At 36.5% G+C, this 72089-nt stretch overlaps 4 protein-coding genes across 6 annotated transcripts in view; all 4 read right to left on the minus strand.

Annotated features, from left to right (window-relative positions):
• Window positions 1-15079: 15079 nt before the first annotated feature.
• LOC121995984 (F-box protein PP2-B11-like) lies at window positions 15080-18535 on the minus strand. Of its 3 annotated transcripts, XM_042549783.1 has the most exons (4): window positions 18072-18518; window positions 16775-16893; window positions 16485-16546; window positions 16193-16395 (listed from the first exon to the last, which is right to left on the minus strand). In XM_042549783.1, the coding sequence occupies exons 1-4, from the start codon at window positions 18477-18479 to the stop codon at window positions 16334-16336; spliced, it is 651 nt and encodes a 216-aa protein (XP_042405717.1). In that variant the 5' UTR covers window positions 18480-18518; the 3' UTR covers window positions 16193-16333. The 3 variants fall into 3 exon arrangements, with proteins under 3 accessions (XP_042405718.1, XP_042405716.1, XP_042405717.1); XM_042549784.1 differs by lacking the exons at window positions 16193-16395; window positions 16485-16546 and adding an exon at window positions 15080-15300 and having other exon boundaries at window positions 18072-18535; XM_042549782.1 differs by having other exon boundaries at window positions 15885-16546; window positions 18072-18519.
• A 41964-nt stretch (window positions 18536-60499) lies between these two features.
• LOC121993770 (F-box protein PP2-B11-like) lies at window positions 60500-62100 on the minus strand. The gene is made up of 3 exons (XM_042548086.1): window positions 61753-62100; window positions 61370-61488; window positions 60500-61129 (listed from the first exon to the last, which is right to left on the minus strand). The coding sequence occupies exons 1-3, from the start codon at window positions 62020-62022 to the stop codon at window positions 60523-60525; spliced, it is 996 nt and encodes a 331-aa protein (XP_042404020.1). The 5' UTR covers window positions 62023-62100; the 3' UTR covers window positions 60500-60522.
• Window positions 62101-63419: 1319 nt separating this feature from the next.
• On the minus strand, window positions 63420-64828 carry LOC121995985 (caskin-1-like). The gene has a single exon (XM_042549785.1). It carries the CDS (start codon window positions 64759-64761, stop codon window positions 63589-63591), a length of 1173 nt encoding a protein of 390 aa, XP_042405719.1. The 5' UTR covers window positions 64762-64828; the 3' UTR covers window positions 63420-63588.
• A 2525-nt stretch (window positions 64829-67353) lies between these two features.
• Window positions 67354-72089, minus strand: part of LOC121995986 — a 5584-nt gene continuing 848 nt past the window's right edge. The window contains exons 2-9 of the mRNA XM_042549786.1: window positions 71277-71478; window positions 70745-71065; window positions 70397-70607; window positions 69451-69597; window positions 69245-69369; window positions 68489-68693; window positions 67942-68192; window positions 67354-67617 (exon numbers count right to left, since the gene is read on the minus strand). Of these exons, the coding sequence (XP_042405720.1) occupies window positions 67449-67617; window positions 67942-68192; window positions 68489-68693; window positions 69245-69369; window positions 69451-69597; window positions 70397-70607; window positions 70745-71065; window positions 71277-71392 (1545 nt within the window). The 5' untranslated portion in view covers window positions 71393-71478 and the 3' untranslated portion in view covers window positions 67354-67448. The remainder of the gene's footprint in view (window positions 67618-67941; window positions 68193-68488; window positions 68694-69244; window positions 69370-69450; window positions 69598-70396; window positions 70608-70744; window positions 71066-71276; window positions 71479-72089) is intronic.

Consider the following 72089-nt stretch of genomic DNA (forward strand, 5'->3'; position numbering starts at 1 on the left):
AAATTCAATTTTCAAAACTAAGTTAAATCTAAGTTTCAAAATCAATTTTCAATAAAAGGTAAAACCCAATTTTTTTAAAAACAACTTAGTTTTATAAGAGTTAGTTTTCAAAAATAGGTTTAAAAAATTTCTAAGAAAACATTTTTTAAACACAAATGTTTAAAAAATAACACAAATGTAGAATTTTCTAGAGATATTTTAAAGAGAAGATTAAAAAATAACACTTAAGGAGATAATTAAAAAATAAACCTCCCCCTGAATTTGATACTCCTTTAATTTATTAATCCTCCTTATTTATTACATCCCCTTAATATAAAATTTTACAACCGTAACATATTTTCGTACCTAAGTGTTTTAGGCGATTGTATAATTATCTTTATAAAATTGTTCATTTAAATTTGACTAACCGTAATTAATGTTAGATTCAGTTGAAATAAATTAACCTTTAGTGTAATGTTAAGTAAGATAGGTTGTTATTAATTCAATAATTGATCAATATTAATAATTTATTGATTAAATTTTGCTATAATCTAAATTTTGTATTAATTGATGAAGGTGTTAGTTATAATTTAACTTTTCATTTACTTCCTTTTAAGTTGGATTAACTTAGTTTAAAGTTGGTGGTAATTTGAAGTTAAACTCGTTATTAAACAAGGTTAAGTAAGGTTCAATTTAAGTCAAACTTTAATTATGTTTTAATAAAATTAATTAATATTTTAAAGGTTGATTAAAAAATGACTTAGAGTAATTTTAATATTTTTAATAAGGTTAAACTTAGGTTCTAATCAAATCAAGCTTAGTTCTCAAATAAGGTTAGATTTAAAGAATTAGTTATTTACTTATTAATTACTTGATTAAGTTTAAAGTCAAAATTTTTAGTTTTAAGTTTTATCTTAGGTATGAATTTAAAGTTTTAATTCTAAGTTATATTAAGTCTTAAATTTAAGTTTTAAGTAATTTAAGTGCCTTAGTATTAAAATAATTTTTAACTAGATTTTTTTTTTAATAATTTAGAAATAATTTTTAAAATAATTTTTAAAATAGTTTTAAAAAAATAGTTTTTAAAGGATTTTTAAAATAGTTTTGAAAGAATTTTGAAAATAATTTTTAAGTTTAGAATAAAATTTTTAAAGTTAAATTTTTAAGTTAAATATAAAATTTTTAAAATATTTTTAAGTTTAAAATAATTTTTAAAGTTAATTTATTTTTTAAAATAATTTTAAAAGTTAATTTAATTTTAAAATAAATTTTTTAAAGTTAATTTAATTTTAAAATAATTTTTAAAGTTAATTTAATTTTAAAATAATTTTTAAAGTTAATTTAATTTTTAAAGTAATTTTTAAAGTTAATTTAATTTTAAAATAGTTTTTAAAGTTAATTTAATTTTTAAAGTAATTTTTAAAGTTAATTTAATTTTAAAATAAATTTTAAAGTTAATTTAATTAAAATAATTTTTAAAGTTAATTTTATTTTTAAAGTAATTTTTAAAGTTAATTTAATTTTAAAATAATTTTTAAAGTTAATTTAAAATTTAACATAAATTAATCATAGTTCTGGTTAGTTATTTAATTTGAAGTTTAATTTAATTAATTTAATTCGAAATTTAATTTAATTAATTTAGTTCGAAATTTAATTTAATTAACTTAATTCGAAATTTAATTTAATTAATTCAAAATTTAATTTAATTAATTTAATTCGAAATTTAGTTTTGATTCTTAGTCATCTCACCCGATCTAAGTTTTCAATCAAGGAATCCTATAATTTTGTGAGATAAATTAGATTTAATTATAGAGTTTGGTTTAACTTGTGTTAGATTCAGGTTTAGCTTTGGTCTCAACAAATAGGCATTCTTCGGATAAACTTCTAAGCTTGGTGAGTCACTTGGACATCATTAGAAGTAACCAACCTTTCGAGGTTTTCCGAATAGTCTTATCCACGGAACTTAGTACTAAACCTTGGTCTAACTAGTTAGGATCCATTTAAGGGTAGCTTCGGTCAGTTCCACTTGGCCAAATGCACCAGATCGAAGTCATATCTTTCTAGACATGCGATGTCCAAGCTTCCCTAACGTACTATCATCCAAAAACTTCACCAGTACCAGGATTCAAGTTAGACGTGGTCTCTTTTTAACTAATCCTAATCACCCTGCCGGGTTAGTTTGTTTGGGTTACCCTGTCGAGTAAGTTAGTTTTGGAGGTGATAGCTATTCTGGAGCCTCCCCCTGAATCATTGGTCTTTAATTTAAGATTTTTGTATAATTAGAGTTGGTTTTAGTTAAGTTTTAATGTTTAATTTGTAATTTAAATTTAAGTTTTTAATTTTGAATTAATTAAATTGGTCAAATTATCTTTCTTTAAGAGAGTGTATTTAATATTTGAATGTTCTTTCAATTTCAATTTTATTGGGTTAATTGAATTATCTTTCTTTAATAGCTTATTTTTAAAGTTTAAGTTTTTATTTATTTTTAAATTTGAATTAACTAAACTGTTTGAATTATATTTTCTTAACGGTTTATCTTTTAGCTTTTTATTAATTTTTAATTTTAAAATTTCTAGATTATTTTTGTTTAATATGCTATCTTTAACATTTAATTTTAAGTTTGTTAAATTCCGTTTTGATTTTATCAAAGTGTTTGATTTTATCCTTACATTTTCTTTGCCTTTTAAATTGATATGGTTAATTGAATTTATTAGATTAGTTTTATCTTTAAAGTTTAATTTTTTATTAATTAAATTATCTTGATTTTGGATAGCATTTTCTAGACTGATTTTATCTTGATTACTAAATATTTTATCAAGGTATTTATTGATTTTATCCATTTTCTCATTTTTAGCATTTAAATTCAAATTTATTTTAATGTTTGACTTATTTATGTCTAAATGCTCACCTAGTTTTAAATTTTCTGAATTGATTAAATTATTTGAATTGATTTGGTCATTGTTCTGTTTGACCAAGTCAAGGTTGATGCCAAATTGATCGGAGTCTTGATTGACTTGATCAGAGTCTAGATTATTTTGTGATTTTGAATCTAAATCATTTAAATCTAGATTATCATGCACCATACTTGGACTAATTTCTTACCTATCATCATGCTGATTATTTAAACTACTATTAGCAGGGGTATTTTGATAAATATTACTAACCTTGAGCGCAACCCCTAATTCAGTAGGCTTCTCCATTGGATTTGACTCGAGTCCATATTTGACTTTAACTTGATCTTCTAGCTCCATCGGCGTCTCGTGAAGCTTGATCAACTGGGTCCACAACTCATATGCATTCTTGTACTTTTCTAATCTGCATAAAATATTGTTAGGTAAAACATTACAAATAATGTTACTTACCTTTTTGTTCAGTTCCGAGTTTTGAGAAGGTTTCCTCAAAATTAGCATATAATCGATGTCTACGCTTCCTAAGAAGCATTCCATTAATCGCTTCCAGTAGTTGAAGTCTTCATGATCATATGGTGGTGGTTCGCAGGGGTTCCGTCCTTCTAGAAGAGTCATAATTTCCCGACAAGAGAAATAGAAAAAAAAAATCCCAAGACTTGGTCTTGGATTAACAGTGAAAAAAAAATAATATTTCACTATTTTCAAAAAAAATAATAAAATATTATTAAAATATTAATAAAATATTTGAAAAAATATTATTTCAAAATTTTGAAAATGTAATATTTTTTAAATACTAAACAATGGTGAAAAGATGGCGATGTATTTTTCAAAAACCGTTTTGGAGGGAAAAAACGAAAGACAAACAATATCTAATTTTTTTTTCTTTAAAACGACCCCCCTTTGCTTGATTGGTGGTTGCACCAAATCAGAGCGGAACCTGCTCTGATACCACTTGTTGGATCATGAAGCGTCGATAGAGGGGGGGGGTGAATATCGATTCGAAAAACAGTGTTAATAAGAGTTAAGTGTAGCGGAATAATAAAGACTGAGACAAACTGAACACTGTATTTTTTTACTTCGTTCGGAGCCTGTGACGACTCCTACTCGAAGGCCCGTACTCCGTGAGTACTTTCGTTGGGCAATCACTATCAATTCGAATATTACAGAGTTAAGTACAAGAATTGACAGATAAAGAAAATACCGACAATAGAATTAAAACAAAACCAGCACTGAGTTGGAGAGCTTTTCGTGGCGTCGCAAGAGCACAGAGCAGCAGATCTTGGATTCTAAGTTCATATCGAAGCTCTACCCTTGCCCCTTCTTTTATATGAAGCTCAGGGCGCCCCGGATCCCTTCCAGGCGCCCTGGTGAGACGTGGCAGGTCCAACCAGTGAGCTCCACGTGGCGACGCGCAGTCGGGATAAAACTTGCCTCCCGGGCGCCCGGATCCCTTCCGGGCGCCCGGACCTCCGGGCGCCCGGACCACCTTTCTCTAGAACAGGTCCTTCTCCTGTAAGACAAGGTTAGTCCGAGGCAAGTATAATAAATTTCCTACAAAACAAAGTGTTAGCACAGTTCATGAGTTTGACATGAAAAAGTATGACTTAGATTCCGTCTTTCCGAGACCGGAATCTAGTCACGATCTCGACTTAGATATCCGAAATGGATCTAAGCCGGATCGACGCCTAATGTTCCCTTCCCGGGAACGCGTCCTCACAGTCACTCCCTTCCAGTGACTTACCTTTACTCACCTGCCAGACGTCCGGTCAGCCCTTCGACCCGTCTGGACTTCTCGCCAGCTATCTGGTCAGCCCATCGACCAAGCTGGACTTCTTGCCAAGCGTCCGGTCAGCCCGTCTACCCGCTTGGACTTCTCGCCAGCTATCCGGTCAGCCCATCGACCTAGCTGGGCTTCGTGCCAGACATCCGGTCAGCCCGTCGACCTGTTTGGACTTCTCCTGCACACTCGATCAGAGTGTTAGACAACAACAGACTAATTTAACCTGATTTGTCATTCATCAAAAGCTTGGTTAAATCGTTGATGCTAACCGCACCAACATAAACAAGATTCTGTTAAATTTTAGGAGCATACAGGACATCATGTAGAAAAAAAAAATACTACCACCACAGAGGTTGAGTTTGCAAGTACTGACTCCTTTGACTTCAACTTTTACATTATTTCCTACATAGATTCATTTGTTGCTAGCTAGTACCCGTTAGTACTCTACAAATGCAATTTGCTCCTGAGCTACATGGTTGGTTGCTTTGAATCTATAATCTATAAAGGATAAGAATCAACTAACAACATTGAACTAGCAACAAAATGCTCAGAAAAAGAAGACACACTTGCATTGTTTCAATCTGGTCTTCTTTCCTTTCTTCTTGATTGGGCCTTGTCCCATAACAGCAACTTCTTTCTTCTTTCCCTTTCCCTTCTTGAACCATTTCTTTTTCTTGGATCCAGATGATCCAACAGAACCAATAGCCACATAGGCTAGTCCAAAAATCCTTGTAGATTCAACTCTCTCCGCGTCCAATTCTACATGGTGTGAGATGTCAATGAAAGTCTTAATACTCTCATTGTAAATTAGGATATGTTTTATGGTCTCCCAAGAATCTGGAAGAGGGTGAATAACTGCTTGAACCTATTGTTCATTAGTCAACTCATGACTAGTAATTTTAAGCTCCCGAATTACATTCGACATCTCCCTGAGGTGTTGAACCATTGAAAGATTCAGATGCTTCTTGTAGTTGTCAAAATTAATCATCAGCTGTCAAACCTTGCTCAGACTTACTCCACTGTATTTCTCCTTAAGGGCTACCCAGACTGCATGAGTCATAAGATACGACTCATTCAAAAACTAGGTCATCCACCATTGAATTAATCAATATTTCCTTAGCAATGGAATCCTTCTTCCATGCCTTATAGGTATTAATATCTCGTCTGTTCTGTGTAGTGGGTCATCTATAGGTTCTTCCATAACCTGTTTTATAGTCTCAAGAACTTCTTTTTTCTCAAGAACATATTATATCTTAAGTTTTCAGATTTTATAGTTATCCTCATATAATTTTTCTCTGTTATTTAGTTTAGCTATGATGTTCTTATTTGCCATGATCTAACATAAATAAACATATTATTTAGTATTCAGTATAATTTATACGAATGCAATTTATGATTGACTCAATATTAATTTGAGTTAGTTTACAAAATAAAGTGATAACTACGTTTTCACTCATCATTCGTATGACCAATCAAATCAACATTGATCAATACTATTACACACATCTTAGCTAATGAACTTAATCATTATTCTATCATGATTTCTTTAATTAAATGAACTAATCATTTAATAAAATAAACTAATCATTTATCATGTATCATATAGAGTAATCAGCATATGAATGAACATATCATTCATATAAACATGTCGTATATTGTTAACATATAACAAACTGACATGAACTAAATGGACTAATACTATTTATAAATGACAATAACAATAACAAAACTCTAATAAACTAGATAGGCTAACTCTACCTCTTCAACCTGGACTCATTTATGGTGATTTAAGATATACCAACTTCAAGATTTTCAATTTGATCTATCATCGAAACTTCTTTAGAATCCTCCTCGGATTCTTTAAGATCCTCCTCTAGATCATTCTAAAATTCTTCAAGATCTTCCTCTAGGAACTCATGGTGAAGTAGTTCTACACACAACTATATATATAAGATTCTCCCTCCGGAGAGCCTCCATATATCTAGTGTGCTACCAACTTTGGATTCTCCAGCAGTGAACGAATCAACGCTCAGATTCTGTAATTATCTAGGATTGGAAACTCTTCTTGTTCGAGTTTCCAGGACTGGTAATCATCTATGTCATCTACAAATTGAAATTAAATAAGTCAGTACAAAATCAACTAAACAGTACAAAATCGACTTAATTCAATTTATACAGATATAAAACCAACATTATTAATCAAGAAAAATAAATCTTCTTGATTTTCAGGAGTCTAAATCGATTAACCCATTTGATCAATCGATTGGGAATCCAAATCTTGAGCTCTATCCAATGTCTTCGTTAGAACTAATCTAATTGGATAGAGATTTTCTATACTTATGCTCTATTATTATTTAATCTAAGTCCATTTAAGTCAATCTCAGACTTATTGATCAAACTCTGGTCCATTTGATCAAACCAATGCCCATTGGTTTAAATCTGACCCATTAGAATAAATCTAATCTATTTGATCAAATCAACCTAATAGAATAAATCTGGTTATTTGATCATATTTGGCCCAAGCGTAATTCATTCTGGTTGGGATTAAATCAGTTTGGTTAAACCAACTAATAGTTTGTTCCACGAAGAAACCTTTCGCCTTCTTCGTCGCTTTCGCCGCACGCCTTCACGAACCACGACGAACATAGTCGTCGACAATAGCATCCAACCGTCGGCATCCTAGGATAGTTACTAGGCCTTTCCAATATCGGGCGTCGATCACTCTTGGCCCAATGAAGTCATCAGCATATGCTTGCACAAAAACAATGAGAGGTGGCTCACAACAACATAGGCAGCCATGGGAGCATCCCTAGCCAATCGGGATGCTCTTGTTGGTCCCAAAGAAAACATCGCCAGCGACCTTCCACCATGCGAAGCTCGACTTCGATGGAAATCGTGACACTATCACATTTTTTTCTGACTTAACACATCAATGTTCACAACAATAATGTTTCTGCAGATGAGCGACGATGTCACCGATAGCAACCCTCTTTCGAGATGTTATCCCCGGCAAGCAATGATCTCCTGACATAGGGGTAAGTTTCATGAATTTTTAGAACTAATGCTATGATATCATTGTTGATAATTCTAAAGCATGAAAAATGCATAAATACAGAAATTGTAAAAACTCATAGTGATCTTCCATAGTAGATCTTGATCTTCACTTTTCATACAAAACGAAAAAACTCATAGTGATGCTCGGAGAAGATCAGAGAAGATATCGAAGAATAATTTGCTGTAGTAAAACGATCATGAACGAATCATAAAGCTCTTAATGATTCCATAGACCAAATCCCAAGCTTTGGATATTCTTCTTCTCTACAAGACACACAGTCTCGACAGAATTCTAGCAGCACTTCTATTGTACTTCAATCTCATCTGCGTACACAATGAAGTAATCTTTTCCTGATGCATACACGCTTCTTTTTTTTCACCAATTGCTTTGGACGCTCTTTTATAGAGGAAGATGACTTTTCCTCTACCTCAATTAATGGAGGGAGGTGAAATGGTTGGAAGATGAAGGGGAAGAGACACCCTTTCATATACCTTGAGATATGTCTCAGCTAATATAGAGGTCTCAGGCAAGTTGATCAAATAAATGATCGAGTTTAGTGAGTATGATATTCAGTATCATTTGTGGATAACGATCAAGGCCCAAGTATTGATAGACTTTATGACAGATACTTCTAGAGGAGAGGGAGAGGAAATATGGAAAGTTTTCGTGGATGAATCGGAAACAAAGGAAAGCAACCGAGTTGGGGTCTTGTAGATTTTGCCGCATGGGGATGAGATGTGAATTGTTGTGCAACTTAACTTTGGGACTTCTAATAATGAAGCTGAATATAAAGTATTATTGGTTGGTTTATGTGCAACTAAACATGTGGAAGCTGTCAAAATCATCATTGATTTGTGTAGATAATTCTAAATACATGAAAAACGAATAAAATTAAAGTGGTAAAAACTTACAGTGATCTCCCGCAGATCCGCAATCGGTAATGGCGAAACTCGTTGTCGGAAGAGCGATCACAAGATTGGAAAACCCTCCGTAATTCTACAAACCAAATCCCACCGCCTTGAATATTCTCCTCGCTTACTCTCGTCTCCAACCCCCGCATGATCCTTGGACGCACCCCCTTTATATAGGGAAATAAACTAGGGGCATAATGGACTTTTCCATTATGAGTAGTGGGGAACGTGGGTCATGTTCCCACATCCCCACTTTCCCCATTACCAACATCTCCCACTTGTCCAAGGTAAGTCACTAAGACTTGTTCATTCAGGTAAGTCACAAAGACTTAATAAGTCATATAAACTATTAGAGAGTTTGGTCACATAGACCATATGAGAACATACAATCTATACTTAGAGAAAATGGTTCGTGTGACAGCAAGCACACTGAGCGATAGTTACTAAGAAGATTGTTACACCTTGGCTTAGCCGCTCTTTGAGCAATCAATGCTAATAAAGTTGTTACACTTTACTTAGTTGCTCAAATAAATTAGAGACACACTCTTTATGGCACATAGCCACTTTCCTGGTGGCACATAGCCTTTATCCAGGATCCATCCAATCTTCAAGTGACACACAACCATTATCTTGGAGATATCCATGTCTTGCTATTTACCCAGATTAAATAATTTTTATTTACATCGATATGAATATCTCTAATCCCTTATAATGACCATTATGCCAAGAGCATGTTCTATATCCAATATTCTTCACATTCATTTCTATACATAACAGAAATGAGTTGACCAGTGAATAACAACAAAAGATGTAAATATATTTAATCTTCCTTTTAAACTAGAATTTATTCATTTTAATCAGTCGCTTTCCTAGTTATGCTCCATAGACCGAATCATCCATAGCCATAGGATACACGCTAAAGTAGCAGACACTGATTAAAATTTCAAGTAAACAGCTAAATAGTCACTAAGGCAAAAATTGAGATTAACATGTAATCTCAAAGGTCTCACATAGTAGAGAAATAGGGATTCATTCTCCTACTACCTTTATTGTCGCAATAGCACATGTGGTATGAATCACATGCTACGATGTTATTCTCTTTACTAAAAAGAGTGCATGTTGTCTTCAAATTTTAACATCGTACAGATTTTGATCTAGACATACTTAACGTCTAATCCTGAATTCAACATATGAATTCTAATCTGGTCTTCAACAAGTTCAGTAAATGGTGAGTTCATTTACTTAGATCATTATTTACACATAAATAATCTCATCTTGACACAATTATCAAGGCGACCTGAACTTATGAATCTGTCTCTAATTTCATAATTTCAGCTACGTAAGTTGTTTCATAAGTAACGATCTTACCCCTATTTATACTTAACAAACAGAGATGATTGTCCATGTGAGTGGACCAATCTCCACCTGCCAACATGCTCATCGAGATCTTATATGAATGTAACAAATACAACATATATACTGAATAAATTATGACAAATGACACAATCATAACACAAAGTCTGATTGTTATTTCAATATAGTTACATTCTACGAAGTCCCAAAGACTTTACATGTTCTTTAAATGACTCTTTAGTCATTTACTTAGTAAAAGGGTCTGGAAGCATAACACGTGTAGGGGCATACTCAAGAATGACTTTTCTCTTAGCCACAATATCCCTTACAAAATTATATTTAATTTCTATATGCTTGCCTTTGCTATGATATTTGGGATCATTGGAAAAAGTTATTGCAACTTGACTGTCACAGTAGACAGTTACTGGACTCTCACTATCCTCAGCAATTTTCAGATGCTTCAAAAACTTTCTCAAGCAGACTGATTCTTGCACAGCTGCTGAACATGCCACATATTCAGCTTCCATAGTCGACAAAGCTACACAAGCTTGTTTCTTGCTGTTCCAGGAGATGGTGCTACCATTCAGCAAAAATGCATAGCCTGATGTGGATTTTCTATCATCCAGGTCTCCAGCCCAATCTGCATCTGAATAACCTTTCAGACTCATATCTAATCCTTGAAAACAGAGACAATAATTTGTTGTCGCCTTCAGATATCTGAATATCCTTTTTACTGTCTTCCAGTGTCTCGGTCCTGGGTTTGACTGGAAGCAACTGACCAAGCCCACAACATAGCTGATATCGAGACGTGTACACAATATAGTGTACATCAAACTACCAATAGCACTAACATATGATTTTTTATTCATCTCAGCTATTTCCTCTAGAGTTTTAGGACACATACTCTTCCTCAACACACTCTCTCTGCCTCTAATTCTACATGGCGTGAGACGTCAGTGAAAGTCCTAATACTCTTACTGTGAGTTAGGGTCTGCTTCATGGTCTCCCAAGAATCTGGAAGTGAACGAATAACTGCTTGAACCTGTTGTTCATCAGTCAACTCATGACCCGCAGTTTTAAGCTCCCGAATCATGTTCGACATCTCCCTAAGGTGTTGAACCATTGATACATTCGGACGCTTTTTGTAGCTGTCAAACTTGATTGTCAGCTGTCGAAGCTTGCTCAGACTTACTCCACTGTATTTTTCTTTAAGGGCTACCCAGACTGCATGAGCTGTAGGATATGACTCATACTTAAAAGTTAGGTCGTCTACCATTGAACTAATCAATATACCCTTTGCAGTGGAGTCCTTTTTCTTCCATGCCTTATAGGCATCAAGATCTCGTCTATGTTGTGCAGTGGGACCATTTACAGGTACTTCCATAACCTGATGTACAGCCTCTAGAACTTCTTGTTCCTCAAGTACATATTGTATCCTGAGGTGTCAGATCTTGTAGTTATCCCCATTAAGTTTTTCACCTTTGTTGAGTTCAACTATTATGTTTTTGGTTGCCATAATTTATCATAAATAAACATATTATTTTGTATTCAGTGTATATCATATGTATGTAATTTATGATTGACTTAATATTACTTTGAGTTGGTTTACAAAATCAAGTAACAATTATGTTTTCACTCATCATCCGTATGACCAATCAAATTAATATTAATCAATTCTATTACATACATTCCAACAAATGAACTAATCATTTATAATATCATGAATTCTTTAATTAAATGAACTAATCATTTAATATATCATGTTTTTTTAATTAAATGAACTAATCATTTAATACTTCATGAACTAATCATGCATCATGTCAAGCAAATAGCATAAATAAATGAACACATCATTAACATAAAATTATGCAGCAAATTGTTAACATATAACTAACTGACATGAATGAAATGGACTAACATATTGTTCATACAAAACGATAATAACAATGACAGAACTTTAGTAAACTAAATAGGTAACTACCACTCCCACTAAGGCAGACACTAGTGCAGTGGCCAAAATAATCCCTCTCGGTCTGGACTCATTTGGGGTAATCACAGGCAGGACAGCTTCAAAGTTCTCTATTGGATCCACAATTGGATCCTCTTCTGGTTACTCCTTGATCATTTTCAGGTCCTCTTCGAACTCTTCCAGATCCTCTTCAGTCATATGATGAAGCAGCTCCTCACATAATACAGAATATGTGACGCATTCTTGATGACACCCCCAAATATAGTCTGCTATCATCCTTGGATTTTCTGGCAATGAACGCATCAAAGCCCATATCCTATAACTGTCCAGGACTAGAAACTCTTCTCGCTCAAGTTTCCAAAACAGATCATCAAGCCATCCAATGTGTCTGTCGACTCCATAAGTAGAGTTATACTCTATCTCCTGAATTTCCTCCCTGAGCTGATTTCGTCGCACTTCACGACGAGCCAATGTGGTAATAGTCCGTGCCATCTAAAAAATTGAAAATAAATAAGTCAGTACAAAATCGACTAACCAGTACAAAACTGGTTTATTTCAATTTATATAGGCATAGTACCAACATAATAAATCAAGAAAAATAAATCTTCTTGATTTTCAAGAGTTCAAGTCGACAATTAGAACTAATTTAATTGGTCAAACCCATTGGATCGGTTGATTAGGGATCCAGATCCTAAGCTCGGTCCATTGTCCTTAATTAGGTCTAATCTAATTGGACAGAGATTTTTATACCTATGTTTTGTTACTTTTTAATCTAAGTCCATTTCGACCAATTTCAGACTTATTGATCAAACTCAGGTCCGTTTGATCAAACCAATATTCATTGGTTTAAGTCTGACCAATTAGAACAAATCTAATTATTTTGATCAAATCTGACCCATTAGAACAAATCTGGTCATTTGATCATATTTGGTCCAAGTCCAATTAATCAACCCAAATTGATTTCGAGTTTGGATCATATTGGTTCGGTTAAACCAACTAATGATTTAAACCTGAATCGGATCTAAATGAACCAAATTACTCTAGACCATTTATCATAAATTGTGAATTAATTGAAAGCAATTTTCAATTAATTAACACATGCAAATAAAATTAATTGCATTAGATAAAAATAACTAAACATGCATGTAGGCATTTAAACCATGCATGAATTAACGAGAAATTTTAAATTATTTCATGCAGTCTTTTGTTTTTTTTAAAAAAAAACTTAGAGGGTGTTTGGCTAAGCTTATAAGCTCTCTAAAATAGCTTATAAGCTGTTTTGAAGCTTATAAGCTCTTCAAATTTGTTTGGTAAATTTTTTTTCAAACAACTTATAAGCTGTCAAAATAAGCTGTTTTGGAGCTTATAAGTTGTTTTAAAAAAAGTATGGAAGACCCTACTTTTTTAAAAAAGATCTTATTTTAATAATTTATTTCTCTAAAATATCCTTATATAATTTCATAAATCTCCATCTTATCCTCGATAAATTTTTATAAGCTTAATATCTTTTTATCTCCGTCGACTTTTCTTCCAACGTTGTATCATCTTCTTCGCCAACGCCTCTTTCTAATTTTCTCTCCCCCGATACAGAAATTCGCTCAAAACCCTCTATTAATAGTATTATACCCTTTTTGGTAATTTAATTAATAAAAAGATCTTATAATACCAAACACATCAATATCTTTAAGTTGATTATAATAAGTTCACCCAAACACTTTAGCAACTTGTTTTTAAAATAAGATCTAACAACTTATAAGCTCCTAAAACAACTTATAAGTTGTACGAGCTTATAAACTGTTTTTAATAAGTTTAGCCAAAAACCCTCTTAATCCTATTTCCTTTCACCTCATTCTGTGAACATATCACAGCTCGTTTTTAATTTGAAAAAGTCAAAATAGAAACTTGATATTTATCTGTTCCGTTTTTCTTTGTTGCACGCTGCACATTGCACGCTGCACGCCGACCATGCCGCACGCCTTCTCACCCGCAATAGCCAGCCTCAGAGCGACAAACGCTGGGCAGAAACTGCAAGAGGCCACCTCAATCTTCTGCATGCACGCTGCGCACGTCGTGCACGCTGTGCACGCCACCTTCCCGCGACGAACACGAGTCGCAGAGGTGTCCATGAGCACTCCGCCGACCAACCTTGATGTTGTCGCCGGACTTGGATCGTTGCCGCCATCCATCATAGTAGACAAACTCCGTGGATGTTCCTCGAGGTATACAACGTCACGATTTCACTCGGCTACGGTAAAACTAGACGGAGACAAACTCCATTCAGGGCAGCGATAATAATCGCTGATCACGACTCAGTCATTATTTTGCCCAACAAAAATGAACAGAACCAAGCCATAATTTTGATTCAATACAAAGATAAGGATTTAGGAATTTATCATGCATTTAGAACTAACACAACAATGATACCAATGTAGATAATTCTAAATGCATGAAAAACGAATAAAATTAAAGCGGTAAAAACTTACACTGATCTCCCACAGATATGCAATCGGCAATGACGAAACTCACTGTCGGAAGAGCGATCACAGGATCGGAAAGTCCTTTGCAATTCCACAAATCAAATCCCACCGCCTTGAATATTCTCCTCGCTTACTCTCGTCTCCAACCCCCGCATGATCATTGGACGCACCCCTTTATATAGGGAAATAAATCAGGGGCATAATGGACTTTTCCATTATGAGTAGTGGGGAACGTGGGTCATGTTCCCACATCCCTACTTTCCCCATTACCAACAATTTGGACTCCCAGCTTGTAGCTAAGCAGTTGGAGGCCGTGTATGAGATCAATAGTGATAGATTGTTCAAGTACATAAAGACCTATGAAAGAATAAAGTCCCGGGGCTATAGTATTATGGTAAGATATTCAAATTGTCACCTAGGCACCAACGATTTGATTCTCAATTATGACGTATTTGTAAAAAAAAATTCTCCAAATGGGATGCGCAATAAAAGGATGTTGGACTCTTGAGCTATATATCGCACGTGCTTTTCGATTTATCTTGATGATTAATGAAAAAATTTTATAAGATCGAATCGGTCTGAGATTAGTCAATGAAATTAACTAAATTCATTATTTTAATGAAAGAATGAAAACTGAGTTACAAGAGGTGATGTTATAGGAGGTACCGCGGGAAGAAAACAAGAAGGCGGGAAGAAAACAAGAGACTTAGCTCGAATGGCTAGCACACTCTTTAGTTGGACGACGGAGGACACCGTTGTTCAAGAGTTGGTTTAAAAATCGTTCAAAACCGCAACCTCATTGTTACTTGATAACGTGGACACTTGAATTCATCCAACACTCGAAGCCCTTGGCCTCTAGCATAGCACCTGAAGAAAACATTCAATATTGAAAACTCAAAAGTCTATTGAAATTCCACCACATCAAATAGTTTGTCTAATAAATAAGTTGTTAAAATGTTATAATACCTAATTTAATATTTTTTATAATTAAAATTATACGCTAAATAATAAATTTGCTGACACAATTATATCCATTAGATTTCCACATATCTCAAAAGGATATCGTATTATTTTTAACTTATTTTAACATTTACCAAATTAAAAAAATATATATTTTTGAGCAATATATAATTGTCTGCTATGAAGCTGTCTGTTAATTTTTGGCGTCACTATTTTTTTAATTAATAATTCGTATTGTTGAATCATGTTTTGTATGAAGGCATGGGGTGTTACCACATGAGGTCTTCGGATCGAAACTCAGCGTGATCGAGCATAACTTCTCCCATGTTTTGGCTATTTGCACTAATAGCTAGTAACCATCCGTGATTTATCACCTCTGTGTTGACCTAGGGACGGGTTGGCGGGGACGTTGGAGACGAACGAATCATCTTTTGTCACATGTTTTGTATGAAAAAATATAGACAAACGCATGGATTGTGACACAAAATTATATTTTAAATATATAATTTTGAATAGGGTTATACTTGCAATGCATAAAACATATTATTAGTGTCGAAATGCAACCGGCCTCGGCCTAGTAGTAGAGCTTGATCGATCGTAAACGGTTAAGTTCGACGAACCTTTGGTCCTAGTAGTAGACCTCTTAGGCCTTATTTGAATCCCTTCGATTATTAGACCATTCTTCCAATGCCCTCCTTTCACTTCTAACAAATGAATGTGCACCTCCCCATCCTCACCCTCTTCCCTATAGTTATAGAACTCCCCTAATTCGATTTCCATCCATCCATCATCCCTCGGCCGTGGAACACGCCCACCGATTCCCTCGACTTCCTCTTCTGCCTCTTGAGTTTCTTCGACGGTCAATAGTCGTTGCCTCGAACATAAACCCTGCCCGAACTGAGCCACCCTATGTCTCCGAGCGCGCAAATGAGCATACATGTCACTGAGCTGCAAGCAAATTGCAGTAGTAGACGACTGTGTTCCGATCTTCACCGATGCCTCCTGAAGCGGATGACCCAGACCGTAAGAGTGATTGGAGAGTTTGAAGATAAGATAGGCGGCATATGTTGTTTTTGAAGAAAGGGTTTTACTATGGATCTTTCCTTGGACCTCCAACCAGCACACATTGATTAGTTCAGCAACCTCTAAGAACCTTGAAGAGGATCAGGAAACTAATATCAGCTTCAAAAACTGATGATATGTCTATGCATCGACTAAATAGCAGTGATAGAATTAGAATTAGGAAACATTTTAAATTTTTTGTGTAGGTATCAAAATTTAGTTCAAGAACAAGCATGATCCATATTGAGAATTAATTGAGATTTCCGTGACAGAATTGTGTAAAAAATCAAATGGAAGAAAATTTGGAGGATGATTCTACCTGGAATCAGTTTGTGAAACCCAGCGCCAGCAGTGCTCTGTATCTCCCCGCTGAATCGACAACGCTCTGGCTGAAAGCATGTAACATTTTGCTCCGCTCGATCTATCCAGTGAGAAAGTCTGGAAAAAAAAATATCAAAGAAATTAGCTATCGGGAAGCGAACCGCATTCATGATGCTTCGGGGTTCGTCGGAACGGACGTGGAACGGCCGGAACGGACGTGGAACGGCCGGAACGGGCGTTCCGGCACGGGAACGCCTCACGCCGTTCCAAAGTTCGGGCAAATAATGTGACTTACTCTGGAACGCCGTTCTCAGACGATATAACGGTAAAAAAACGAACCGGAAAAGCTGGAACGGCCGGAACGGTGTACTGGACAGCCGCTCGCGGCCTCTTCTCCGGCGGCTGCTAGTTGCCAGCGAGCAAAGTGGCGCAGGGTCGGATGGCGGCGGAAAAGCACTCCGCTCGCGGCCTCTTTTCCGACGGCGACTCACGGCGGCATGCTACCGGAGAGCAGAGCAACGCCGAATCGGATTGGGTGGCAAGCACTGTGCGTGACTGCGACGCGAAGAGGAAGGATCGTTTTAATGGAGAACTATATAAAATCCACTCCTAATTTAATTAAGGAATTCAAATAAATCTAATCAAACCAAATAAATCTAATCAAACCTAATAAAATTATCTTCTAAACGTATTCTTTAAAATTTATTTAAATGCAAAAAATCTTAATAAATTATATATATTAATATTTATTAATTTAATATTATTATTAATTTAATTATTAAACTTATTTAAACTAATATATATATATATATATATATATATATATATATATATATATATTCGATCTAAATTGAATAGATATAATTGAATAGGCATAAGTATGAGTATCTTATGGTAGAATTAAAAAATTTTATGGATCAAATTATCGATATTCTTTTATTTATCACCTGTATTTATTATTTAGACAAAATATCGTTGCTTATTGTTACTAATAAAATAAGCTAAACGGAAGAAAGGAGTAAAAGTGAGGAAGAAAGCGATGTAAAAATCACTTTTGGGATCCATAAAAAAAAAACCGGAAGAAAAAGGAGGACCCGGACGGTGAACCATGTCCCTACGCGAATCGCCCAATTTTTCTACAAGATTCGTAGTAAGAAGCACCGAGAAATCCGCATCGTCGGTACGGATTATTCTGTTTGATTTGATCGGAGATTTTTGGATAAGGATTCAAACACTGGCGAGAAAGGAAACCCTACAAAAATGAACGGAGGAGGAGCAAAAGGGACGCGTCTAACCATCTTGCCGCCGTCCACGAGCACCGGCTCGTCGCAGAGGCGGAAGAAGAGATCCCTCTTGGAGCAGCAGTCGACGGGGCGATCGGCGCGGGCGAGGACGGACTGCAGATCGGCGGGGAGAAAGCGGTCCCAGACGGCGTCCGAAGCCGCCGCGGATAGCAAAGTGGTGGAGACGGCGGAGGCGCGGCAGGCGTCGCGGGGCGACGTGAAGGAGAGGGCGTGGGCGATGCAGCCTTGGGGAAGCACCTCCTCCATTCCCGGATCGCCCATGTCGAAATCGCTCGCACGATAGCACTTCGAATCTTCGATGCCGGCGGCCCTCGTCTCGGAGGAGCAACAAACCCCCCTCCTTATAGCTTCCAGCCACGCGAATTGAACTTGAGAGCGAAACGCCGCATATAAACTCATCTTTCTAAGTATATAGTCTTCACCCACATAAATATGTTATGCGGCCTTCATATGTAAATAACAAGAAACTACACCCAAACACACTTGGCTGATTTTAATTCATAATAAAGTATAATAAATATGAAATATAAAAAAAAAGATTATACTAAAATAAATTATTGAAGGTTGAAAAGGTGAAGAATGAAGTTTTATTTAAAAAATCCACTTTAGTCTAATTTTCTTCTCGATGCATTATATACAAATCATAATTAATTTAATTTTCATAATTCATGTACTTTCATGACTATTATGATTATACTCTTATTTATATAAATTATCTATACAATTTTATGTAAAGTATTACTAACTATGATGCGAAATCATATTAGTTATTAAAATAATGTGAATTATGATAATTATAATTGTAGTGGTAAATATTATTATATGATAAATTTATATTAATTAAAAATAAGTATGATTTTTCTCCTTACTACTATTTTTTATTTCTAGAAGATATTGGACCTTTTAAATCTTTGCATCCACTCGTTTTAATTAGTGGCTCCATGTTAATCCACAATGATATTTCTTTTACTATGATATCTATTTCAAGCGTCTAGAATAGACTAATAGTATAAATTGAAAAACAAAAATTAGACTTTAATGTTTTTAAGGCCAAAACACTAAAATAATTATAAGTCATTCTCAAAAATTATAAGTCGTAACTCTAAACACCTGTGGTGGTTGATAAGCTCATGGTCAGCGGCGAGTGTAAAACAATCTTCCACGATGAAAATTGCTAGCCGGAGATTACACAAGAGTTGCTAAATTGAAATATATTTAAAGTTTAATTTTAGATATGTTGAGATCACTTAAATTGATAATTTCAAAATGTCAAGTAGGATGAAAGAGTTGCTTGGAAAGCTGAGTTGCATAAAAGACTCTGTCGAACTAATTAAGTTGGTTTGAGGTCGTGCTGAGTTATCCAATGCTAATCTGGGTCGTCTGAGTATGAGCTGAGTTGCTAAGGCCGAGTTGATGAAGCACTTGGTCGTGCTGACGAGGATGAATTGTCTTGCAAAGAAAAAATAAATACCTTTCTCAATATTATAACTTAATTAAGATAAACATTTGTACAAAAGAATTAAGAAACTAATTAATTAAAGAGAGACCCATAGAAAAATTTACTTGGTTTGTAATCAGAGAATTACTAATCCAAAACAGTCAAAGTTTACTAAAAATCTCCTTTGAGCGGAGTAGCCTTTTACAATGTCAACAACTTACAAAAAAAAAAAAAATAGTAGAACAGAAATAGAATCGTTTGCAAGTGTTGTTCTGAACTACTGGAATCAAGACTATGTTTATAACCCTAATCCGGGTGCCTGGAAGGGTTACGGGCTCCTAGGGGTGGATAAAACTTTATTCACATCGCAACAGATCGCATCACAACGGGTCTGGATAAACTTTTTGGTCTGGACGCCTATACTAGCTTCGGGCACATGGACCCCTATAAGTCTTATCCCCATCGTCGAGCAGGTCGAGGAGCCCCCGGGTTGCCCTAGGGGACCCAGGCACCCGAACTGCAGTTAATTTTGAGTTGAGTTTTAGTCCGGGTCTTCCGGTTCGGCTCCGCTCGCTTGAGTGATTTCGGCTATCAGAAATAGGGCTCACCCGAATCCATTTTCCGGGCTTCTCGAGCAACCTTCCACTCCGTCTTCTCGTCCCTCGAAAATGCAGCGCGCCTTCTTCTTGTCCACCAGCGTACTCTTCCGCAGCGCATCATCCCTCAAACACATCGAATCCATCGACTTTCTCCAGTGCTATCTTTCTCGTTAGCTGTGTCTTTCGCTTGACTTCCTGTGCTCCTAAGTTCCTGCACACTTAGACATGAGGCATTATAAGACAACAGGATCTACCTTTGACTTGATTTATCACATCAAAAGTACCATGGGGTGCTTACAAAGTCCCTCTTTTTGATGTAACTCAAATTAAGTTAAAGTAAACTTAAACAATTAACAGTAAGGTAATTAGTAGTAAATTTTGTAGTTAAAAAAATATGTAAAAAAATAAAGATGTACCTCCCTCTAGACTAAATATCTAATTCTTCCCCTTTGATCCTATTAAAAATAGGATAATACTTAAAATAAATTCAAAATAAAGTCTAAGGGATAACAATAGAGTGACTATCATCCAAAATAATCTTGAACTTTAAATTTCAAAAATATGAATTTTCACAATTTATAAACCATCTTGGGAAAAAAATAATTGGAAAAAATATTTTTAATCATGAAAAATTATGAATTTTTTTGTAACTATTAAACAGATATAGTCAAAGCAGAGATAAAGTTTTCACTAAAAATTAAAATTAATCTAAGTAGTAATAAATTTATTTCTATATAAAGACATATTTTCTCTAAAAATTATATTAAAAATAGTTTTTAAGTTCAAAAAATCTTGACAAAATTTCTGAAAGTGTACTAGAGCAATTGTTTTATCAGAAAAAACAAATTTTCAAAAATTGTACATTCAAGAATTTTTAATATAATTTTTTTTATTTTGATAGAAAATTCATAAACAATTCAATAACAGTCAAAAAATTTTAAAAATATTTTCTTATATAGAGAACATAATGTATTTTTACAAAAAAAATAAGTTTTTAAAAAATAACTTTGTGAAAAAAATTTAAATTAAAAACTATGATTTTTATTAAAAAAAAATTCATAACAAATAATGTAATGAACAGAAAATTATGAAATTTTTCTATAAATAAGTAATTAAATAATCTTTCTTAGAAAAATTAATATCTAATTAATTTTGAATATAAATAGAATGAAACAATTTATTTAGAATATTAATAAAAAACATGCATAAAAATTTAAAAGTAAAACATGCATAAACATTTAATTTAAGAATGATTTTAGAACTTAATATAGGTTCCTTCCTATCGGATTAATCAAAAATTTTATTGGAATATATTTTTGTGATATTCTTCTAATTTGACCCTTATGATATTTAAAGTATCAGTTTAATCTTTTAAAATTTGAAGTAGCTATATTCGAACATGCAAAATTCTTTAAATTTTCTATTTCTACTTTCAATTTTTCATTTTAAATTTTTAGTCTGTCGAAATCTTCTAATCGACAAGATATTGCTAAGGTTCCTTTTAACTCATTATTTTCTTTTAATAATTTTTTATTATCATTTTCTAATTAACAGTGTTAGATTCAGGTTTAACTATTAGTTAATTAAATGCACATTTCAAGAATTGACTTGTAGGCAGTGGCGAGGCATAGAGGTCTTCTTAAGTATCGGAGCAATGACCACTTTTTAAGACAAAACTTTTTAATGAAATTATGCATTTAATCAACTTATTGAGAAACCCTAATCAAACTAATGTAGGATATGGCGAGGTACCTTCAGTTAGTTTCACTTAGCAAAGTAGACCAAGAAGGGTATGCCTTACCTTACTTGACTCCTTCAACCAAGTTTTCCTAACATACTATCGTTGGTCCTCTTTAGGCCGGTAAGAGGGGGGCGGTGAATTGCCCTGAAAATAAAAATTAAACTTTTCTCTACTTTTCAAACTAAAAAAAGAGATAGATCTTTTTACTTGATTTGCAATCAGAAGATTGCTAGTTCAAGACGTTGAAAGTTCACTATCAAATCTCCTTCTGGCGGAGAAGCCTCTTACAACAGTTTAAGCACTAGATTATAAAGGAGAATAGAAAGAAGATTGTTTTCAAGTATTATGTTAAAGTACTAAGACTAGGGCTCTATTTATAGCCTATTGGTCGAATATGACAGTTTACCGATGTTGCAGCTCCGGGCGCTTGGAAGGGCTCCGGGCGCCCGTACTGTGCTAACATAGCCCTTGCACAGGGCACGTCGAAGAGGCACCCTGGGGGTCTCGGTACTTGGACCAGGTATGAGTGCTAGACCGTCTGGGCGCCTACAAATGATCTAGGCGCTCGGACAGTCAACAACTTGTTAACTGTCTAATTTCTCCCCGTTTCGGCTCCGCTTGCTTAGGTGATTTCGGTCATCCAGAATAGCGCTCATCAGAACTCATTTTTCAGTCTTCTCCTAGAGCAAGCTTTTGCTCCGACTTCTCATCCCTTGGAAATGTCATGCGCTTCCTTCTCGTCACCAGCGTACTAATCCACAGCACCTCGTTCCTCGAACGCACCGAACCCATCAATTCTCTCCCGTGCCATCATTCTCGCTAGCTGCATCTTTTGCTGGACTTCTTGTACTCCTAAGTTCCTGCAAATTTAGACACAAGGCATTAAACACATAAGACCTAACTTGACTTAGTTGATCACATCAAAATCATTACAGGGTACTTACAATCTCTCCATTTTTGATGTGGATTAACCCAAGTTAAGTTAGGGTAAAATAAAATATTAAAGTGAAATGAATATGCAAGTTAAAGCATTAGATATGCAATAATTTTTTTTAAAAAAATATACCTCCCCTAGACTTAACTTTTAACTATCTCCCTTTGATCACATTAAAAATAAGGGTATTCTCTTAAAAAAAATGAAATTAAATTCTAAGGGATACACAAATAGTGAATTATATTTAGGAAAAAAATTTTGTAATTAATATTTAAAAAACTGATTTATGAGATTTAGAAAGCAATTTAAACAAAAATTATTTTTAAAATTTTTTTTTTTGAAAAAATTTGAAAATTTTTATAACAGTATATCTACACCAGTGATAAATTTTCATGAATAGTGGGAAAATAATTAAAGGAGTAATAAATTATTTACTATAGTAATTAGTAAGATGTAATTTCTTTAAAAAAATATTTAAAAATAGTTTCTAAGCTTGAAAAATCTTGAAAAGTTTTCTGATAATGTAATATAGCAAGTATTTTGGTAAAAAAAAATTTAAAAAAATTGAATGTTTGAGAATTTTTAATATAAAAAATTATTATTTTTTAAAAAAATCATAGAAAATTCAATAACGAAAAAAATCAATTTTTTTTTCCTTTGATAGATAATATGATAAGTATTCATAAAACACTAAAGTTTACAAAAAAAATAACACTGCAAAATATTTTAAATTGGAAAAAATATAATTTTTGTTAAAAATTTATAAAATATAATTCAACCGTCAAAAAATTTTGAATTTTTTTTTACAGATTAGAAATGATATCCTATTTTTTAGACAAATTAAACTCTAATTAATTTTAAATAGAAATTATATGAAATAATTTTAAAATGTTAGGTAATTAAAAGATAAATAAAAAAAAGGACAGCTTAGTGCACGAAGCTCCCGTCATGCGGGGTTTTGGGGGAGGATTCATTGTATGCAACCTTTGCTTGTTGCAAGAGGCTGTTTCCAGTAAAAAAAATATTTTAAAAGACAAATATTAAATCAAATTAAAATTAGAAATATACACAAGAAATTTAATTTAAGCATGATTTTGGAACCAAATGTAGGTTCCTTCCTACTAGATTGATCAAGTACTTTCTAGGAATATATCTTTTAGTTATTTTTCTGATTTGACCCTTTTAGAATCTATAGTACCAATTTAGTCCTTGATAATTTCTAACATTCGAGGTAGTAAAATTTGAACATGCAAAATTTTTTAATTTTCTATTTATTCTTTTGAATTAGCATTTTTAATTTATCAAAATCTTCTATTAAGCATGATTTTGCTAAAATTATTTTTATTTATAAATTTTCCTTTTTGGCGGGAGCTTCGCATACCGGGTTGCCCCTTTTTTTTTGGTTTTCAATTTATACATAGTCTTAGACATGGATTTTATACCAAAATACGTTTGATCAAGAGACAAGAGACATACCTCACTTACCATGTCGTATCTGAAGCTAGATTCTCCCCTGTATCATTGCATTCATCTGATGTCGCTCCCCCTTCATTGATGCTGACTTCTAATTTGCTTGATTCTTCGTAACTAGTCATCAGTGCTAGTCAAGCATATGCTTCTATTTTGGACTCGGATAATGAACTCTCATACCAAGTGGCCTTGAGATTGTTGTGTTTGTTTCTCCTTGGTCCTTTATATTTTTCCTTCTTGAGTTCTAGATAGTTCTCCTTTATGTGTGCTTCCTTTTGACATTGGTAGCATCGAACCTTCTTTTATTTCTTAGATTTTTTTCTGTTATGCATTTCTTTAAATTAAGAAACACTTGTTTAATAAAAACTAATTAGCAAGAAAGAAAGAAGCGGCAAATCATTTTACTTGGTTTACAATCAGAAGATTACTAGTTCAAGGTGTTGAAAGCTCACTATCAAATCTCCTTCTAGCAGAGAAGCCTCTTATAGCAGTTTAAGCACTAGATTATAATATAGAACAGAAAGAAGATCCTTTTCAAGTGTTGTGTTAAACTACTGAGACCAGAGCTCTATTTATAGCTTACTGGTCGAATATGATCATTTGTTGATGTTATAGCTCTGGGTGTCTAGCCGTGGATAAAGTTTTATCCACGTCACAATGGTTTGGCGAAGATAAACTTTTTCTAATCTTGGCGCTCGAATCGTGCTGACACAACCCTCACAGAGGGTGCATCAAGGAGTGTCTGGACCAGGTCCGGGCGCCATGACCATCCAGGCGCCTGGAAATGGTCCAACCACTTAGACAGTCAACAACTTGTTGACTATCTGGTTTCTCCCTGTTTTGGCTCCGCTCGCTTAGATAATTTTGGCCATCCAGAATAGGGCTCACCGAACCCATTTTCTGACCTTCTCATAGAGTAAGCTACCACTCCGACTTCTCGTCCCTCGAAACACCACGTGCTTCCTTCTTGTGCACCAACATACTCTTCCACAGCACCTCATCCCTCGATGCACCGAGTCCGTCGACTCTCTCCTGTTCCATCCTTCTCGCTAGCTGCATCTTTTGCTTGACTTCTTGTGCTCCTAAGTTTCTGCACACTTAAACACAAGGTGTCAAATACACATAGGACCTAACTTGACTTGATTGATCACATCAAAACTACCATGGGGTACTTATACTATCATCTCACCCCTTCTTGGTACTAGGTTGGACAAGAGTCAAAATATCTTTCTAGTCTAGTCCTAATTACCGAAATGGGTAGGCTAAGTTTTGGAGGTGCCAACTAATTCGGTACCTCCTTGTGAATTATTGAACTTGTGTTTGATTAGGTGTATGTCGATTTGATTTGTAGTTGTAATATACTTGATTATAGCTTTGTTCATGGGATTTATGCTTTTATTTGAGTTGGATTTGTAGAGCAAGTCTAGATTAATTGGTTGTTTTGGTTCATTAGATTTATTTAAGGAATTATGTAATTTTGTTTTTATATAGTGAATTTAATTTTGGGTATGTAATATTTATTTAGTCCTACTTGCTTGGTTAGACAAGCTTTTGGAGCCCATGCTTTAGTTGATTTTTTTTAATTTTGAGTTATTAATGAAATAAAGATTTTATTTGTTGAGCTGGATTTGTATCCGACTTTGGATTTGTTGTACAAAGCTCGTTAGGATCCAAGTAGTATATCTAGGTACTTGGATCTGGTGGTAAATTTATCCAATAATTTTTTTAAATTTGGTATTTCAGTTTTTAGGTTAGATTTTTCTTCCTCAAGTCTTTCAACTTGAGTTGAGTTAAAGTTTTCAGTTTGGGAGTTCAATTGTTCCTTAAGGTATTGATTTTTCTTAAGGAGTGTTTTAGAATATTTTTCATATTTAGTTAATTTCCTAATCATGCATGCAATTATTCTAAAAAATTTTATATTTAAGTTAAAAGTTACCTCGTTGGAACCTTCAGAAATAAGTACGGACTCATAGCTTGCCTCATACTCAAACTCACTTTCTTGATCGGAATCACTTTTCGTCTCGAGTCTGGTTGCCATGAGTGCAAGGTAGTTCAATTGCTTCGATTCTTCAGCGTCCAACTCTTCAGAGGAAGATTCATCCCAAGTTGTTTTCGATGCCTTCCTTTTTCTAGTTCTCTTGGGTTTGCCCTTCTTCAAATTCGGGCACTCGTGCTTGAAATATCCTTTCTTTTGACATCCATAACAGGTTATGTTTGCCTTCGGGTTGGTAGATGAAAGGTTGACCATTTTCTAGAGGTCCTTTTTGGTGAAGCTCCTCTTTCTGTTAGTGAACATCTTTCTTACCAAATTCACTAGTTGCTCTTTTGTGTCAGATTCTGAGTCTAATTCATCCTCGAGCTCATGTTTGGTTCTAGTCTTTGGCTTTGCTTCCTTGGTAGTACCTATAAGAAAAGCTATAACTCTCTCAGTTTGTTTTGAATTAATTTGTTTATGTAGTTCTATATCACAAAATAAGTCATCTAACTTTAACTTTGAAAGATTTTTCGAAACTTTATAGGTATCTACTATAGATGCCCATAGTGCATTTCGAGGAAAAGAGTTGAGAACGTACCTTATTATATCGTTATTCTTGAGTTGATGCCCAATCAAGTGAAGACCGTTGAGGATGTTCTTTATTCTGGCATGGAGCTGACTTACGATTTCACCATCCTTCATTTTAATGTTAAATAATCTATTTAAAAGTAAGTCTCTCTTGATTACCTTTAAGTCAGTCGTGCCCTTGTGTAGTTCAACCAGCTTATCCCACAGCTCCTTCATAGTGTCAAATAGTCCAATCCGATTTAGCTCCTCCTTTGTCAATCCACATTGAATGGTGTTCAGGGCCTTGTTGTCAATTTATGCCTTCTTCTTCATTTTTGGATCCCAATTTTCTACGAGGATGATTATGTTGTTGTTGTTGTCCTTTGGAGCAGTGTTTCCTTGTCGAATGTAGAACCACTAATCGATATTGATTTTAGATAAACCTCCATTCTCTTCTCCAAGTAGGGAAAATCATCTCCATTGAATAGTGGTGGGCGTATAGTGTTGTAACCTTTGTTTTGTGCCATTAAGAAGATTCTTCCACAAAAAAACTAGAAGGAAGTACCATAACTTGGTCTTGGATTAGTAGTGCAGAAGGAAAAAGAAATCTTGAAAGATGTTGCACCAATTTTGATTATGCAAAATAAAGTGAGAAAATTTGTCCAAAGAGGTGATTGCACCAATTTGAACTAAATCGAAAAGCTAAAAATCGAAAAAGGAGATAAAAAATAAACCCCTTGCTCAATTGGTGGTTGCATCAATTCAGAGCTATCTTGCTCTGATACCACTTGTAGGACCATTGGTACGTGAGAGGGTGGGTGAAGTACATGTATTTTAAAATATTTTCTTTTGTTTTGAAATCAAGTACATAGAAAAAAATTAACAAAATAAAACAAGATAAAAATGAGAACATAAGTGTCTTTACTTGGTTCGGAGCGTTCGACGACTCTTACTCCAAGACCTAGGTCCCTTGGATTTATCGACGGGCAATCCACTGAATTATCTTCCAGAATAGCCAGAAGAGTAATCCGAATACCAATAATTAAAGGAAGTGTAACAATCCTACACTTCCTCTATTCAATAATAAGCAATAGATAATTGCAAGTTAAATTAAAATATACTGACTCATAGTAAATGGAAGTTGAAGCTTGGGGTCGGTGTCGTAGTGTCGCAGTAGAGCAGTAGTATGGTCAAAAGCTTGATTATGTCAAGGAATCATCGCGAGTTAGATTTGTGTTTTTCAAATAGCTGCTCAATGGCTTCTTTTATAGAACACTGGAGGTGCGTCCAATCCCTTTGGAGGTGCCTCTGATCAGTGTTGATTAAATATGAGAAGTTCGCTTCTTATCCTTAAAACTTATCCATCGAGTTGAGGCACCTTTGTGCCCTTTGCATTGAGGCACCTTCTTCCCACTGGAGGCACCTTCGTGCCTCAAAACTCAGAGGTTAAGCTGGCCAAGCCGAGGTGCCTTGAATCACTATTCATTTGAGGTAAAGCATGTGTTTGAGTTGCACAACAATTGTTAGTCTTAACAAAATAATATTTTTTACCTACAAAACAAAATTAGTACAGTTTCTAATAGTATGAATTAGACCTTGCGTGAGATGACCAGGATCTAATCTTGATCTCAGCTTAGGTTTCCAAAAAATAGACCTAAGTCAGACCAACGCCTATAGTCCCATTGGGACTCATCTTCACCAGATTACTCTCCTCCAGTGACTTCACTTACCATTTGCAGTCACTTGACTTGCCTCTTGACCCATCAGGTCTTCTTGCTAGTTGTAAGGTCCACAGATCTAACTAGACTTCAGCCAGCTGTTAGGTCCTGCAGATCCAGTTAGACTTCCTACCAAATATTTGGTTATGCCTTGACTTATCTGGACTTCGTGCCAATTATTAGGTCCTTAAACTTAATTGGGGTTTAGCCTGATGTTAGGTCCTCTAGATCCATCAATTTTTGCACACTCGGTAAAGAGATTAGATAAATATAACACTTAACTTTAATTCATTTGTCATTTATCAAAACTTGAGTTTGACCATGGGTGCTAACTACACTAACAAAATTCTTCTCCATTCTCTTCTCTTTTTGTCGAGGCCTCACTTGAGCGTCGAAGAGGTTTCGCCAAGGTCTGCCTTGGTTCCCCTTTACCTATTTTTTGGTTTTCTCAATTTTTCTAACGCAATCATCATTGCCGAAAACCTCCCCTGGAGCCGGACAACTCCTCACTTGGTGTCCCAAAGTCTTAACATTGCCCAACTCGACAATTGTCGACCTGAGAGCTACCAACTCGATAGTTGCTGACCAGATAGCCACCAACTCAATAGAAACCAATGTGTGAGGAGCCAACTTGACTTAAGTCCGACCTACTAGAGGAAGGCTTTGATGCACCAAGGAGTCAACCCATCCCCTCGATCTCAACTGGATCATTTTAGCATTATCTATGGAAAATCTGAGTTGAGATGTTGAGATGGGAGACGCTAGAAGAAGTCAAAGAGAGTGAATATCTACTTCTTATAAGAGAGGTCGGGTCGCTATGCCTGACTCGGGGACGTCTGTGACTATAGAGAACATAAGTCAAATTATGACAACTACTGTGGAAGAGCTCCTATGATGACAATTTTTTCCAAATCCTCCTCCCATGGAGATACCCATAGAAGTATTGATCTAGCAACAGAAGCAATCTCAGGAGTTGATGGGCTAGGAATTGTTGTTGGAAGAGTTTAAGAAAAGCAAGGCCATTGGGACAAACCAAAAGAAGGAAAGATCGACTAAATGAGATACCCCATTCTCGCAAGCCATCCTAACCAAGGAGTTGTCATGTCATGTTTGGCCACTATAGATTGGCAAATACACTGGATCCTCGTACCCGAAAGATAATTTGTGCCATTTTGAAAACACCTCTCTCCTACACCAGTATACTAATAGAGTGAAGTGTAGGGTCTTCTTGACAACCTTGGCGAGGCCGACACAAAGATGGTTTAGGCGATTAAAGCTTGATTCTATCTTTTCTATGGGAATTTCAATTCCTAGATGCAAGCATTGCCATAGACTTCCTTGACTGCTTTAGCAATTAAGTACTGGAGCAGGGGGACCCTAGGAAGTACATCTAACATTTCAATGGCACTGCGCTGGATGTACCCTTTTCCACTTCTGAGATCTTTACCAACATTGTTTCCCAAGGACTGCTAGAGGGGAATTTCTTTTGGTCTCTGATGAAAAAGCCCCTTACCAACTACGATAACCATATAGGAAGAGCGGATAAATACATCATTGTGGACATGACCTAGCATGCTAAAAAGAATGACTCTGACATGCCAAGACCACCTCTCAGTTGGCTCAAGAGGAAGGTCCCTGATTCGACCTCTCGGAATGGAGTCTCGAGGGCACTCCTTAATTACACCAAATCAAGGCTAGTGTTGAAAAAGTTGTTTAGGTGTTGGATGAGAATCCTGCACTAATTAGGCTTAGGGAATATATGAAATGGCTGCCCTCCAGGTGCATAGACCCTTATGCTCTTTCGATCAAGTATATGGTCATTCCACTCAGTTGTGTCATGGGCTTATCAAGATATGTAACACCACCAACAAGTTAGGCCTCCCGAATTGACCCATCGATTCTCTGTCAAGTGCCCTCACCTTGTTGAGCCAAGAGGTTGGTCTAGAGTCCCGAGAGTAGCAAAAGTGACTCGTTAGTCTTGGGAACCACCTCGGAGAGGTCATGACACTTAGCGATGGACCCCTTAGAGACAACCTCCCTCACCAAGGAATCAACATGATCTCGAGAGAAGTCACAGATGGAGACTCCCACTGAATGAGAAAAGCTCATAGTCAGCAGTTGGAAAGCTATGGAGTTAGAACTGGACAAGGATCGAGGGAAGATCTCACGATCAATTTTGAGCATAGAGATTTAGAGAGAGTGGTCACCCCTTATGATGATGCATTGGTGGTTCACGTCACTATAGCTAATTACGAGATCCCCTGAGTGTTCATTGACATGGAGAACTTGGTCGACATTCTGTTTAAAGACAACTTCCATTAGTTGCAGGTAGAACTTGCCAAGTTCTACCCCATGTCTACTTCTTTGTTTAGCTTCGTAGGGCATGAGGTCAAGCCACTTGATCAAATTAGCTTACCACTTTCTTTAGGGGATGAGCATTTGCAATGAACTCTTACCATTGTCTTCTTGATGGCTGAGGCCTCATCTTCTTACAAAATCATTTTGGGAGCTCGACAATGAGCTCATTCAATGCAATAACATTCACATATCATTAACAAAAATTAAATTTCTAACCGGTGGTTGAATAGACGAGGTAAGGGGAGATCAAACTATTGCTAGGAAATGTTATGTGGAGATAGTATACATCGACCTAAAGAGAGTTAGATTAAAGTACAAAGGCATTAATATCAAGGTAGAGGTGTAGACCTTGCAAGAGATATCTTTGTCTGGTCCTATAGAGTAAGAGTAGGAGGAGGTTCAAATTGTACCGAGTCAACCAGAGAAGACCACTCAAGTGGCGTGCGACCTCCCCCAAGAGGTGAAATAGAAGCTAACGACTTGTCTTGCTTGGAATAAGGATCTAACAACTTAGTTAGCTCAATAAGTTAGTAGGGTATTTCCAAATGATGGAGCATAAGCTTAATATCCTACCAGAAGCTTGGCCTATTAAGTAGAAGAAGTGACATTTTAGTCCAAAGAAGAATAAGGTGATAATGGTGGAGATCACCAAGTTGTTAGAGGTTGAGCATATCTGAGAGATCCAATTCCTAATCTAGTTGTCGAATGTGGTGTTGGTGTCAAAGTCTACACAGGTGTAGGTAGAGGGTCTACGTGGATTTTCAGAACCTCAATAAGGCATGCCCTAAAGACTGCTACCATCTTTCTCAAATAAATCAGTTGGTGGACTCAACCTTAGAATATGAGTTCATCTGCATGTTGGATATTTATCAGGGATACCATCAGATGCTATTAGCTTGGGGCGATCAGGAGAAGGTCAATTTCATCACCTAGAATAAGACCTTCTACTACACAGTGATGCTTTTGGCCTCAAGAACTTCGATGCCACATGCTAGAGGTTGATGGACCGAGTCTTCAGGCATTAGATTGTAAGAAACATTAAGGTTCATGTAGACAACATTGTAGTCAAGTTAGCTCGGGCGAAAGATATGATTGGTGACCTAAAGGGGAAATTTAACACATTACGAAGGTATGACTTGAAACTCAATCTTAGTAAATGTATTTTTGGTGTTAGGAGTGAGTGTTTCCTCTATTATATATTAACCAAACGAGGGATTGAAGTCAATCCGGAGAAAGTTCGAGCTCAGCAAGACATGCAGGTCGCTTAGAGCACATGGGAGGTTCAGAGGTTAGAGGGGAAGATTACTACGTTGTTTCACTTCATCTCTAGGTTGGTTGATCATAGCCTACCTTTCTTCAAGGTTTACGGAAGTCGGCTAGTTTCGCATGGGACCAGAAGTGTGAACAGGATTTTGTTAAGCTCAAGGGGTAATTGTCAGATTTACCTACTTTGTCTAAGCTAGTGATAGGGGAACGCCTTTCGTTGTATCTTGCAACTACTAAAAGGGCAGTCAGTTTGGTCCTTCACCAAGAGGGGGTTGTGCAACGACATATCTAGTTCACCCATAATCCCTTGAAGGATATTGAAAGTCAGTACAACACCTTGGAAAAGTTGGCCTTGGTGCTCATCCTGACAACTTGTCTTATTACTACAAGAACATTGATATTTAGTGACGACAATTTTCGTCACAAACATAAGACTATTTGTCGCTAACAAATATTTGTGACGATATATTTTCATCGCTAGTGTCGTCGTTATAAGCTTGTCGTAAACATAACTTAGTGACAATTTTTTTATATTTGTCGCTAATATTTTTATGACATGAACTGTTTCGTCGCTAATCCATAGTTTTTTTCGCTAAATGATTTGTAACGAAATAAAAGAATTTGTCACTAAAAATTAATATTAACGATGAAATAATAGAATGCATCGCTAATATTCATCTATGATTTACCCATTTTCGCCACTAAATCTATTGCAATTCGATAAGTATCGATAAAATTGAGATGTTAGCAACAAAATTTTTAGAATTCGTCACTAACCAAAATATGAACGAAGAATTATTATAAATTCATCACTAAACTTAAAAAAACGGATCTTTTCTATTTTCATTTGTATCATGTATACAAATTTACAAAATCATACAATCATATATCAACAATATTCACAACAATCACAACTCAAACAACATTACTATTCACAAACTTATACGAATACTAACTCTAACAACAAATTCACAAATAAAATCACAAACAACTCATACTTCACCATAAATAAGCTCACAACATTCAAAAACAAGGGATGCAAGTACTCAACATCAAAGTCTAATAACAAGTAACACAACACAAAGTACACAACAAGTAACAAGTTCAAATTATCAAGTTCACAACCAAAAGTTCAAGTTCACAACAAGTCTAAGAAATAAATTTCACAACATCATGTTTATATCCAAAAGTTCACAGCATCAAAGTCTAAAATTGAGGAGGAAGAGGTGGAGCTGAAGATGAATCATGGATCAAGGAATTTAATGCTTCAAGTGCCAATCGGTTAAGAATTTGTTCAACATATCTTGTCTTGATTTCATTGATGCTAACTCATCTTGGGTGCTTGCTAATTGAACTCTAGTGTTTGCTAACTCTTCTTGGATGGATTCAAGTTTTTCACGCAATGCAGTGTTAGTTGATCTGGATGAGGAGGTGACAACTGAAGAAGTGGACTTAACTAGCTTTGGCCCACTTCTAAGTCCTCTAATGTATCCATAACAAATACCGAGGACCTGATACAAGTTTCAGCATGTTTTAAGATAGCACATAACTATTTAATAATTAAGTAATCACTGAATAGAATGTAATTCTGCCTCTATATGAATGGTTATATGAGATTTGATTATGAATTTGCAATAAGTATGTAGAGAATCAGCATTAATCTTATGTTAGATAAGCAGGAGTAAAATAAAGAAGTAATTTAGACATGTGAGTTGATATTGTTAGATTTTCGGATGTGATTAGCAATTTAGTAGAGATGATGTAAGTGATAACTAATAAAACTAGTAACTGTGAAAAATCCTAGAAGAGAGTAAGTAACAAGTAGCAATAATTAATAATTATAGAAGAGATTACATAATAACAAAATTTGCAAGTATAAATCAAATTGTGCCACACATGATAAGCAAATATAAGAATGAGTATCGCAGACATGATCACAAACCATATCTACAATTTGGACTACATTGATGGCCTCTTTTGGATTTTGTGTTTGAATACACTCATCACGTAGTCTCACTATATCATCCTAGAAAAAATAAATATGTTAAAAATATCATAAAAATAATTATACATAGTTAAGAATAAATTCACTAAATAAGGATATAACATACATATACAGTTTTGGTTGTCTCCCCAATCCACCCTTTTGACGAGCTATAATGAGTTTCATTAAAGACAATTGATGCAGCGATAGGAGGAGGCCCACTTGACATGCGGTCAACCTTCAGGGTGGAGGCCAAAGTCAAGATGGTCAACACCCAAATGCCAAAGAGCCGAATGGAGGATAAATGCAATGACCGGTCGGGATAGCTAGGGCTTGATCGACAGAGGACAAGTTCGAGCGGACTATCCTTCTGACTTGGGAGAATATCGTAGGCAAAAGCTCAAGTCATATTATTGAGACGATGAGGGAGACATGATCATTTTGTCCGAACGGAGGAATGTGTTGGTGCGGGAAGCATTCGACAGTCGAACCTGTGTATTGATTATGTCAAAGGGTTCAAAGTTAGGTTGTCTTGTTATCTAACAAGTTTGATGAGATTGTAGGAAAGTCCTAAGTGTACTTAGGCAAAAGTCCTAGCTGCGGTTAGGTAGGTGGAAAATCCTAGGGGGTGGTAACCCTAGGTCTTAGGGGGTGGTAACTCTAGATGAGGAAAAGTCATAGCTGCGGTTAGGCAAAGGAAAAACTTTAGGGGGTGGCAACCCTAGGTCCTAGGGGGTGGTAACCCTAGGCGGAAAGTCTTGGCGGGTTGAGGGCTTGGGGCAAAAGTCCTAGAGTCAGGGACTCTAGGTGGAAAGTTTTGGTGTCACGAACCAGGTGGAAGAACTGGACAGGTCGTGGAGCGGACGTCCAGCAGAAAATCTTAGAGCCTCGGGCACTGAGCAAAAGTCCAGTCGGGCTGGAGGACCGGTCTGGCAATAGGTAAACTCTCCTGAGTGGAGTAGGTGAGGACGCGTTCCCCGATGATGGAATAGTAGGCATCGGTTCGACCTAGGATTTTCAGTTGAAAATCCGAAGTCAGAATCGGACAGTCTGAAGATTATCAAATACTTTATTTATCATGTCTATATTGTGCTAACTTTGTTTTGCAGGGTATGGTTGATTTTTTGGACTAACATATTTTGTAGGAAGCGAATCGGACATGATTGCCTCTGATGAACAGTATCCGAGGCACCCTCCATGGAACTTGAGGGCGCCTCGGGCACCCTCGTTGATACTTCCGCAGCAAAGGCGCGAGGGGGCCTCCATGGAGCTTGGAGGTACCCTGGACGTTGGGCAGAGGGCGCCCTCCTTGGAGCTGCGGGTGCCCTAGACGTTGGTGGAGGGCGCCCTCCATGCGGTGAAGGAGTCAAAGCTTATCATCGTTGCAGATTCGGCGTGGATGAGGGCGCCCTCCATGGTATTGGAGGCGCCCTCCATGGTGTTGGAGGCACCCTCCATGGGCTACTTAAGCCCAGTTCGAGCAGCAACAAGAATATAACAAGAACTCACAACCATTCTTTCGTGTGTTGCTCAAAGGACGATCCGATAAAGCTGTAACAAGACACCGACAACCTGAAGCTTTAAAATTCAGTGTTTTTCATTGTCAGTATAATTTCATTATTGCTTTACTTGTATTTTAAATTGTAAATTTCTGAGCTTATACTGATTGCCCAAAGTAAACGTTCAACGAGCGTGGACCTTAGAGTAGGAGTCGCCATAGGCTCTAAACTAAGTAAAACCAACGTGCCATTTCTTTTATTACTTTTATTCCGTTGCATATTACTCGATTGCTTTAAACGAACGAAATAGCCACGAGCATTATTCACCCCCCCCCCCTAAGAGCTTTTGATACAACAAAATATAGGTTACTACACAGACGTCGCGTGGAATGACAATTGAAGTTGACAGAGAGGAGGACTCCCGGCCGAGTGGCTACCGACTCGGTTAAGCAGCGGGATTTGATCGTTGATAGAGCGTAGTCATGGCCGAGCGGCTGATCTGCTCGGTCTAGCAGCAGGATGGTGGTCCTCGCGACATCCTTTCATAAGATAATGGAGGACGTGACCCCAAACATGTTGAAGAACGTGGCCATGAACATGTTGGAGAATGTGGCCATGAACATATCAGAGAACGTGCTCATACCTCGAGGAGCGTGTACGTCGGCCACTAGGGCTCTATATAAAGGGGGTCTATCACCGGCGGAGGTACGTGTGATACACTTTTTGCGCATAGTTTTATTGTTGCTTTGCTTCTGCTCCACATTCCGGTGATTGACTTGAGCATCAGAGGGCCAACACCGGGGACCCCTTCCCTTGGCCCAACACTGACGTCATCTGTTTTGCAGAGTAGAGCAATGTCTACATCCAGTCAGCAAAGTCGCCACCTCCTAACTTTTCACTCGCCTACTTTCAGACAGGATCAACAATAATATACTCTTTTATTTATGACTGATCGGTCTAAAAAAATAATATGTTAATATTTTAATCAATAAACAATATATGAAAACTATAAAATAGCACTTACACTATCATAATTATATTGAATGAATGATTTAGAACCTTCGTAATGATTATATGGGAGTTTCTCATTATTTCAGTATTTATTGCAGATCATTTCTACAACACAAAATTTTGTATACATAAAATAAGAGTTATAGAACAAATAACTAAATTTTTATATAAAAAAGATATTTATTATAGAATGAGTTACCTGAAATGTTTCAGATTCAAACAAATTACACATGTGTTGGGACCGCGTTTGTTGGCAAGAATGAGAGTTGAATAGCCATGTACAAAATTAAAAGTAAAACTCTTCTCAAACTTTTTAAAGTAACACTTGCATATAATTAAAAGCAATAAACTAAAAGGATGAGACATAGGAGTTTACTTGGTTACAACAGGGGAGGTTGTTAATCCAAGGAGTGAATCGCACTAGTATCTCCTTTAGACGGAGAAACCTCTTACAACAATGACGTATAAGAAATGAGAAGCTAAACTAGAAATGGAAGCGCACAAGTGTTGTATTGCTAATTCTTGAATGAGTGAATAGCTTCTGGATCAATGCTATATTTATAGCCTTGGTCGGGGCGCCTGGATGGTTCCAAGCGCCTGAGAGGGGGATAAAATTTTATCCCCTTCGCAACGGATCGTGTTTGACCACGATCCGGTCAAAATCCAGTTTCGGGCGCCCAGAATTGCTTCGGTCCCCCGGACTTGTCCGGGAGCCTGGAATGGGTCCAAGCGCCTAGACCACTAAAGTCAACTTAGTTGACTTTTGGTCCGAGCCTTCTGCTCCGGTGCTGCTCGCCTCGGTCTGGGTCTTCCGCTCCGGCTTCGCTCGCTTGGGTGATTTCAGCCAACCGAAATAAGGCTCACCCGAACCCAATTTCGGTCTTCTCGAGCAACCTTCCGCTCCGGGTTCCCATCCCTCGGAAACGCCGCACGCCTCCTTCTCGTCCGCCCACGTACTCTTCTGTAGCATCTCGTATCTCAGACGCACCGATCCCGTCGTCTCTCTCCCGTGCCATTTTTCTCGCTAGCTACGTCTTTTGCTCGACTCTTTGTGCTCCTAAGTTCTTGCACACTTAGACACAAGATTAAAACACCACAGGATCTAACTTAACTTGTTGATCACATCAAAACAACCTTGGGTTCCAACAATCTCGTCCTTTTTTATGTGAGCAACCTAAGTTAAGTTAGGGTAAATAGACATAAAAGTAAAACAAATAATATTGCAATAACGTGTAAAAAAATAAAAAATATTGATCTACCTCTCCCAAGACTAAACATTTTCCTTCTCCCTCTTTGATCACATAAAAAATAGGGTTCCAAGAGAAAATCTAAGGGTAATAATTTTGAAAACTTTGAGAATTTTGAAACTTATTTCAATACCCTTTATTTTGGAAAAAAAAATTCTAAGTTTAGACAATTTTGTAAAAAATATTCTAAAAATATTTTTCTAATTTTTTTTTGCAAGAATAAATATTTTTGAGAATTTTTCTAAGCAAAAAATTTAATGCAAGAAAATTTTTCTAAGTTAAATATTCTACGGTTAAAAAGACTTTTAAGTCATTTTCAGAAAAAAAAAATGTTAAAAAAAACTTTTTAAAGCATTATTTAATTTTAATTTTAATGCTTTATCAGTAAGTTAATTAAACATTTTATTTCAATATTTTGACTTCCAGGCAGTGACGAGGCACTAGGCCTTCTTGGTTATTGGAGCAACAACCACTTTCTTAGACAAAGCCTCTTAAAGAAATTTAACGTTTAATTTTCTCACTGAAAGCGCTAAGTCTAATTTAGAGTTTACGTTAAACAAGACTTTGGAACCCAATATAGGTTCCAACCAACTAGATTAACTAAGAATTTCTTAGGGACATACTTCTTTGAAATATTCCTAATTTGTCCCTTGTAATATCTAAAATACCAATTTAAATTATTGTATTTTCTAAAATTTGTATTTTGTGAGCATGCATGATTTTTTTAAGTTATCTGCTTGTATTTTTAAATTATTATTTTCTAATTTTAATTTGTCTAACTCTTATAATGGGCAAGATTTAGTTAGAATTACTTTTAAATTTTTAATCTCTTTTTCTAACTTACAGCAATCCTTAGTTAATAATTTAACAAACTTAAATAATTTATCAGGAGGAAGGGATCGTACCTGACTTACCTTGTCGATCTCGTTGTCTGTGTCTCCCCCTGAACTGCTGCTTTCTTCCGATGTAGCTCCCCCTTCATCGATGCTCTCGATGCTCATTTCGAACAAGCTTTAATCGTAGTCCTCGTCTTGATGACTTGCCATTAATGCAAGTTCGGAGAAGGCCTCGACTTCCGATTCAGACGACGTATCGTCCCACGTCACTTTTAGTGTCTTGAACTTTTTTATTTGGACAGACTTCTTTCCTTTGTCCTTGTCCTTGTTCCTTAGCTTGGGGCAGTTGTCTTTGGCGTTCTCTTCTTCGTCGCAGTGGTAGTATTGGATCATCCTTTTCTTTCTACCCTGTGGATGGTTAGTTTTTATAGATTTACATAATTTCTTAAATCGCCTTACCATCATTACCATTTCTTCATCGTCGAGAGAGGATTCTAACTCTTGTTCATCTCTCGATGCCTTTAGGGCAACGTTGTGCTTCGGCTCCTTCGTATCTGCACATCTTGATTCATGCACTTTAAACGTGGAAAATAATTCTTCTAAGGAAATAGATTCTAAGCCCTTAGAGATATAGAAGACATCTACTAGTAATGCCCATTTAGTATTTCTAGGAAATGAATTGAGTGCGTACCTTAGCGAATCTCGATTACTTACCTTTTCTCCGAGATTTGATAGTCCGGTGATAAGCTCCTTAATTCTCGAGTGCAGATGCACAACTGTTTTGTCTTCTTCAAGTCTCAGGCTGGTGAGCTGGTTGCGAAGTACATCCCATCTTGTGAGGTTGACTTTGGACGTCCCTTCGTGCAGCTCAAGGAACTTTTTCTACAGTTCCTTTGCTGAGTTGTAGTTGCCGATCCGGTTGACTTCTTGTGGTGCAAGGACATTCAGCAAATGGAATTCTACTTTTCTGTTTGCCACGTAGTCGACCTGCTCCTTTTTCGTCCACTGATATTTTTCTTTGCCCTCCGGTACTACAAAACCGAATTCCATAATTAAAAGTAAATCAAAGTTAGTTTTGAAAAATACTTGCATTCATTTTTTCTAGCTGGCAAACTCCCCCTCGAACTTCGGTGGGTATATGCTCGGTCCGGCCATTTGTTCGGTGCTTTGTGTTGGGGTTGCAAGATTGCAAACATAGTCCCACATTGAAAATACATGGAAAAGATCATGGGTTTATAAGAGAAAAAGATATCTCCATTGGTATGAGGCCTTTTGGGTAGAGCCCAAGAGCAAAACCATGAGGGCTTAGGCCCAAAGTGGACAATATCATGTAATTGTGGAGATATCTAAATTCTTTTCGATCCTACAATTGGTATCAGAGCCTGGACTGCCAGAAGGTTTAACCGCCGACTGTACACAAGAGCTATGATCTTATTGAGCCATGTGGATACAATATTGACCTCGAACAAAGAAAGGGGGGCTCCTATGTTCGCCAGACACCAGGCAGGAAGTCCTAGTTGCGGCTAGGCAAGGAAGTCCTAGTAGGTCGGGTGGATCGAGGGGCAGGAAGACCTGGTTGGTCGAGGATCGGACGTGGAAAGTCTGTGGTTCTTTGTTTGAGGGGGGGGATTGTTGGGGTTGCAAGGTTACAAACATAGTCCTACATTGAAAACACATGGAAAAGATCATGGGTTTATAAGAGAAAAAGATATCTCCATTGGCATGAGGCCTTTTGGGTAGAGCCCAAGAGCAAAACCATGAGGGCTTAGGCCCAAAGTGGACAATATCATGTAATTGTGGAGATATCTAAATTCTTTTCGATCCTACACTTCGATCGACAGTTAGTCCTCCTGAAGCGTCCTGGCTCTGATACCACTTGTTGGGACCGCGTTGGCCGGCTAGAGGGGGGTTGAATAGCCCTGCACAAAATCGAAAGCAAAACCCTTCTCGGACTTTTTAAAGTAACACTTGCATATAATTAAAAGCAATAAATTAAAAGGATGAGGTACAAGAGTTTACTTAGTTACAATCGAGGAGGTTGTTAATCCAAGGAGTGAATCACACTAGTATCTCCTTTAGGCGGAGAAGCCTCTTACAGCAATGACGTATAAGAAATGAGAAGCTAAACTAGAAATGGAAGCACACAAGTGTGCTAATTCTTGAATGAGTGAATAGCTTCTTGACCAAGGTTGTATTTATAGCCTTGGTCGGGGCACCTGGATGGATCCAGGTGCCTAGAGGGGGATAAAATTTTATCCCCTTCGCAACGGATTGCGTTTAATTGCGATCCGATCAAAATCCAGTTCCGGGAGCCCGGAATCGCTTGGGGCGCACGGACCTGTCTGGGCGCTCGGAATGGGTCTGGGCGCCCGAACCACTAAAGTCAACTTAGTTGACTTTTAGTCCGGGCCCTCAGCTCCGGTGCTGCTCGCCTTGGTCCGAGTCTTTCGCTCCGGCTCCGCGTGCTTGGGTGATTTCAGCCAACCAAAATAAGGCTCACCCGAACCCAATTTTGGCCTTCTTGAGCAACCTTCCGCTCCAGCTTCTCGTCCCTCGGAAACGCTGCATGCCTTCTTCTCATCCGCCCACGTACTCTTCTGCAACACCTCGTACCTCAGATGCATCGAGCCCATCGGCTCTCTCCCGTGTCGTCCTTCTCGCTAGCTGTGTCTTTTGCACGACTCCCTATGCTCCTAAGCTCCTACACACTTAGACACAAGGTTAAAACACCACAGGACCTAACTTAACTTGTTGATCACATCAAAATAACCTTAGGATTCCAACAATATTTAGTCTCAATCATCCTAAGTCTCACAAAGCTCGATCAAGATATGTAGTCCCAATCATCTTGTGTCCTAATCATCCCATGGGTGTTGCACATTCAAGAATCAATGGTGGCATGTGCAGTATATTTTACTCTGTACTTTTTGAGATTTAGTTTCAATTGGATATACTGGACATGCTTTATAATCCTTTGTGCTCCATCTAGATACTGTTCCATATGCTAGAAAGTCATGAATGGTCCACATCACAGTAAGATAGTTGGTGCTTGTCTCTCCGAGTTTTTTAAACAAACATGAAAGCAGAATAAAGAAAGAAAGGAAGACAGACAATGCTAACACACTAAGATTTACTTGGTTTGGAGTCTGTGGGGACTCCTACTTCAAGGCCCGCACATGAGAGTACTTTCGTTGGGCAATCACTATTAATTCAAAATGTACAGATAGATTTACAATGTTTAAATAACTGTAATAATGTAAATGTATTGACACTTATAGATTTGAAGAATCGTCCCTTCGGTCGTCGGTGCAGAGTTTGGGCATCGTAGAAGCATTTTCTGAGAAGCGCGAAGAAGAGAAACTTCTTTGAAATGATGTGTTTGAGCTATTGGTCAAAGGCTCCTTCTATAACCCCATCCAGGCACCTGGATCCCCTACAGGGTGCTTGGACTGTGCTGACGTGGCAAATTCTCGTTGAAACTTCATCCTCAAAATTTATCCACGTCCGAGCGCCCGAACTCCCTCTGGGGGCCTGGATTGTCGACTAGTCGTCGCTCTCCAGCTCAACAATTCGATGAAATTTTAGTCGTCCGGGCAGCTGGAGCACCTCCAGGTGCCCGAACCGCCAAGGTACCTAGCCAGGCACCCACCCCGCCTCTTCATTGAGGCTTGCCCGAGCGCCCAGACTAGCTTTTTTCTACAACCTTTTTTTGCAAAATAAGGTTAGTCTAGACAATAATATATGAAGTATAATAAGTTTTGACAGCCTTCGGACTATCCAGTCCTGACTTTGAGTTTAACTGAAACTCTAGATCAGACTGACGCCTACTATTCCCTTTTCGGAGAATGCATTCTCACCTACTCCTCTCAGGAGAGATTACCTTTTGCCAGACCGATCCTCCAGACCATCTAGACTTTTTCTCAACGTCCGAGATGTCAAGACTTCATGTTGGATTTCTGATCCCTGACCCGTCCAGTCTTCCGCCTAGTGTCCACGACCCTAGGAATTTCACCTAGCATCCTCGACCCTAGGATTTGGCCAACATCCTCGACCGGTCAAGACTTTATCCAGTCCCCCAAACCAGGACTTCGTTACCTAACCGCGGCTAAGAATTTTCTTTTGCCTAAGATCACTTAGGAATTTCTTGCATACTCAGTTCAACTTGTTAGACAACAACAAATCTTAACTTTGAACCCTTTGTCATAATCAAAACTTAGGTTTGATCATCTGAAGCTTCCTATACTAATAATCACAGCAACATGTAATCAAAATACTTGTTCAGTCGATGCATCATATGCTTTTACCCTATCATCCCAATCGAAATACTGAGCAATTATTGCTAAGAAGATTGTTACACCTTACATAGCTGCTCTATAGAACAAATCAGAGACATTCTCATAATGGTACATACTCTCTCTCCTGACCATACATATCCGTTATCCAGGAAATATTCAATCTTCCAGTGGCACACAATCGTTATTTTGGAGATATCCATGTCTTGATATTTATCTAGATTAAATAATCTTTATTTACATTAATATGAACATCTCTAATCCCTCATAATGACTATTATGTCAAGAGCATGTTTCATATTCAATATTCATAATCATTTCTATACATAATAAAAATGGGTCGACCAGTGAATAATATCAAAAGATACAAATCTATTTAATCTTTATTTTTAGCTAGAATCTATTCATTTTAATCAGTCGCTTTCTTAGTTATGCTTCATAGAGTGAATCATCTATAGCTAATAGGAAACATGCTAAAGTAACAAACACTGATTTTAACTTCAAGTAGACAGCTAAATAGTCACTTAAGATAAAATTTAGATTAACTTATAATTTCAAGGGTCTCACATAGTTGAGAAGCATGGATCCATTCTTCTACTACCCTTCTGGTTGCCATAGCACATATGGTATGAAACACATGTTACGATGTTATTCTCTTTACTAAAAAGAGCTCATGTTTTTATCAATTTTAGCATCATACAGATTTCGATCTACACATACCTAATATCTAATCCTGAATTTAATATGAGAATTCCAATATGACCTTAAGCAGATTTAGTAAATAGTGGGTACATTTACTTTGATCATTATATAAATGATCTTATCTTGACACAATTATCAAGGCGACCTTAACTTATAGGTATACCTCTATTCATATCTACATAAGCTATCCTATAAGTAATAGCCTTACCTCTATTTATACTTAACAAATAGAGATAATTATTCATATGAGTGGACTAATCTTAACCTACCAACATCCTCATCGAGACTTTAATCTAAAATATAACAACATATACACTGAATAGATCATGATATTTTACAATGTCTTGCATTTTACGAAGTCACAAAGACTTTCCATATCCTTGAAATAACTCTTTAGTTAATGACTTAGTGAATCTGCAAGCATAATACGTGTAGGATATACTCAAAAATTATCATTTTCTTGTCCATAATATCCCTTACAAAATTATACTTAATTTCTATATGCTTGCATTTGCTGTGATATTTGGGATCCTCAATTTGATTGTCATAGTATACTGTTATAAAACTCTCACTGTCCTCAACAATCTTCAAATATTTCAAGAACCTTTTCGACCAAACAGATTATTGCACAACGGATGCGCAAGTCACACAACTTCCATTGTCGACAAGGTTACACAAGTCAAACCATATAACTTCTATTATCGACAAGGCTACACAAGCCAAGCCACACAACTTCCATTATCAACAAGGCTATATAAGTCTACTTCTTGCTATTCCATGAGATGACGCCACCATTTATAAAGAAGGTATAGCCTGATGTGGATTTTCTGTCATCAAAGTCTCATGCCCAATTTGCATCTGTACAGTCCTTCAGGCTCATCATAGATCCTTTTGAGGTATTTTAATATCCTCTTCACCACTTTTTAGTGTCTTGATCCTAGGTTTAACTGGAAACGACTAACTAAGCCAACAACATAGCTTATAACAGAAAGAGTACACAATATAGTGTACATCAAACTACCAATAGTATTGACATATGGTTTTATTTCAGTTATTTCATCAGGAGTCTTGGAATACAATGTTGCAATTCGACATATTGAAGTATTGTAGCATCTTAGTGATATAAGCCTCTTGAGACAAATTCAAAAGCCTTTTTGATTTATCTTTCATGATCTTCACTTCTAAGAAGCACTCAGCTTCTCTTAAAAAATAATGTCTTTCATTTGGGTATATCCTTTTACAACTAGTCGAGCTTTGTATCGATTAATCGATCCATCCTCTTTTCTCTTGATTTTGAGAATCAACTTATTTCCAATAGCCCTTCGGCTCAGAGGAAGATCAACTAAATCCCAAACTTGATTCTTTCTCATTGACTCCATTTGCTCATCCATTGCAACTTACCTTTTTTTTTCTCTAATTGAGCTTCTTTATGCTTCCTCAATTGTTCGAGGTTCATTGTGTCAACTGAGAGTGTTATTAATACCTTATTCTCAATATCAAACCATTTCTGAGGTTTAATTTTATGAACACTTCTTCATAAGTTGAGTTGTTGAGAAGTCAACTTATGACTTGGCAAATCACTTCCACTGGGTTGACTAGACTCAGACATCTCTTTTGGCACCTCTCTTCTTGATAATATCTCATCCTCCTAAAAAAGGAACACTTTTATCAACATCACCTCTGGTTGAGAACTCTGTTTCTAGAAAGTTACATATTTCGAATTTATTTCGAAGATGGTTCCATCTAGACCTAGTTGCTCACCTATGAAAACATAACTTTTAGAGGTCTCATGATATCTAATAAAGATATATTTCTTACCCTTCGATCCTAGTTTTTCATACTTGTGAGAACTATCATGAACATAAGCAGCCGACCTCCAGGGTCTCAGATTACTTAAATCCGATTTTCTACCTATCTAACGTTCATATGGGGTGGATAGAACTGACTTTAAAGACACTTTGTTAAGTACATAGGCCGTAACTAATAATGCATCTCCCCAATAGGAGATCGGCAAATTACCTTGCCCCATCATAGACCTAACCATATCTAGAAGAGTTCTATTTCTTCTTTTCGCAACCCTATTTTACTCTGAAGTTCCAAAGATCATCAGCTGTCTAATAATCCCTTTATCATTATATATTGTCTTGAACATATCATATAAATATTTTCCTCCACGGTCAGTGCATAAAGTCATAACTTTACGTTTCATTTAATTCTTAACTTTGTTCACATAACGAATGAAGCAATCTAATGCTTCAGATTTATGAGAAATCAAATACACATAACCAAAATGAGAGAAATCATTGATAAATGTAATGAAATAGGAAGCTCCATGTCTAGTCTTCACATTCATTGGACCACAAATATCCGAATAAATTAATTGCAATGATGATTCAGCTCTTATAGCCTTACCAAATAGTTTCCTAGTTGCTTTTTCAATAAGACAATGCTCACATATAGACAAGTGAATCTTAGTCCAAGTGTCCAACAGAACCTCTCTAGCCAAACGATTCATACATTTTTGTCCTATGTATGCATCCTAATCTAGCATGTTAAATCTTATTAGTTATATCTACATTACTATTTAGAGCAATGTTTGAAAAAAAATCTCAATAACACAATTAACATCTGGTTCTACATCAAGAACCAACCATAAAACCATTTAATAAAAAATCATATTCGATTGATACTGAGTCAATCTTAAGTTCAACACTCTAGTTATAAAAATGAATGCAATATCCTAAATCAAGAAGACCTGTAATGGAAACAAGATTCTGTTGAATTTTAGGAGCATACAGGACATCATGTAGAGAAAAAATACTACCACCACAGAGGTTGAGTTTGCAAGTACTGACTCCTTTGACTTCAACTTTTACATTATTTCCTACATAGATTCATTTGTTGCTAGCTAGTACCCGTTGGTACTCTACAAATGCAACTTGCTCCTGAGCTACATGGTTGGTTGTTTCGAATCTATAATCTATAAAGGATAAGAATCAACTAACAACACTGAACTAGCAACAAAATGCTCAGAAAAAGAAGACACACTTGCATTGTTTCAATCTGGTCTTCTTTCCTTTCTTCTTGATTGGGTCTTGTCCCATAGCAGCAACTTCTTTCTTCTTTCCCTTTCCCTTTTTGAACCATTTCTTTTTCTTAGATCCAGATGATCCAACGTAACCAATAGCCACATAGGCTAGTCCAAAAATTCTTGTAGATTCAACTCTCTCCGCGTCCAATTCTACATGGTGTGAGATGTCAATGAAAGTCTTAATATTCTCACTGTAAATTAGGATATGTTTTATGGTCTCCCAAGAATCTGGAAGGGGGTGAATAACTGCTTGAACCTATTGTTCATTAGTCAACTCATGACCAGTAATTTTAAGCTTCCGAATCACATTCGACATCTCCCTGAGGTGTTGAACCATTGAAAGATTCAGATGCTTCTTGTAGTTGTCAAAATTAATCGTCAGCTGTCGAACCTTGCTCAGACTTACTCCACTGTATTTCTCCTTAAGGGCTACCCAGACTGCATGAGTCATAAGATACGACTCATTCAAAAACTAGGTCATTCACCATTGAATTAATCAATATTCCCTTAGCAATGGAGTCCTTCTTCCATGCCTTATAGGTATTAAGATCTCGTCTGTTCTGTGTAGTGGGTCATCTATAGGTTCTTCCATAACCTGTTTTATAGTCTCAAGAACATATTATATCTTAAGCTTTCAGATTTTATAGTTATCCTCATATAATTTTTCTCTGTTATTAAGTTTAGCTATGATGTTCTTATTTGTCATGATCTAACATAAATAAACATATTATTTAGTATTCAGTATAATTGATACGAATGCAATTTATGATTGACTCAATATTAATTTGAGTTGGTTTACAAAATCAAGTGATAACTACGTTTTCACTCATCATTCATATGACCAATCAAATCAACATTGATCAATACTATTACACACATCTTAGCTAATGAAGTTAATCATTATTCTATCATGATTTCTTTAATTAAATGAACTAATCATTTAATAAAATAAACTAATCATTTATCATGTATCATATAGAGTAATCAGCATATGAATGAACATATCATTCATATAAACATGTCATATATTGTTAACATATAACAAACTGACATGAAGTAAATGGACTAATACTATTTATAAATGACAATAACAATAACAAAACTCTAATAAACTAGATAGGCTAACTCTACCTCTTCAACCTGGACTCATTTATGGTGATCTAAGATAGACCAACTTCAAGATTTTCAATTTGATCTATCATCGAAACTTCTTTAGAATCCTCCTCAGATTCTTCAAGATCCTCCTCTGGATCCTTCTCAATTTCGTCAGGATCTTCCTCTAGGAACTCATGGTGAAGTAGTTCTACACCCAACTATACATATAAGATTCTCCCTCCGGAGAGCCTCCATATATCTAGTGTGCTACCACCTTTGGATTCTCCAGCAGTGAACAAATCAACGCCCAGATTTTGTAATTATCTAGGATTGGAAACTATTCTTGTTCGAGTTTCCAGGACTTGTAATCATCTATGTCATCTACAAATTGAAATTAAATAAGTCAGTACAAAATCAACTAAACAGTACAAAATCGACTTAATTCAATTTATACAGGTATAAAACCAACATTATTAATCAAGAAAAATAAATCTTCTTGATTTTCAGGAGTCTAAATCGATTAGCCCATTTGATCAATCGATTGGGAATCCAGATCCTGAGCTCTATCCAATGTCTTCGTTAGAACTAATCTAATTGGACAGGGATTTTCTATACTTATGTTCTATTATTATTTAATCTAAGTCCATTTAAATCAATCTCAGACTTATTGATCAAACTCTGGTCCATTTGATCAAACCAATGTCCATTGGTTTAAATCTGACCCATTAGAATAAATCTAATCTATTTGATTAAATCAACCCAATAGAATAAATCTGATTATTTGATCATATTTGGCCCAAGCTAAATTCATTCTGGTTGGGATTAAATTGGTTTGGTTAAACCAACTAATAGTTTGTACCAGATCAAGGTCTAATTGAACCAAAATGGTCTGATCAAATCAACCAATGATTTAAACCAGAACTAGGTGTAATTGAACCAAAACTGGTCTGATTAAATCAACTAATAGTTTAAACCAGACTTTGGTCAAAAGCCTGATCCAATAGTCTAATTTGGATCAAAAATAGATCTAGTTCAATGAACCATTAAATAATATATATCGTATATTATTTTTTTTTATGTTTTCTTATGTTTTGATTTTATGAAGAAAATGTGCATGCAGATAACTTCTGTTTTTTTATTGCAAAAAAAACTTTAATTACTATGCATGCGCGAAGAAACCTTTCGTCTTCTTCGTCGCTTTCGCCGCACGCCTTCATGAACCACGACGAACATAGTCGTCGACAATAGCATCCAACCGTCGGCATCCTAGGATAGTTACCAGGCCTTTCTAATATCGGGCGTCGGTCACTCTTGGCCCAATGTAGTCATCAGCATATGCTTGCACAAAAACAACGAGAGGTGCTGTGAAAAACAACGAGAGGTGGCTCACAGCAGCATAGGCAGCCACGGGAGCATCCCCAGCCAATCGGGATGCTCTTGTTGGTCCCAAAGAAAACATCGCCAGCGACCTTCCACCATGCGAAGCCCGACTTCGATGGAAATCGTGACACTATCGCATTTTTTTTGACCTAACACAGCACTGTTCACAACAACAATGTTTCTGCGGACGAGCGACGATGTCGCTGATAGCAACCCTCTTTCGAGATGTTATCCCCAGCAAGCAATGATCTCCTGACATAGGGGTAAGTTTCATGAATTTTTAGAACTAATGCTCTGATATCATTGTTGATAATTCTAAAGCATGAAAAATGCATAGATACAGAAACTGTAAAAACTCATAGTGATCTTCCATAGTAGATCTTGATCTTCACTTTTCATACAAAACAAAAAAACTCATAGTGATGCTCGGAGAAGATCGGAGAAGATATCGAAGAATAATTTGCTGTAGTAAAACGATCATGAACGAATCATAAAGCTCTTAATGATTCCATAGACCAAATCCCAAGCTTCGGATATTCTTCTTCTCTACAAGACACACAGTCTCGACAGAATTCTAGCAGCACTTCTATTGTACTTTAATCTCATCTGCGTACACAATGAACTAATCTTTTCCTGATGCATGCACGCTTCTTTTTTTTTTTCACCAATTGCTTTGGACGCTCTTTTATAGAGGAAGATGACTTTTCCTCTACCTCAATTAATGGAGGGAGGTGAAATGGTTGGAAGATGAAGGGGAAGAGACACCCTTTCATATACCTTGAGATATGTCTCAGCTAATATAGAGGTCTTAGGCAAGTTGATCAAATAAATGATCGAGTTTAGTGAGTATGATATTCAGTATCATTTGTGGATAACGATCAAGGCCCAAGTGTTGATAGACTTTATGACAGATACTTCTAGAGGAGAGGGAGAGGAAATATGGAAAGTTTTCGTGGATGAATCGGAAACAAAGGAAAGCAACCGAGTTGGGGTCTTGTAGATTTTGCCGCATGGGGATGAGATGTGAATTGTTGTGCAACTTAACTTCGGGACTTCTAATAATGAAGCTGAATATAAAGTATTATTGGTTGGTTTACGTGCAACTAAACATGTGGAAGCTGTCAAAATCATCATTGATTTGTGTAGATAATTCTAAATACATGAAGAATGAATAAAATTAAAGTGGTAAAAACATACAGCGATCTCCCGCAGATCTGTAATCGGCAATGGCGAAACTCGCTGTCGGAAGAGCGATCACAGGATCGGAAAACCCTCCTCAATTCCACAAACCAAATCCCACCACCTTGAATATTCTCCTCGCTTACTCTCGTCTCCAACCCCCGCATGATCCTTGGGTGCACCCCCTTTATATAGAGAAATAAACTAGGGGCATAATGGACTTTTCCATTATGAGTAGTGGGGAACGTGGGTCATGTTCCCACATCCCCACTTTCCCCATTACCAACATCTCCCACTCGTCCAAGGTAAGTCGCTAAGACTTGTTCATTCAAGTAAGTCACAAAGACTTAATAAGTCACATAGACTATTAGAGAGTTTGGTCACATAGACCATATGAGAACATTCAATCCATACTTAGAGAAAATGGTTCGTGCGACAACAAACACACTGAGCGATAGTTGCTAAGAAGATTGTTACACCTTGACTTAGCCGCTCTTTGAGCAATCAATGCTAATAAAGTTGTTACACTTTACTTAGTTGCTCAAATAAATTAGAGACACACTCTTTATGGCACATAGCCACTTTCCTGGTGGCACATAGCCTTTATCCAGGATCCATCCAATCTTTAAGTGACACACAGTCATTATCTTGGAGATATCCATGTCTTGCTCTTTACCTAGATTAAATAATTTTTATTTACATCGATATGAATATCTCTAATCCCTTATAATGACCATTATATCAAGAGAATGTTCCATATCCAATATTCACATTCATTTCTATATATAACAGAAATGGGTCGACCAGTGAATAACAACAAAAGATGTAAATATATTTAATCTTCCTTTTTAACTAGAATTTATTCATTTTAATCAGTCATTTTCCTAGTTATGCTCCATAAACCGAATCATCCATAGCCATAGGATACACGCTAAAGTAGCAGACACTGATTAAAATTTCAAGTAAACAGCTAAATAGTCACTAAGGCAAAAATTAAGATTAACATGTAATCTCAAAGGTCTCACATAGTAGAGAAATATGGATTCATTCTCCTACTACCTTTATTGTCGCAATAGCACATGTGGTATGAATCACATGCTACGATGTTATTCTCTTTACTAAAAAGAGTGCATGTTGTCTTCAAATTTTAACATCGTACAGATTTTGATCTAGACATACTTAACGTCTAATCCTGAATTCAACATATGAATTCTAATCTGGCCTTCAACAGGTTCAATAAATGGTGAGTTTATTTACTTAGATCATTATTTACACATAAATAATCTCATCTTGACACAATTATTAAGGCGACCTCAACTTTGAATCTGTCTCTAATTTCATAATTTCAGCTACGTAAGCTGTTTCAGAAGTAACGGTCTTACCCCTATTTGTCCATGTGAGTGGACCAATCTCCACCTGCCAACATGCTCACCGAGATCTTATATGAATGTAACAAATACAACATATATACTGAATAGATTATGGCAAATGACATAATCATAACACAAAGTCTGATTGTTATTTCAATATAGTTACATTCTACGAAGTCCCGAAGACTTTACATGTTCTTTAAATGACTCTTTAGTCATTGGCTTAGTAAAAGGATCTACAAACATAACACGTGTAGGGGCATACTCAAGAATGACTTTTCTTTTAGCCACAATATCCCTTATAAAATTATATTTAATTTCTATATGCTTGCCTTTGCTATGATATTTGGGATCCTTGGAAAAAGCTATTGCAGCTTGACTATCACAGTAGACAGTTACTGGACTCTCACTATCCTCAGCAATTTTCAGATGCTTCAGAAACTTTCTCAACTAGACTGCTTCTTGCACAGCTGCTGAACATGCCACATATTCAGCTTCCATAGTCGACAAAGCTACACAAGCTTGTTTCTTGCTGTTCCAGGAGATGACGTCACCATTCAGCAAGAATGCATAGCCTGATGTGGATTTTCTATCATCCAGGTCTCCAGCCCAATCTGCATCTGAATAACCTTTCAGACTCATATCTGATCCTTGAAAACAGAGACAATAATCTATTGTCGCTTTCAAATATCTGAATATCCTTTTTACTGCATTCCAGTGTCTCGGTCCTGGGTTTGACTGGAAGCAACTGACCAAGCCCACAACATAGCTGATATCGAGACGTGTACACAACATAGTGTACATCAAACTACCAATAGCACTGACATATGATTTTTTTATTCATCTCAGCTATTTCCTCTGGAGTTTTAGGACACATACTCTTGCTCAACACAGTACCTTTGACAATAGGTGTATGTTATATGTTGCAATTAGACATACTGAAATGATGTAACATCTTATTATATAAGACTCTTGTGACAGACCCAAAAGTCTTTTAGAACGATCTCTTATGATCTTCACCCCTAAGATGTATTCAGCTTCTCCCATATCTGTTGTATCAAATTGTGATGACAGCCACTTCTTGACTTCATTTACATATCCTATGTCATTTCCAGCTATCAACATATTATCAACATATAATGATAAAATGACATACTTTCCTTTTTTCCTTTTCAGGAAAACACAATGATCCTCATTAATCATCTCAAAACCATAAGATAAAATGACTTCGTTAAATCTTATGTTCCATTGTCTTGACGCTTGCTTTAGCCCATATATAGACTTTCTAATTCTACATACTTTCTGCTCTTGGCCTTCAGCAATGAAACCTTCTGGCTGAACCATATAGATTTCTTCGTCAAGATCACCATTAAGGAAAGCAATTTTTACATCCATTTGATGTAATTCCAAGTCATAATGTATCACAAAGACCAACATAACTCGTATTGACACAAATTTCACTACAGGAGAATATGTCTCTTCAAAGTCAATACCCTCCATTTGGGTATATCCTTTTACAACTAAACAAGCTTTGTATATTTTAATCGATCCATTTGCTTTCCTCTTTATTTTGAGAATCCACTTATTCCCAATAACCCTTTGGCCCGGAGGAAGATCGACTAAGTCCCAAACATGATTTTGAATCATGGACTCCATCTCTTCAACCATTGTAACTTTTCATTTTTCTCTAACTCTACATCCCAATGCTTCCTCAATGGATTGAGGTTCGTCGTCGTCAATTGGAAGTGTAACCAATGCCTCATTCTCAATTTTAAACCTCTTCTTAGGTTTGATCTTACGAATACTTCTCTGTAAGTTGGGCTGTTGAGAAGTCAACTCATGGCTCGTGATATCACTCCCACTCGGTTGACTAGACTCAGGTATCCCTTTTGACACCTCTCTTGTTGATAATATCTCATCCTCCTCAAATAGAGAAACATTTTTATCAACATCACGTATGATTGGGAACTCTGTTTCGAGAAAAATCGCATCTCTCGAGTCTATTTCGGAGATGGTTCCATCTAGTTGCTCACCTATGAAAACATAACCTTTGGAGGTCTCATGATATCTTATCAAGATACATTTCTTACCCCTAGGCCCTAGTTTTCCATACTTGTGAGAACTATCATGAACATAAGCAACTGACCCCTAGGGTCTCAGATTACTTAAATCTGGTTTTCTGCCTGTCCAACGTTCATATGGGGTAGATGGAATGACTTTGAAGGCACTTTGTTAAGTATATAGGTTGCAGTTAATAATGCATCTCCCCAATAGGAGATCGGCAAATTAGCTTGCGCCAACATAGACCTAACCATTTCAAGAAGAGTCTTATTTTTTCTTTCAGCTACCCCATTTTGCTGTGGAGTTCCAGGGATTGTCAGCTATGTAATAATCCCTCTATCATTACATATTGTCTTGAACATATCAGACAAATACTCCCCTCCACGGTCAGTGCGTAAAGTCTTAACTTTACGTTCCGTTTGATTCTTAACTTCGTTCATATAACGAATGAAGCAATCTAATGCTTCAGATTTGTGAGAAATAAAATACACATGACCGAACCTAGAGAAATCATCAATAAATGTAATGAAATAGGAAGCTCCATGTCTAGCCTTCACATTCATTGGACCACAAATATCTGAATGAATTAACTGCAATGTTGATTCAAATCTAATAGCCTTACCAAATGGTTTCCTAGTTGCTTTTCCAGCAAGACAATGCTCACATATAGACAATTGAATCTTAGCTCGAGTGCCCAATAGACCCTCTCTAGCTAACCGATTCATACGTTCTTATCCTATGTGTCCTAATTTAGCATGTCAAATCTCATCAGTTATATCTGCATCACTAGTTAAAGCAATGTTTGAAAAACAATCATCAATAGCATAATTGACATCTGATTCTACATCAAGAACCATAAAACCATCTGTTAAAAAATCATATCCGATTGACACTGAGTCAATCTTAAGTTCAATAGACCGACTGTAAAAATTAATACAATACCCTAAATCAAGAAGACACGTAACGAAAACAAGATTCCGTCGAATTTTAGGAGAATATAGGACATCATGTAGAAACAAAATTCTACCACCATGGAGGTTGAGTTTGCAAGTGCCGACTCCTTTGACTTCAACTCTTGCATTGTTTCCCACATAGATCCACTTGTTGCTAGCTGGCACCCGACGGTACTCAACAAATGTAACTCGTTCCCGAGCTACATGGTTGGTTGCTCCTGAATCTATAATCCACAAAGGATAAGAATCAGCTAACAACACTGAACTAGTAACAAAATGCTCTTGAAAATAAGACACACTTGGATTTACCTTTTTTGGCTCAATGCACTCCTGAGCAAAGTGACCCTTTTTGCCACAGTTAAAACAAGTCAACTTGTTTTTGGGTTTCTTTCCAGTCTTCTTTACTATCTTCTTGATTGGGCCTTGTCCCACAACAGCAGCTTCCCTCTTCTTTCCCTTCCCTTTCCTGAACCATTTCTTTTTCTTGGATCCATATGATCCAGCAGAACCTACAGCCACATAGGCTTGTCCAGAAATTCTTGTGAATTCAACTCTCTCCGCCTCCAATTCTACATGGCGTGAGATGTTAGTGAATGTCTTGATACTCTCACTGTGAGTTAGGGTCTGCTTCATGGTCTCCTAAGAATCTGGAAGTGAACGAATAACTGCTTGAACCTGTTGTTCATCAGTCAACTCATGACCAACAGTTTTAAGCTCCCGAATCATGTTCGACATCTCCCTGAGGTGTTGAACCATTGATACATTCAGATGCTTTTTATAGCTGTCAAACTTGATTGTCAGCTGTCGAAGCTTGCTCAAACTTACTCCACTATATTTTTCTTTAAGGGCTACCCAGACTGCATGAGCTGTAAGATATGACTCATACTCAAAAGCTAGGTCGTCTACCATTGAACTAATCAATATACCCTTTGCAGTGGAGTCTTTTTTCTTCCATGCCTTATAGGCATCAGGATCTCGTCTGTGTTGTGCAGTGGGACCATTTACAGGTACTTCCATAACCTGATTTACAGCCGCTAGAACTTCTTGTTCCTCAAGTACATATTGTATTCTGAGGTGTCAGATCTTGTAGTTATCCCCATTAAGTTTTTCACCTTTGTTGAGTTCAGCTATTATGTTTTTGGTTGCCATAATCTATCATAAATAAACACATTATTTTGTATTCAGTGTATATCATATGTATGCAATTTATGATTGACTTAATATTACTTTGAGTTGGTTTATAAAATCAAGTGACAATTATGTTTTCACTCATCATCCGTATGACCAATCAAATTAATATTAATCAATTATATTACATACATCCCAACAAATGAACTAATCATTTATAATATCATGAATTCTTTAATTAAATGAACTAATCATTTAATATATCATGTTTTTTTTAATTAAATGAACTAATCGTTTAATACTTCATGAACTAATCATGCATCATGTCAAGCAAATAGCATAAATAAATGAACGCATCATTAACATAAAATTATGCAGCAAATTGTTAACATATAATTAACTGACATGAATGAAATGGACTAACATATTGTTCATACAAAATGATAATAACAATGACAGAACTTTAGTAAACTAAATAGGTAACTACCACTCCCACTAGGGCAGACACTAGTGCAGTGGCCAAAATAATCCCTCTCAGTCTGGACTCATTTGGGGTAATCACAGGCAGGACAACTTCAAGGTTCTCTATTGGATCCACAATTGGATCTTCTTCTGGTTCCTCCTCGATCATTTCCGGGTCCTCTTCCGGATCCTCTTCAGTCATATGATGAAGCAGCTCCTCACATAATATAGAATATGTGACGCGTCCTTGATGACACCCCCAAATATAGTCTACTATCATCCTTGGATTTTCTGACAATGAACGCATCAAAGCCCATATCCTATAATTGTCCAGGACTAGAAACTCTTTTCGCTCAAGTTTCCAAAACAGATCATCAAGCCATCCAATGTGTCAGTCGACTCCATAAGTAGAGTTATACTCTATCTCCTGAATTTCCTCCCTGAGCTGATTTCGTCGCACTTCACGACGAGTTAATATGGTAATCGTCCGTGCCATCTAAAAAATTGAAAATAAATAAGTCAGTACAAAACCGACTAACCAATACAAAACCGGTTTATTTCAATTTATACAGGCATAGTACCAACATAATAAATCAAGAAAAACAAATCTTCTTGTTTTTCAGGAGTTCAAGTCGACAATTAGAACTAATTTAATTGGTCAGACCCATTGGATCGGTTGATTAGGGATCCAGATCCTAAGCTCGATCCATTGTCCTTAATTAGAACTAATCTAATTGGACAGAGATTTTTATACCTATGTTTTGTTACTTTTTAATCTAAGTCCATTTCGACCAATTTCAGACTTATTGATCAAACTCAGGTCCGTTTGATCAAACCAATATTCATTGGTTTAAGTCTGACCAATTAAAACAAATCTAATTATTTTGATCAAATCTGACCCATTAGAACAAATCTGGTCATTTGATCATATTTGCTCCAAGTCTAATTAATCAACCCAAATTGATTTCGGATTTGGATCATATTGGTTCGGTTAAACCAACTAATAATTTAAACCTGAACCGGCTCTAAATGGATCAAAATTACTCTAGACCATTTATCATAAATGATGAATTAATTGAAAGCAATTTTCAATTAATTAACGCATGCAAATAAAATTAATTGCATTAAATAAAAATAACTAAACATGCATGTAGGCATTTAAACCATGCATGAATTAATGAGAAATTTTAAATTATTTCATGCAATCTTTTGTTTTTTTTTTTAAAAAAAAACTTAATCCTATTTCCTTCCACCTCATTCTGTGAACATATCACAGTTCGTTTTTAATTTGAAAAAGTCAAAATATAAACTTGATATTTATCTTTTCTGTTTTTCTTTGTTGCACGCTGCAGATCGCACGCTGACCATGCCGCACGCCGTCTCACCCGCAACAGCCAGCCTCAGAGCGACAAACGCTAGGCAGAAACTGCAAGAGGCCACCTCAACTTCTGCACGCACGCTACGCACGTCGTGCACGCTATGCACGCCACCTTGCCCGCGACGAACACGGGTCGCAAAGGTGTCCATGAACACTCCGCCGACCAACCTTGATATTGTCGCTGGACTTGGATCGTTGCCACCATCCATCATAGTAGACAAACTCCGTGGATGTTCCTCGAGGCATACGACGTCACGATTTCACTCGGCTACGGTAAAACTAGACGGAGACAAACTCCATTCAGGGCAGCGATGATAATCGCTGATCACGACTCAGTCATGATTTTGCCCAACAAAAATGAGCAGAACCAAGCCATAATTTTGATTCAATACAAAGATAAGGATTTAGGAATTTATCATGCATTTAGAACTAACACAGCAATGATACCAATGTAGATAATTCTAAATGCATGAAAAACGAATAAAATTAAAGCGGTAAAAACTTACAGCGATCTCCCGCAAATATGCAATCGGCAATGACGAAACTCGTTGTCGGAAGAGCGATCAAAGGATCGGAAAGCCCTTCACAATTCCACAAACCAAATCCCACCGCCTTGAATATTCTCCTCGCTTACTCTCGTCTCCAACCCCCACATGATCCTTGGACGCACCCCCTTTATATAGGGAAATAAATCAGAGGCATAATGGACTTTTACATTATGAGTAGTGGGGAACGTGGGCCATGTTTCCACATCCCTACTTTCCCCATTACCAAAAATTTGGACTCCCAGCTTGTAGCTAAGCAGTTAGAGGCCGCGTATGAGATCAATAGTGATAGATTGTTCAAGTACATAAAGACCTATGAAAGAATAAAGTCCCGGGGCTATAGTATTATGGTAAGATATTCAGATTGTTATTCAGGCACCCACGATTTGATTCTCAATTATGACGTATTTATAAAAAAAATTCTCCAAATAGGATGCGCAATAAAAGGATGTTGGACTCCTGAGCTGCATATCGAACGTGTTTTCCGATTTATCTTGATGATCAATGAAAAAATTTTATAAGACCGAATCGATCATCTCAAGATCAGTTAATGAAATTAATTAAATTCATTATTTTAATGAAAGAATGAAAATTGAGTTACAAGAGGTGATGTTATAGGACGTACCGCGGGAAGAAAACAAGAAGGCGGGAAGAAAATAAGAGACTTAGCTCGAATGGCTAGCACACTCTTTAGTTGGAGGACGGAGGACACCATTGTTCAAGAGTTGGTTTAAAAATCATTCAAAACTGCAACCTCATTGATTCCTTGAGGTCCTATGCAAAAAAAAATTAAAAAACATTTTTTTTTAATATATATTTAATTTTCTTTAACATTTTTCATTTAGATTTGGGATCGAAAATAATAATTTTAAAAAAATATTTTTAAAATTAGTTATTAAAAAGAATTAAATATTATTTTTTAAAGAAACTAATTTTTGATATAAAATTTAGTTTTCTGACGGGTATTTTGATAATGATTTTATTTTTTATTAATAAAATTATTAAATTATTTAATCTTTTTAGTTAGAATGTCAAATAGACTTTATTAATTTTAATTTTAAAAAATTTATTTTTGCAAATGCATTTTACTTTATATTTTATGATAAAAAAATCTCTAATTCATATTATTATCGAGAAATAAAAAGAAAGAGCGAAGAAGAAATATTATTGGTAAAGAAAGAGAAGGACGTTCTGTAAGTATCATCGATGAGGAAGGAGAAACATGCAAAATTGCTGATGAAAAAAGAAAAGAGAACAATGCACTGATGAGAGAACTATTAGGATTTTTAAGAAATATTGAGGAGAAAAGAATTCATTAGGAAACCTAATAGTATTATTAATTGCAAAATAAAATGGAATCGGAGTAATAATAAAAAAAGAAAGAAATATGTCAATTTAAAAATGAATTATATTTAAGACAGAATAAAATCTCATATAAAATTATGGTATGCAATTAATGAGGAAATATAGATAAGTACAAGGTATAAATAGGAAGTGAAATCGATAATGAATTAACAATGTGTCATTAATGAATTAGCAAGACATTTATAATTAATTAATATTAATGATACTAATTTAATTTTATTAATATCTTTAATTAATTAATCAATGGGTCCTAATAAAATTAAGACTCTAAGCATAGGTCTTAATGGCCTATGCCTCTGGACACTTGAATTCATCCAACACTCGATGCCCTTGGCCTCTAGCAAAGCACCTGAAGAAAACATTCAATATTGAAAACTCAAAAGTCTATTGAAATTCCACCACATCAAATAGTTTGTCTAATAAATAAATTGTTAAGATGTTATAATATATAATTTAATATTTTTTATAATTAAAATTATACGCTAAATAATAAATTTGCTGACACAATTATATCCATTAGATTTCCACATATCTCAAAAAGGATATTATATTATTTTTAACTTATTTTAACATTTACCAAATTAAAAAATATATATATATATTTTTGAGCAATATATAATTGTCTGCTATGGAGCTGTCTATTAATTTTTCGCGTCACTATTTTTTATTAATAATTCGTATTGTTGAATCATGTTTTGTATGAAAAAATATAGACAAACGCAGGGATTGTGACACAAAATTATATTTTAAATAAATAATTTTGAATAGGGTTATACTTGCAATGCATAAAACATATTATTAGTGTCGAAATGCAACCGGCCTCGGCCTAGTAGCAGAGCTTGATCGATCGTAAACGGTTAAGTTCGACAAACCTTTGGACCTGGTAGTAGATCTCTTAGGCCTTATTTGAATCCCTTCAATTATTAGACCATTCTTCCAATGCCCTCCTTTCACTTCTAACAAATGAATGTGCACCTCCCCATCCTCACCCTCTTCCCTATCGTTATAGAACTCCCCTAATTCAATTTCCATCCATCCATCATCCCTCGGCCGTGGAACACGCCCACCGACTCCCTCGACTTCCTCTTCTGCCTCTTGAGTTCCTTCGATGGTCAACAGTCGTTGCCGCGAACATAAACCCTGCCCGAACTGAGCCACCCTATGTCTCCGAGCGTGCAAATGAGCATACATGTCACTGAGCTGCAAGCAAATTGCAGTAGTAGACGACTGTGTTCCGATCTTCACCGATGCCTCCTGAAGCGGATGACCCAGACCGTAAGAGTGATCGGAGAGTTTGAATATCAGATAGGCGGCATATGTTGTTTTTGAAGAAAGGGTTTTACTATGGATCTTTCCTTGAACCTCCAACCAGCACACATTGATTAGTTCAGCAACCTCTAAGAACCTTGAAGAAGATCAGTAAACTAATATCAGCTTCAAAAACTTAGAACTAGATTTAGGAAGCATTTTATTATTACTATTATTTTGTAGGTATCACTATTTAGTTCAAGAAAGTCATTCAGCAATATATCAATATGATCATCACTCAGCCATGATGTGAACTGATGAAAACAAGAACAAGCATGATCCATATTGAGATTTGTGTAAAATATCAAATGGAAGAGATTTCGGAGGACGATTCTACCTGGAATCAGATTGTGAAACCCAGCGCCAGCAGTGCTCTGTGTCTCCCCGCTGAATCGACAACGCTCTGGCTGAAAGCATGTAACATTTTGCTCCGCTCGATCTATCCAGTGAGAAAGTCTGGAAAAAAAAAAATCAACAAATTAGCAATCGGGAAGCGAACGGCATTCATAATGCTTCCTACGCGAATCGCCCAATTTGCCTACAAGATTCGTAGTAAGAAGCACCGAGAAATCCGCATCGTCGGTACATTTATTTTTTAAAAAACTTTTTTGATTATTCTGTTTGATTTGGTCGGAGATTTTTCGCTAAGGACTCAAACAATGGCGAGAAAGAAAACCCTAGAAAAATGCGCGGAGGAGGAGAAAAAAGGACGCGTCTAACCATCTTGCCGCCGTCCACGAGCACCGGCTCGTCGCAGAGGCGGAAGAAGAGATCCCTCTTGGAGCAACAGTCGACGGGGCGGTCGGCGCGGGCGAGTACGGACTGCAGATCGGCGGGGAGAAAGCGGTCCCAGACGGCGTCCGAAGCCGCCGCGGATAGCAAAGTGGTGGAGACGGTGGAGGCGCGGCAGGCGTCGCGGGGCGACGTGAAGGAGAGGGCGTGTGCGATGCAGCCTTGGGGAAGCACCTCCTCCATTCCTGGGTCGCCCATGTCGAGATCGCTCGCTCGATCGCACTTCGACGCCGGCAGCCCTCGTCTCGGAGAAGGAGCAACAAAACCCACCCCCTCCTTTATAACCGGTCCACACGAATTAAACTTGAGAGCGAAACGCCGCATATAAATTCATCTTTCTAAGTACATAGTCTTCACCCGCATATTAATGTTATGCGGCACCTTAGTTACATGCAAATAACAAGATATTGCACACGAACACAATTTCAAAACTATTTGTTAATTTAATTCGATCAAACGGGGCAAATGGAGTGGTTGAACAGGAATCTGATTCAGTGCCATAAGAAATCGAGAATTTAATTGATTGTCTGCTTTTAATTCATAATAAAGTATAATAAATATGAAAGATAATAAAATAATACAATAAAATATTGAAGGTTGAAAATTTGAAGAATCAAGTTTTATTTGGAAAAACTCACTTTAGTCCTTCTAGATATACAAATCATAGTTAATTTAATTATCTATAAAATCTTATGAAAAATATTACTAAATATGGTTAGAATAATGTGAAATATGATATGATTGTAATTGTAGTGTTAAATATTATTATATGAAAAATTTTGTATTAATTTAAAATAATTATGATTAATCTTTGACCTACTATTTATATTTCTAGAAGATATTAGGGCTTTTTAAATCTTCACATTCACTCATTTTAATTCGTGGGTGCATGTGGATCGATCATGATATTTCTTATATATGATATTTAGTGGCTCGATTCAATATCGACACGATTGAATCTTCACGATGACAAAGGAAATAATAGGACTAGCTCCATGCGGGCATTTATGTAGGAAGAGTAGAGATTGGAAATAAAAATTAGACTTTCTAAGGACAAAGCGCTAAAATAATTATAAAGTCATTATCAAAAACATATTTTGAGTATTAAAAAATTAGGAATGTGCTTCTTTTGACCATTTAAAAATTATGTTGCATGTTATAAGTAATTGAGTTTGCAAGGAAGATATTCTAATACTCCAAAACAACTCTAAGATATAAAGATTCAAGTCAAGAATTTAAAAAAATTCTAAGGTCTCGAGTTTGAACGCCGTGTATACTAGCTTGTATACTTAATTTACTTGGGAGGAGGGCTAATATCAGAGGTGAAAGCTCTCTAAAGATAAGGGGAATGAATTTGGTAGCTTATGAGAGAAAAAACAAAGAGTCACGACTCATAACAATCGTGGCGGTCGACAAGATCATTGGAAAAAAGAGACTTAGAGGTCATTGTTACTTGCGGTAGTAACGAAGGATAAACTTAGGAAGAAAATGATGATTTCGTCCAATTTTAGCTAAGCTTAGTAAATGAAAGAAAGTGTCTCGATGTTTATGTAATCTACAACATCAATGAAATATTTTTCATAATTTAGAGGAAATGACAAATCAAAACTACTCGAATCTTCCACATCAAGTTCCAACAATATTCATATTTAGTAACTACATCCCAAATTACCATGAAAAATGACATTGTAATCCGTAAAGACACACACACACAAATAAAATAAAATAAAATAAAATAACACTCTCGGTCCGTTATTGAGTAGCTTAGGCAATTTGGGGCGGTCTGGAAGCCGTTACGGTGGACTCAACCGGTTTAAGCGCGACGCTCGTGACGGTCCGATACGATGGCACCACTGGCGTACAGTAGACCAAACGCCCTGCGCTATCGTACGCCAGTTTTCCTCCTCCGGCATACGCCTCCGCACCTCCTCCGACTGCGTTCGCAGTCATCCTGGGCGGCGTGGGGAAGAATCCTGGGTACATCCCCGGCGTGGCCTGGAGCAGGTACCCCGTTTGGTCGATGCCGGGTGACAACGATGGGAATCTGCCGACCGTATCCGGCCAATGCGGCGGCGATGGGACTCGGAAGTCGGAGGGATGAACCAGGGGCAGGGCGTCTTGGCTTGTGTTCCGCGGGATGAGAGGGGGGAGGTTCTTGGGGTACACGTGGCGTTCGGTCTCCGCCACCGTGACCACCGCTTGTGCGGTGGCGACTGGTTCCGCGCTTACCTTGATCCGGAGGTTTGGTTCGTCCTTGTCCGGATCTGACTTCGCCGGCGCCTCGGTGGGTTGGTCCTCCAGCACGATCGTCGGCGGCGGCGGATCTACAGCGACCTTCACGGCGGGGGGAGGAACGAAGCCGTCATCGAAGCCGAAGAGAAAGTCGGGGCTCGGCGAGGGCTGCCTGGAAGGAGGACGAACGGGAACGGTATTAGAGGCGTCCAGCAAGGCGGCCGAAGGGGGCGGAGGAGGGGGCCCGACGGGGAAGAGGAACAGGCGGAGACGGGCGGAAGTCCTGGGCGAGGTGGAAGAGGCGGCGCGGAGGATGCGATCGTACTCGATCATCATGTGCTCGAGGTCGTCGTCGTCGGTGACGGAGACGAGGGCGTCGAGGTCCTCGCCAGGGATCTGGTACTTGATGCAAACTGGGTCAGGAGCCGTGGGAGCGACGGCGGCGAGTTTGGCGAGGAGGGCGAGTAGGCGGGCGGATCGGTCGAGCGCCAGGATCTTGGTTTCTCCGCCAACGTAGGCGAGGCGGGTGTTGTCGTGAGGGCGGGGCTGGATGCGGCCGCCGTAACTAACCATTAGCTTGACGCGACTGCCAGCGCCGGGCGAAGTAGCCGGGGACGGCGGCCGAGCGTCGTCGGAGGCGGCGGAAACGACGGCGACATTGTCAACCACCAAGGAAAGGGAGGAATCGGCGCTGGCGGCATCCATCAGTATCAATTCAACTCTACCGCTTCTCGTCTACCCAGCTTCTCCGGTACGCTCTGCTGTGTGCGAATATATACGTAAGAGCGGAGGATGATTGGTGGGTTTACCTGAGTGTAAAAACCTGTGCAGCAGTCAGATCAAATTGGGGGACGGAACATCAAGCCGACGCGTGGCACGCGGGGCGGTTCGATGGCAAGGTTAGCTGTCGAGTACTAAATTTTACATTTATAATGGTTTTGATCTGAATTTAATATTGGAGTATTTTTTTTTATAACATTAAAGTTAATTTTAGATAAAATTGAATGAATTTAATAGTAATAATAATAATAATAATAATTTTTAAAAATAAAAATTATAACGAGATTTTTTTGAAAATATAAATAAATTTTTTTTTTAATCAAACTTTAGAAATGAAAGTGGGCCAGGCGCGTCCGTGTGGCATGGGCATCCCACGTGCTGCCCCACCTCAGTTAACAGGGCGCATAGCGCGTACCGTGGTGGTTGGGCGCCATATTAGTAATGAAATGGGAGTGGCAGTTGACTCGTGAAAATTAATTCATAAAAATAAATAAATAAATAAATAAATAAATAAATACATGGAAAAACTAATAGTTAGCGTGCTGTAGAAAATGATAAGCATGGATTAGGGCGTGTCTGAAGGGGCTGATTTGTTCCACTTGGGGATGGGGTTTTCTAAGAGACTCATATTATATTAATGAAGTAAGAAAAATGATTTCGTTCACCAAAAGTTTTATCGTCGGCCACATTACGAATGTAATAAAATAAATCAGGTACGGAACAGTCTCCTAGTAAAAAAAAATATTTAAATTTTAAGGAATAGACTCTTAGAAATATCATTAGACTGAAATAACTCTATCATCCAATACCAACTCGGCTATGGTATTCGGCTATATCATAGGATAGGATGCTCATGTCATATGAATAATTAGTAGTTTAGGAGAGGGAGTAGGAGATGGAGAGGATCGATCCTACCAATGCATGTGTAATTTTCTTTCTTTTTATTAAAGATTTTAATTATACTAATAAAGTTTTACTTTTAAAATTTAGAGATTGAGTTATAGTGTTGGTATAAGAAAAATGACACGCCAAGGATTTTACACCGCACACTCCGTGCATCTCTAAAAAAAATTCAATTTAAAAATTTTCTTTCTAATTTTATTGACATAATTTAAAAAAAAAATTATGCAGTGCGGACAAAGATTATTGAAGGGGAGAATCAAAAGGGGAGGATGCAGAGCTCAGAGCTTTATGAATTTGTTGGTCTCCCACTCCTTCTGGATTCACTTTGTTGACTCAGAATTATAAGTCCAGCAATCAACAGCTACTTCTCTACTGATACAGGGATTTGTTCTAGGAATGCCTTGTATACATCTCTCCACTGGAAAACACCTTCGGGACTCGTCCTGTAGTGCTGCCTCTCTAAAATGGGCTTTGCTCAATCAATTTGGATCGGATTTAATTGGAATTGGTTTGACTTTAATGGCCGACAGAAGGCTTCATTCATTGGGTTTAACACGTCGTTGAATAAATAAATAGTATTCGACTGTTGAAAGTGACAACGGTATTGGGGACTATCAACATCTACATGATCCCTCTTCTTCACATTAAATGAACATCTCGCTATCCATACTGATAAATATTAATTTCCCAAAAATAAATATTTAAAAAAAGTATGGGTTGAATACATTTTAATTCGCTGTTATTAGATCTTACTATTTTATTTATTTAACATTCCTTGCAACTTATTGTTTTTCTTTAATTTGATTTATAAAAAAACTACATAAGACAAAGAAACTCACTACATGAAATTATCAAGTAACAATTTACGTGACATAAATCGATAGTCACTATGTAGATCAAAATTAAAACGGTCAACATAAAATTCAAGTAAGACTAATCTAAGCAGGAGTGACTAAATCAGCCGATCAAAATGATTCTATCCGATCGGCAAAAATCAGTCTGAGAGGACCACTCACCCGGTCGGATATGACACCGGCATTAGTTATGCGAAGTAATAAAAAACCTACTATTTTATTTATTTAGCATTCCTTTCATTGATGCAACTTATTATTTTTCTTTAATTTGATTTATTATAAAAAAAAAAACTACATAAGACAAAGTAACTCACCAAATGAAATTATAAAGTAACAATTTTATAGATAAACAATTTGTACTAACTCGTAGCCAGTATCTGTGCAATCCTTGTGATAGCTCATTCCATCAATAAATGTGTGTTTTATTACTATATGGCTTGGCTCTGTGTTGAATGCCGAACTTAATGTCTCTTCCTGGTCATTCAGCCGAATGGTTCATAGGTTATCGACTAAGCGTTAGGTCACTTGACGGTTTTCCGCAGCCAGAGGTAAAATGATAGCACTGTCTAAACTCTATGGATTTTGATGATAACTAAATTGTATAAAGCATTAAGGGTACTTGAGGCTTATGTTCCTCAAGCCCGGGTTTACAGGTCTTATTTAGCAGCATATGCCTATGGAACGTTCAGCTTCAAGTGTAGGAAATTAAGGATATTGCACAGAAAGAAAAATTAACTCTTGCTTGAGGAAAAATTAAAGATTGATTGAAACAAGCCCTTCCATATGAAACTCAGTAACATGACAGAAGAATTATGATCACAAAAAAATGATTGAAGAGAATAGTGAGACAATGGACTACCTCCAACCTAAGGATTGCCTTATCCCACTAAATATTAGACCTACAGACCTCCCGATCATACAAACAAGTAGGAATGATACAGCATTGCTAACCTTGGTGAAAGCAGCTCGAAAGAAGGGCATGCTGATGTCGCAAAACTCAAGATACAAGCTGAAGCAGTACCTCCTGCAAGCAACAGATAAAATGGCACATTAGCAAGTACAATTATTCATCTATATCATTAAAGAGAGAAAGCAAAAAATACATTGAATTAATGCTTGTTTCAGATATCATGTAACTTCGATCATAGCTCATCATCTCTATAAACATACTTGAGAGTGATCATCACTTAACTATTTGAAGATAGCTTACAAGTCAGCAGAAGGATATCCAACTGAATTATTATATCAAACCATTTCAAAAATTAATCTGAAGATTAAAAACCAATATACTTTTTTTCCATAACATGTCAGCTTTAAAACAAGCAAAGGTATGAGTTAAAGGACACACCATCCAGTTAAGGCTCTTAATTCTTTCATTCGTTTTACTGGAAGGGAAAATTGGCTGATCCGGACATATGGCACAAGTGATGGAACTGCCGACTTTTTGAATGGAAGATTCTTCCACCAAGTAAGGTTACTGCTTTCCTTGTGTTCTGGATTGTCAAAAAGTTCTCTCTGCAGGACGTGCAACTCAAAACGATCCTCATACATCGAGATAACAGACTCGAAGTTCTCCTGAAGCCATTGGTTCAATAGAACCTGTAAACAACAATTTTGAAATTAACAACTAATACAAAAACAAAAATAATAAAATGTAGAAAACTTTCCTGCTAATAACAATGATGTCCTCATTTCATCCTTTATTTTTACAGTGAATAGATAAAATAACAGGAATTTTAACTGAACCATTAACATAATCAGCAAAAACATTGACACTCTTTTTTTTCCTTGGTACTAAGTAGCATATAAAGGGAATCTGAAACAAACACTTATGCATAACCAATAAACAATAAAACATTAAAGATGTTAAGGACAAATTCACTTTAGTCTGATACCTCATTCCGTAGCTTTTGAAGTGTTCTAGTGGACATCGAACATAAAGTTAAGCCAAAGACATTCATCTCTGTAAAAATGTCACTGTCAATTGAGATGACTTCCACATATATGCTAGCTATGGTATCAGCCAACATCACGATCATGTCTTCTAAAATATCGGCTCCATGTTGTGGCAGAAGCGTACTATCACAACAGCACCAAGGACTGGAAAAAGGAAAAAATTGGCATGGGTGATGTATTGCAATCTGATTAGAATAGAGAAATTTTTGGTAAAAAGAATGTTGCCAAAGGTTATGTTGATTGAAAAACCAATGAAAAAGTGTTATACAAAGGTAAAAAATAGAGAACGAAACAGGTAATGTATTGCAATCTGTAATAAGTGTTATCAATGACAAAGGTAATGGTCTTCAAAAGTGTTATCAGTGACAAAAGTAATGTATTGCAATCTGTAATAAGTGTTCTACAAAGGTTATGTTGATTGATAAAACGATGAAAAAGTGTACATTTTGACACGCTAGCAAGTTGGTGTATCAAATTATAGACATCAGAACATTATTTTCTGCAGGATCATTATTTCCATTAAAAACACAATTAAGAGTTCATTGAGAACCTGATAATTATAAAGCTGAAGATTTTGATTGTTTAAATAAACAAATAATGAATCAATTTATCATATATGTAACAAATGCATAATGTAAAGAACTAGAGAAAAAAATATAATCCAAGGATAAAAGCTACAAAAACTATAGTAATACCTGGGTGAACCAAATCTAAGAAAGAATATCAGGTCTGAATATAGTTCACTCTTGCCCACTCTATTTATGTTTTGTAATATTCTGTCATCTTCCTTCAATTTACCAATAATTTTGGAAGGTAGATTCTGAAACAGAAATGAAGACATCAGCAAGTATAAAAATTAGAAACCTAAATCATGGAGGCACTTGATGCCATTCTATTATACCACATTGGATTCTCCAATTTCCAGATCGTGTTCTACTCTGAGCCATTCCGTGCAAACTGGTAAAATTACTCCTGTTACAATTTTTGATGAAATTTTTAACCAGACATCACGGGTAACAAATTTACTGTTTTCTGGGATAGCATTGACCTGCCAATACAGTTTAGCATTAAATTAGATCTACACCCAGAAGAGCTAGTAAGTACACTTAATAAGCAAGAGAGTAAGAAATGTAATAAATCAGCCAGTGTTAAGCTAACAGAATTGATTCTGATATCTCATTTTTAACTCAGCTCCCAACTATCTATTGAAGCGATACTGTTTACTACCCCAGATATTAGGACTTAAGCAGGAATTAACAATATCTCTGGCATTCTCAAAAGCAATGAAGATAACAAAACCTTCTATCTTGTTTTCCAGTTTCTTCTGCAATCTTTTTTTTTGTTAAGCATTAACTCAAGATGACCTCAAACAAATATTTGTTTTCTACTCACTTCGACTTTTCTTGGACCAATGGTAAAGCTCCCGAAAGCCTACATAAAGTTCTAACCACATTTGCACACTATAATATCAGCTTACTGATAGTTTTGAAGGGAAAATTGTATTTTTATTTTATGGCTGTCTAGATAACAGTGAAAACAAATTAATTCCTTCACCAAAGTTCATGGAAAAAAATTGCTATCAACTTTATCTTGACGAGATCATTGCCTCACATAATAACGAATAAAGTTATCAAGTTAGACGACATCCATTGAGTCACAAGTGAAAATTAGCTGAAATTGTAGAAAACTAAGATGTGTAGAAAACTAAGATGCCTATCGAATTAACAAGAACCAAAAGGATATAACCACTACAGGCTCTATCATATATCTCTGATTTGTATATAAATGTGATCATTGAGCCATGGTCATATCTGTAGGACAACGTTAAAAGTATCCAAACAGCCTACCTTATTTTGCAGCTGCTGTAAAGTAACCCAAATCAAGCGCAACCTAGGACCTTCATTAATAGCAAACATATTCAAGGGACTCCTTTTGCTGTAATAAAGATCTTCATAAACTTTGGTACTGAAAGCATGATCGTCTTTGATAGTGCTCAAAGCATCCATAAGTTTCCCGCTTATTTCATGCCAGTAATTGTTTGAGATAGACTCAGTTGATCTACAACATAAAGGTGCATTCACATAAATCCATCATGACAAATTTACTTTAAAAAGTGACCATTTTTCCAAAGATATTCAAGAATATATCACAGGAAAAAGTGGACATGATAGTTCTGATGAGCAGACTAATCTTACCTACCATTGCTGGACGTAGCAGCATCATAAGATGGGCCTGCTGTGTTGCTTCCTACATTAGGAAATGTCCTGTCCTTTGGAACTACCCCAGCTAAGTATGCAAAGATCACACTGATTGTTAGAAGCATTTGGTCAACGATAGGAATCCAATTGTCTGCCACACTGTTTTTAGGAGTTATCAGCATCCCCACACCAAAACATTTAGGGGAGCTCTTCTTCATGCATCGAACTGTTTTTGAGGATGTATCAAAAAAAACATTTGCCAAAAATGGTGTAGAAAATCTGAACTGACTAATAAGATCAACTTTCCTGAGGTGCCAACTGTGGAATAGAGTATTAAATAAGTACAATCTCTCAAATCAGGATATTTAATATATATTTATTGAATTTCAAAACCAAAACTGTTTTCTCAAGTTCTGTAAAGAAATATTTATTTAAGTTATTGTCTCATTGAAGGAAAAAAAAGTACATGAATGAACAAGGAGACAGCAAATAAATAAGTCTGTTTAAAATTTTGAGGGGTCATATTCACCTTCCTAACACCCTAGCATAGATATTCCTTCTGTTGACAAAGAGAGGTTCTGTTTCACAACATATACTTTGGACCCGTAGTAGAGTGCAAGAAGGTATAGAAGCACAACATGCCATCTGATATCCAAGAATATGATCTCACAAATGCATTTGTTCATGTCATTGTCGAAGAATATGACTATTCATATGAGTTGCAACAAACCCTGCAAACAGATTAGGATATGTTAAAATGAAATTAAGGTTTTCACAAAACATCAACTCTTCATACTGATGCAGCACTTGGTTACGAATAGAAATATTATGAAATTGACATTAGAACGGTCATTTCAGTTTTTTTGGTTCATGCACTAGAGATCAGAAACAAAGTATATATATTAAAAATTATCTCCATCATATAATCTTGTTTACATTTTATTTTGAGATTGTATGACTTTGTATGATTTTTTTTATTTGCATTAATTGCTTTATGCAGTTATATAGTTACTACTTTTCGAGTTAATATCACTTGCACTCAGTTTCAAATCTTAGTTTTCTATATTTCTGCCAGTGAGAATGGGATTTTATATTTAACCAGTGAGAATTCATATGATCGATGGTAGCAGTATCATTTTGATATTTGATAAACTACATTGTCTGACTTTGTAAATAAGTAAAGGTCTAACAAACTTTGGCACGCAGAACAAACTCTCTAACTTAATTCATTATTAAGAGCAGGTGAAAATCAGACACAAGGCAATATGTAAAACCCCTTCTACTCCCGCAGTGAAATTTCCCATATCCAAGCATAAAAGTGGAGTTGAAAATTCTTCATCCA

Source organism: Zingiber officinale, chromosome 6A (assembly GCF_018446385.1).
Source record: "Zingiber officinale cultivar Zhangliang chromosome 6A, Zo_v1.1, whole genome shotgun sequence".
In the NCBI taxonomy this organism is placed as follows: Eukaryota; Viridiplantae; Streptophyta; class Magnoliopsida; order Zingiberales; family Zingiberaceae; genus Zingiber; species Zingiber officinale.

What these genes read in the sequence shown, in the direction of transcription:
- LOC121995985 (XM_042549785.1), bottom strand. Translation starts at nt 64,761, where the DNA reads ATGGATGCCGCCAGCGCCGATTCCTCCCTTTCCTTGGTGGTTGACAAT.
- LOC121993770 (XM_042548086.1), bottom strand. Translation starts at nt 62,022, where the DNA reads ATGGGCGACCCAGGAATGGAGGAGGTGCTTCCCCAAGGCTGCATCGCA. An exon ending in TCGTGGACGGCGGCAAGATG is followed by an intron (nt 61,489 to 61,752) that starts GTTAGACGCGTC and finishes TTTTTTTTCCAG; the next exon opens with ACTTTCTCACTGGATAGATC. An exon ending in GTTTCACAATCTGATTCCAG is followed by an intron (nt 61,130 to 61,369) that starts GTAGAATCGTCC and finishes ATCTTCTTCAAG; the next exon opens with GTTCTTAGAGGTTGCTGAAC.
- LOC121995984 (XM_042549782.1), bottom strand. Translation starts at nt 18,479, where the DNA reads ATGAGTTTATATGCGGCGTTTCGCTCTCAAGTTCAATTCGCGTGGCTG. An exon ending in TCGTGGACGGCGGCAAGATG is followed by an intron (nt 16,894 to 18,071) that starts GTTAGACGCGTC and finishes TTTTTTTTCCAG; the next exon opens with ACTTTCTCACTGGATAGATC. An exon ending in GTTTCACAAACTGATTCCAG is followed by an intron (nt 16,547 to 16,774) that starts GTAGAATCATCC and finishes ATCCTCTTCAAG; the next exon opens with GTTCTTAGAGGTTGCTGAAC.